This window comes from Schistosoma haematobium, chromosome ZW, assembly GCF_000699445.3.
Source record: "Schistosoma haematobium chromosome ZW, whole genome shotgun sequence".
NCBI classification, from domain to species: domain Eukaryota; kingdom Metazoa; phylum Platyhelminthes; class Trematoda; order Strigeidida; family Schistosomatidae; genus Schistosoma; species Schistosoma haematobium.
The window spans coordinates 17470388-17524578 of NC_067195.1; the positions used below are offsets into that span (position 1 = coordinate 17470388).

The following is a 54191-nucleotide window of genomic DNA, read 5'->3' on the forward strand; positions in this document are numbered from 1 at the left end:
TTCGAGCAAGATCTGATATGTCTCTAAAAGACAGAATAAAGAGAAAAGAGGCACTAGCTAAACTAGAAGTGATTAAGAAAATCTCCGATCAATGGGTTTTCGAGTAGTTAGGTCTTGAAAGAGGATAATATCAAAACATGTATGGATAGGTTGTTCTCTGTAGAGGTTTTATCAATGAATGCTCATAGCCTAAGATATAAATTCCAAGAACTAGGAGTATTAGTGAGTGGATTAAAACCACTAATCATGGCTGTGGCAGAAACTTGGTTAGTCCATGTCTTCGACGTTACTCCAGAATAAGCCGGATACAACTACCTAAGAAGTAATAGAAACATGTGGAAAATAGGTTAGCATCCTTATATACAAAGCTAATAATATAAATGTCCGCTCCTATGCTTGTTAATCCCATAATAGTGGAACTTGTGAAGTCATTAACTGTGAACTCACTGTCGAATGTTGTACATTTATACTCATTGTCATTTGTTGTAGTTCAATCTGCTTAGCTGATGACTTCATTTTAGAGCACATTCAGTTACGGAGTAAGAGGAGCAGATGACTGATACTATACTATGAGACCTCTTCTAAGTGTATGGAGAGCAAACACAGCAGCGTAAAGAGTGTACTGCAACAACGGATTGGTCATCGAATACTGGCTCATCAGTTGAGGAAGCATGGTCTGTACTTAAAAGGACGCGGGTCAGCTACGTCCTCGTTTATACCACACTTGACACCGCATGGATCTAATAACTTTCTACCATGGATGACTAAAGGGGTCAAGAAACTTCTTAGATGTAGGAAAAATTATTAGAATATATGTTCACCTCTACAGGCTTACAGCGATATAGATCCAGTTACTGAAAAACTAGGAATGCTTAAAGAGCGTTGACAAGTAAAACTGGACAGTAATATGAAAATAGTTGGTTGGGGACTGTGAAAATATTCTGAGGAGGTTATTTTCGTTTATAAGGAAGCGAATTCAGAGTAGTGGTGGAATCCCACCACTTTTGGCACAAAAACATTCGTTGATATTGGCAAGGAATGATGCCGAAAAAGCTGACGTTTTATCGGAATATCTTAGTGAGGTGTTTTTTATTGACAATGAGGAACAACCGACAAGTGACTTTATCAATTATAGGAAATAGCTGGTAAGGGTAAACTGAGTTCTCTCAGTGTGGGAAACTGATAAAGCGGAGCTGTTCAAGGTACAATCCCTGGTTCTCTTTTCTATTTTATGTAAGTGAATTAAAAACTGCTTCAAAGTCACATGTTTTACCTTTTACCGATGACATAAAGATTTGGAGACCCATGCGCAGTTTGTCAGTTTGCTGCTCTTCTATTTCTCTTTTTTCTTCTACAGAAATTTGCTCTGAGGGCACAGCTATGAAACTTCTGACGTCTGGAACAAACTTGACGTACGCGTCCCCTCAAGGTCGCAGTTTACAGCAAGCGCTCTACGGGTATACTTTATAACAACTATAAACTTAATAAGTTGCGAAGCATTTTGTGAACCAACAAATGTTGTAATTTATAGATCATGCCTGTAAAAATGGCATGTATCTGCACATGCAGAAAAAAAAATATATATATAAATATTATTATTATTATAGGATGGATGTGTAGTTGGTCATCAGGAGTCAACTCTAGCCAAAATGTAGTGATGCAAACAAATAACTGTGAAAATACATATCACTACACAGTACGTGTTGTGTTGCCTAAAGTAATGGACTACAATTATCCAGGATTCATGATAAATAGTGACCTTGAGACGACGGGTAACTGTAAGGCTGCTGCAGCCAAGGGTTATCGGGTCTTATGGGTCATTCGTAAGTCTTTTCAGTACTTGGACGAGGAAATGGTAAGGGTATTATACTCGGGTTTCGTGGGGTCGCATTTGGAATGCAGTATTTAGCAGCAGTTCCCTGTTTCAGGTATGAGAGGGATATACAGGAATGATTTTAATGGTGAAGGACGGAAATGGTAAAATGTCTATCTGACCAATCTTTTACAAACAAACTGAGACTCCCCAACACATTTCTGTTATCTTACCGCAGGTTACGTGGTGAGTTAACACTGGGTCAATGTATACGGAACGACGATCCTGGTATTAATATTTTACATCTTTTTCTTCCACCTAGGACTGACTACTAATTTCAAGAAAGAGAACTGAGAATAATTCTTTTACGTCTGGAGTTCTGTTTCTCGCACCGAGTAGCGGATTAGTGGAACTCTCTATCAGAACACGTAATATCAGCAGCTTTTGCTGGTACATTGAAAATGAGTTTGAACCTCCAAAGTTTTAAAAACTTCAAGGAATAATATAAGTCGATTAACCTTCTATCCTTACCCTTGAAGAATGAAGACTGAAGATCTGAAGGAAATTCGTTAACTGCAGTAGTGCTGTTCAAAACTATAATTAAATGAACTAGTGTGACGTTCAGCGTTTGGATGTTTTGTATCTAGCCTGAAGGTATCTTGCGTGTTAAGGTAGCGGTCACGGTAAATCGTTAGGTGGACTCAAAATTATCCTCCGTATCGCCTAAATGATCTCTAACGTTCTAGTGTGTTGCTTTTATTCCGTATTTGAATTGTTGTGTAATGGTTACAATTCATTACAACAGTAGGGTTTTCAAAAACGATTCGTCACTACGTAGAATTAAATGATTATATCTTTACATAGTTATGTATATCTTCTAATTAGTCTATCCTTACAAAGTCTCTAACGGCTATATCTGAACCTAATGTATTAGATATCAGTCCATCCAATCAGCTTCAAGTTTCTCCAGCTTTTAACGTAAACCATCTACCACAAAAACCTGAATGCTGAAGTTAAACAAGTAAAAAGTCAGCAGTAATTGGTCCTTAAAATGCTTGCGCTTAATGTAAATATCTATTATCCGACCAGAGGGTGAATTTTGGATACTCTTAAGTTAAATAACGTCGTATACTTTCTCCTAAGGTGGACTGTCTGTTAATGCTAGTGATGTTGTTCACTGCGTAACCAAGAGTCTTTAGTAAACTTGTATCCTTTGTAAAAGTTTTGTGTATGTAAATTTCTTCACTTATGCATTTGTATTTTTTTCTCTTGATTGTCTCACATGTATCTTATGTAGGTCTTTGTAGTTCCATTCGGTGTGATGCTAACTGTTCGCCTTAGGCCTTCACTGAGTTTCCATGTTCTTACTGAACTAGATTTATGTTGTTTTACTTGATGCTTATTCATGACGGAGTCATAATGGTCCGCTTCCTTTTTTTGATTGTGTTACTTGCGCTGGTCAAGATTGTACGTTTCTTTGTTGTTAATCGAAGTACCCTTACGGAACTGGAAACACTTCGTGTTTTGACTAGATTAGATATTATCTTTTGAATGATCTGCACGTGATCTACCCGTAGAGGATAGAGCAACATTTGTTCGTTGCAATTAGTTTTATTACTGATTGAACAATGATTGTCTGAACGATACGGTAGTATTTGTTTAGAACTGTCACGCACTCAGTTAGCCTGTTTTAGTTCCACCTGGGCGATAGCGCGTATTTCAACTAACCTTGACACTTATTCGTCATTCCAAATTTAATTTGGAAGCTACACTTACTCTCACTCCAAACCGACACCCTAAGTCTCTGAGGTTTGTAAACAGGAAGGTGACAAGACTTTAAACTATTACTGATGTCAGTTTTTGTTGCAAACCCTTAACCTAATTTGCAAACCCAACTTAAAGCTGTAGTTTAACGCTCTATACCTAATGTTGGGGAAGTCAGATCCCCAGAACTCACTTGGAGAAGGACCTAATTTTGTAATTCTATTTAGAAAACGTGAATTTCTTTGTTTTTGCGCCAAAAGCGCCCTTTTCACCTTTGTATCGTATTTCCCACATGGGAGAATCTTAAATGCTAGTGGTCCGTTGTGTCGCTTAGTATGCCATTTTGTAACTCTCCCCAAGGGCGGTTTTGTGCTGTATATATACGTTTTGATTTGTGTTTGTTGTTATCACTCGTTTTATGGATTTTGCGGAATATACTTCTCCACTCAAAGTTTGGACTTCTTCCTCTAGTTAGTGGGGCTGGGACGCATCGAATAGCTAGTTTATTGGTCTTTGGTCATCAAGGCTTTGCTCTGTTCGTAGACTAAGTGAAACCGTAACCGCTTTAAATCCAGCATCTAACCTTAACCTCACCGCATCATAACTGATGTCAGTGGGTGACTGAAACTTTAATATATAGCCCTAACTCACAACGCTAGTCCAACACCGAATATGAACGTATATATGTAAAATGGACCTGTATTCTTTGATACGAGCGATAACTTAACTTGTGAAGAATAACTATCACGATCAAAGCTGTTACTCCACTGTTATTTCATTATTTTATTTTGTTAACTGTTTTATAACAAGGCAGCGTTTACTAATTGACTGATAACCATGTGCAGGAATTTCATTTAGTTACAGGATGTAAAACAACAAACTGTAGAATTATGGTCTACTATGATATTAGTACTGCTCTAATAATAGACCTAATCCCAAATTTGTAGATTTGTCATGATATAACTGCCTAACCTATAAGATCTTACGTGGAAGTCACATCATGATCTACACCAACCCACTGTATCGTAACAATTACCATTACATGATGGAGAACAAGCTTAGGCTAGAGAAAGAACAATATATTTAATATGAATAGAAGATATAAGGTAACATTCAGCAGAGACCACCCCTGCATGGCCGAGCCATGCCACTCGATCAACTCCAGTCCGTTCAATTCATTGTTCGCGCGTTCTCCATTCTTAGGTATTTCTCCGTGTTAAATATTGAATATCTATTTTACGAGTGGTCTTGTGTTCAGCTTTGAAGATTGTATGGTTATGGTCCAATGCCACTACAATACTTTTAACTTGTGTTTCATCAAGTAAACGAAAAATACCCAGAGTTACTGTAATTACTACTGAATAAAATATTATTGTGCGAATAAGACCAATGTCAAAATTTGGCAAAAGTATAATAAATTGACGACCTCGAGCAACTTAACAGCCGGACAGGACGCCGTGAGTATTTCTAGAAAAGGTTATAAAGGCTTCATTCTTAGTGTACAACTAAAACACTCACCTAATAGTTAACTTTCTGGGATATCTGGACGAATGCACTGTCTTTCATTCTTATTGATTTCATTTATTTAACAACTCTACTTGAGATGCACCTTATGTGCAAATCACTGTTATGAATCTTACAATACGTCTGTAAAATAGAGTACTTTTCCTGGCAGAAATATATTATTATATTATATTACTAACTAAGATCATTTGTGGTCCCGAAATGCCATTAAACTACATATTTGAATGAAATTTCGCGACAACATTGAGGACTTGCCATCGTTTATTTCATTTATTAGTCTGTACACCATGTTCAAAATATCTGCTTACTATACGCGATCGGTCACACTAGTCATTATCTGTTTATAACGCCGTAGTAAAACTGACATATAAACATCCGAAACATTTAGGTGAGGGCATACCACACGTTCCCTTCATTCATCTTTGCAACTAACCAGACCCTTGTGCTCATGGTGAAATGTGAGTTATTTCCAGCATTGCTGAGAGCCATTACAAAGGCTGTATTCCATTCGGTGTTCCTCTTCGTTTAGTCTCCAGTTTCGTAAGAACTGCTGGTTGGATGTGCCCTAAATCGTTCGCTCTTTCAATATATGTACTGCTTATGTCAGACTAAGTGAAACGAATTAAGTTCTTCACAGTTCGTCATCGTGGAGGAACGCGATGAGAAGATAGCGCTGTCGGGCTTTATGTCCTAAATATTTAAGAGTAAATTAATAATCCTGCAAGCTGACTTTTCAATATATCGAGCTTTGTTTTATCACTAAATTAAGATTCTGCAGGCTGAGATATTTCCCAGACCATTTTTTACTGTTGCTACTATTGTTTGTGTTTGTTTCAGTTCCTCAGAGCTATCAAAGTTGATGACAAAATTTTCAATAACCATCAATTTACGTACCAGTATGTCACGGGTGCAACCTGAATTATATGACGTTGAGCTTCTGGTTCTCTGTAATTTAAAAAAGGTTTTATGTAGGCTAGTGAAGAAACTTTCACTAATCCCTCGAAATGACTAAATAATTTTGTCAAGCAGTTAGCGCGGTGTTATAATGAACACGGTTTGGGTGTGCCTAGGATACTACAAGGTCAAGTCTAAATAAACCGAGCGGAAAACGGAGTCTAGAAGCAGTAAAAAGTATTGTACTGGAATCAGTCTAGCTTGTCAGAAAGGCTTAGTAACTTCTAGTAAGCAGCATCTAGTTAGTAGTTAGTTTAATTGTTTAAATTCGTTATTTGCAACAGACTTTTAGGGTTCCCTGAGAAATCAGGAATTACTATGGTTAATATGGTCTTCAGTGGAGCGCCTACATCTGTTATTCAAGTCACTGCGTACTTTAGGTGGATTCAAAGGTGATCAGTTTAGGATGCATAATGGTGTGTCTGAATGAGCTGTTACCAAACATTTCAGCTTTGTTTTTGCTCCCTGAGTTTAAGTTCGATGTAATTGAATTAAGCTGGACTGCATATTTACAAATCTAACGTATACGGTTGCAGTTTAACGTAATCATGACCAGCTTGACTGATCTTAAATTTGTTGGATTTCACAACACCAAACTCAGAGGCTTAAACATAAGGCGTCAACAACAAAGACAACCTTGTTACCACTCGTTCCATACTTGTATTCATTATGAAACGAAGAAAATAACGATGCCCGAGAAGTGAGAATGCCTACACTCAATGTATTAGAAATGTGCTGTTATATTGTAGCGGCAAATAAATCCCCAATATAAATAGCTCTAAGTTTTCGACATTGTATGCTGACCACATGTTTTGATAGACTCACCTAGCTGAAGGCGCTCGGTCATGCATCCGCACCAGATCACGTGTGGGAACGCCGTGCTCAACATCTACTGCAATCGCTAGTCAGATTAGATCAGACAATTCAGATATATTGGTTATCGCCAAATACACTCTTCCGATCTCTTCGATTCTGTCTTTTGATTTCTCTTGGTGGGTACGAGTTATATTAGGCGTTACTGGTAAAAGCGTTGTCAAGCACTGAATACCTCTGCCATATTCAATATGTACTTTAAATTATTTTGTTGATACACATATTAGAAATAAATTGCAATAAATATCTTTAAATCTTGTTTTTAGTGATTACACGGGTGTAAGTTTGGCTGCAGAAGTGGTAGTTATTTGATTCTTATTGGATAAGGCTGAATTTGGTTTGATATATTGCAGTGTCTGTTGTTAGTAGGATGTCTTCGTATTGTCACAAAATGAAGCTTGGCGTATAGCAAGCGGATATACGAATTGAGTGTTTTCTTGTGATTAGATAATCGCTACGGTGAGATACCGATACCAGTAGCGTAATTAGAACGTGTTTCAAATTAAGGCAGTTTCATTGCGTGATATATTTCTGCGTTACCTTGTCTCACTATACATATTTATTTTATATTTGATTGTTATTTAGCCAGACAATACTGGGTTCTTCTGAAGTTGCTTGGTTTTGAAATGCGAATACAATATGAATGCGAATCGGCTGCGATTTATACAGTTAGTACTAAGTTCATTTCTGGCTGTCTCGGCAACAAACAGTTGTTAACACATAATTAATTAAACAATCTACTGTATCTAACTTTGATGTAAATGCATAGGGATTTCTTGGTGGAACGTTTGCTGACAGGTAGACCACTTTCTATGTCATCTACCGTGTATTCATTACCATCTTCAAGATTCAATCGAGCTGGCCCATCGAGATAAGAACGAAGGAACTCTTTGGAAACTGGTTTGGAGGTTCATTTCCTTTTTATCGGGTACTTCATTTATTTCGGATTAACATCGTTAGCGTCAGCAATACGAACGAACATACCGATTAAAATAAATAAGCTTACAAATGTAGAAGACGTACCTCAGATGCTGCTGTTGTTGAGTTTAAGCACCTCAGACTTGATAGGTTTTAGATCATGTGTGTACGACATATTAAACGTGATTGCATTGCTGTGTCGTTTTATTCTTTTAAGGTCGTCTGAAGCAACACAATCAGAGAAATTGTTTGTTATTTATCTGATCTTGGGTTTCTGCGCAGCTGGGATTGATAAAATACTTAGACGTATTAAGATTGTTGACGCTTATTTTCAACTTTCTTATGTCATCCATCTGGTTGCAGTGACCATTGTCATCGTTGATTAGTAAGAAAGTCTGTAGTGTTACACTATTTGCACATATTCCGTCAATTTTTGTTTACATGCTTCATGATTCTTTCAATCCTATTGTTACTACAATTACTTACTGTTTCGTTGTCTATTCTCTTCAATCCAATCTTCTGCTGTCAGGCATTGTACTTCTCATTGGTGAGACATTAATTATAACTGTCAATAATAATAATAATAATATATATTTCTGCATGCGCAGATACACGCCATTTTTACAGGCATGATCTATAAATTACAATATTTGTTGGTTCACAAAATGCTTCGCAACTTATTAAGTTTATAGTTGTTATAAAGTATACCCGTAGAGCGCTTGCTGTAAACTGCGACCTTGAGGGGACGCGTACGTCAAGTTTGTTCCAGACGTCAGAAGTTTCATAGCTGTGCCCTCAGAGCAAATTTCTGTAGAAGAAAAAGGAGAAACAGAAGAGCAGCAAGGCACTTGGATATGAACGCCAAACGTTGCTTAACATTGTGTAGTAGAACGGAGAGAGGTATAATAAATTAGAATAAATTCATATTATGTCTTGTTAGAGTGAAGAGAAGTCAGAGGTTCCATATTAGAGAATGTAGTAATAAAGAACAATGAGTTGTGTCGTTTAACGAGTTGTAGTAAGCACTCATGAAGGAAAGGGAGTCAAGGCTGGTACAATTGTACCTTTCCTTAAGGAAAGCGGTTTATTAGAAGGGTGTGTATATAGAGGTTGAAGTGTTAAGAATACTAATGACTATATCTTTTGTTATCCATTTTTTTCTTTTTTTTGTCTATCCGATGCCAGCCATACAATCCTAGTGTAAAAGTCCGGGTTAGCATGTTATAGGTTGTCTTAGTAGAATAGCTAATCCAGCATATTATTGGAAACGTGAGTCTGAGTGGTGAGCGTAGGAAGACAATCTATATCACAGATTGATTGACTTATTCTCAATCATGAGAAGCCTGATACATACAAACTGTTCTGCCCCCACAAACACGGGTGGATTGAAGTTATCGCCCTCACCATCAATGCTTGGTGGTCAGTAACTCTACCCTCCCTCCTTTTGTGATGTTAGGCTCATTTAAGCTTATTTTTGTATATATGTCATACCTCACGCAATCCTCTGTGTTTCACATCCTGTTGGAAAGCACTTTTTCTATAAGTACCATTTTACAAGCTTATCAGGCAGTTACAAGCTATGGACTGTGGGTAAGGCATCGATGCAGTGCTTTTGTTGACTATAGTACAAAGTATAGTTTGCCAATCAGAGTATAAGCATTAAGAAGGGTATATTGTAGGATAGTTGTTTATTTAAACAGGCGGAAAAAGTATAGAAGTATATGAGTTGTGGATAAGGGAACGAGTGGAGAAATAATATCAATTGCTAGTCAACATAGTGTGCAGAAGAGTAAAAAGTTAATACAGGATAAACAGGAAGTAACTCACAGTAACTTGGTGCTGATGTTATTTTCTGTTGTCTCAACCAGTTGATTGGTAGCAGGTTCCATAGATGCAAGACCACCGGTAGTAGGCAGCCGATTGTGCGGTCCTCTTGACTTTTTAGGGTGGTAGTGAGTGTCCCTTATCGACCGAGTTTAGTTTAACAGTAATGATAGGTCCAGTGAGTTACCTGTCTACTTCAAGTGAAGAAGTAGGGTGGAAAAAGTAATTAATACAACTGCAAAGTAGGAAAAATAAGGCAAACTGAACTTGAAGTCCATTTTCGTCTAAACATGGAGAGAGCCTATGATGTCTGAGTGGGGCGCAGATGTGTTCTTACGTGCAAGATCAGTGTGAGTGAGGGCTCGATCAAGCAGTTTTACAAACGTATGTAATTCATCTGCCATGCGAGTTTCGGAGGGAAGACTGTTCCATATTATTGCATACTTGGTGAGGAAGAAGTTTTCCCGAGTTTTTGATCTGTATTTCTCAACTTTGACCGTAGATACTTTGTTTCGAAGTTCGTGTTCATGTGAATCTCGGGCAAGAATAATCTTACATGTTGAATAAGTAAGGTTTTTGAGTAGTTTGAAGTAGAGAATCAAACTAGACCTAAGCCTTCTCTCCCAAAGGCGTGCTATTCCTGAGACTTGGCATCGAGTACTGTAGTCAATGACTGAGTCAGTCTTAAGTACTTTGCGGGTGAAGTCTCGTTGTATTCCTTCCACTTTTAGTATATCAGATAGCCGTAGGTTGGAAAATAAGAACGAGCAGTATTCAACGATAGGCCGTACACAAACTTTATAAAGAAGGATTTTAGATTCACTTTGATAGAAATTACGGAGAATGAAGCCGAGCAATTTACACATTTTGGATGCTTTGGCTGAGATGTGTCCAGAGAAATTAAGACTGTGTGAGTAACGTATCCTTAGGTCAGTTACTGATGCCAGTCTGGGCAGTGTGTGATTGCTACGTGTTAGTTTTGTTTTAAGAGACGTGTCTCCTATACATAACCAGCCGCATTTCTCTGTGTTGAGCTCTAACCTCCAGCGTTCGCACCAGTCGTCTACCATGTTGAGCTCATGTTGGATTGTTTGCATAGTACTGCGTAAATCGCAAATGTCAGTTTTATAGATGACTTTTAGGTCATCGGCATAGAGGTAGGTCTTACCTGTGCTAAAACACTTGCATATATTGTTGATGTAGATTATAAAGAGCAATGGACCCAAGACACTACCCTGCACAACACCACTGGTTATTGGTCGAGGTGTAGATGTATTAGAGTTAATCTTGGTTATTTGATATCTGTTCGTAAGAAAAGACTTGATCCATTTCAAAAGGGGATTTATAATTCCAACTGACTTCGGTCTGTTGATTAGAAGATTATGAGGTACTTTATCAAAGGCTTTCTTAATATCGAAGTATAGTATAATAACTAGTTTCTTCTGGTCACGTATACGAGTAACCTCGTTAAAGAAGTCTATCAGACATGCACTGTACGACCTTGTTCTAATGAAGCTGTGTTGTGACGGGTCTATTAGATTTTCCTTAAGTAGATGATCAGATAGTTGATTTTGTATCACTTTTTCCATTATGCGTGATATGACTGGAGTGATATTTATAGGTCTGTAGTTTTCGACCAGGTTTCTCGTTCCGGATTTGTGTTTGGGAAGAACATACGTTACCTTCCAGGTTTCCGGATATGTACCTGTCTCTAAAGATAATGTGTATATTTTGAGTAGTAGCGTCTGTATGTCCGGTCCTGACATTTTATAAAGGATTGAAGGGATGTCATCGACACCAGAACTCGCATTTGGCCTAAGGGTTTTAATGGCGGTAGGTTTACTCCTAATGTTGAAGTTTGTGGTACTAAGATAGTTTCTGCCGGTGCACTTTATGTCGATATCTGGAGCATCAGATGTATTCCCATTGTGAGAAAACCATTCACTTAATAGTTCACATGTGACGGTTTGGTCATTATACGTCACTCCATCGTGCAGTAAGGAGTGAATGTTGTGGTCTGTGTCCTTTCTTATGCGTTTCGTGAGGAGACAACACAGGGCTTGTGCTTTAGATGCAGCAGCGAGCGCAGTACGTTCCTCTACCTGTTTATGCTTGTTGTGTTGACTTTGTACTTCTTCAAGTACAGAGTATATCTGGTGCAGGGCACTGAATTCTTTTGATATATGGTACGTCCTTTTCAGTTTTCGCAGTTTAGACCTTGTCTTTTGGTTTATATAGGGAGTAATTGTTTTAAAACTAATTTTAGAGGGTATAGTAGTGTCTAGTGCAGATTTGGTGGTGATATTCAATATTTCTAATGTTTCTAAGAGGTTATCACTGGTAAAGAAACTGCTCCAGTCAGAGTGCTTTATTAGAAATCAAAAGTTTTTCCAGTCAGCGTTTGCATAGTCTCTACATTGGAAACGCGTATTTAATGTCTTTAATTTGTTGCATATGGCAACAATCGGAAGGGTGCAGAGGACTATTTTATGATCGCTGTTGTGAAACTTTTCGCCAACCACCATTGATGTTGGTGTGACATTATGACAAAATATCAAGTCAAGAATGTTGTGATTTCGTGTAGGCAGGTGTACATGTTGTTGCCAGCCGTGTATGTCTAAGGACCTAAGTATGGTTTCAATGTACAATGAGCCAGAATGTGTCGTCCAGTTGATGGTGCGAAGGTTGAAATCACCACATACAATTTTGTAAGTGAAATCAAGCGAGGCAGCCTGAGCAAATGACTCACGTATAATAGTGTCGGTAAAACTAGGAGTGTTAGGTGCTCGATATATGCATCCGATTAGTACTTTACATTCATGGGTGTGCACAGTGCGCCATATCGATTCAGGAGGTTTGCTGAGGACGTGGTCGCTATAGATTTCCGCTCTCAATTTTTTTGTTACGCAAACAAGACAACTACCACCCTTCTTGGTGACTCGATCACAGCGGAAGAGCTCATTGGTGTCTATTTGTAGATATGTGTCTGTGGTATCGGAGGACAGACAACTTTCCGTTATCAAAACAAGTGAGGGGTTGTTTAAAAGTAAAAGGGTGCGTATGTGAGTCATCTTACTTTGTACAGATTGAGCGTTGATTAACATAAGTGTCAGGTACAGCGACTATTTGTCTAGTAGAAGGGTATGATGTAAACCCAGTGGATTGTCTGTTTTGCTATGAGAAAAGGAAGAATTGGGAGCGTCGACTCCATATTGATGAGCGTTTAGTTTATTACCAGTAGGGTTAGTGCGAGAAGGGTAGTCGGGTGTTGTTTTGGTGAAAGAAGTATGTTTAAGAGTGAAAGGTAGAGTTGAATGGTTAGGTAGTGTGTTCGGAGAGTAATCAGGAGGTTTAGTCAAGGAGTTTTTAAGACTAGAGACAGTTATCGAAGTTGAGAAGGATGTGCCGCTCCCCATTAAATCGGAGTACATAGACGGTCTCAGAATAGTGGGATTGTCGCCCTCAACATTTGGAGACTCCATAGCAGTAATGTTGAAGGGGAGAGAGATAAAAAAAGGATGAGATGGTGTATATGTCTAATTAGGGGGGACTAAACCGCTGTATTGGGTGGCTTGACTTAGATAGTACCTAGAATCAGTAGGTGGGTTCCCAAGTAGGCCAACGTTATGGCTTCCTTGTGTGCAGTGGGCAATTTTAGTCCTATTGTGGTTAGTTGGGGAGGTTGTATGATTCTGGTAAGGAATGAAGGGATGCCTGTTATTGTTGCCAAGAGAGAGGTTTCTGTTGTGTATAGTTGTGTGCTGGTTCATGGAGCTTACAAGGTTCACACTATATGACTTATGGGTATCACGTGTAGGTGTGGTTCTTTTTGAGTGTCGTTTCACATTAGGATTAGTGGGTTTCGCCAGTTCACTATGTTTGTTGTAGGGCATTCTATTGCTATGAGAAGGTGCATGTTTTGGGTTAGGGGTGCTGGAGTATTGGTGGGTTTTTACAGAGAGCCTGGTATTATTTCGTACAGCGGTGTCTGAGCGTCTGTAGCTGTTAGCGCAATTCCTGGGAGGATCATTTTTATGCTTTTTATCGGGGCTGCTAGGGCAATACTTGGACGCTATTGAGGCATAAGTGGATTGGCATTTTGGGGTAGTTGAGTGTTTGAGCTGATGGTGAGTGTTTGTAGCTGCTTTATGTGCGGTCTTGTTCTTAGGAATAATAGCATGGTCGGCCTTTTTTGTGTTAAATGTCGAACGTAAGAACAACGCAGACATTCATTTGGAGGTCATGGCTAAGCCTCACATACATGGTCATTTTGTATAACTTGTCTTTACTCACAATAAATATATTATTCTATCTTTAACCCAAATATGTTCTTCAAAAGCGTTAGATGTCATATTGCTGATTCTTACGATGCGGCAAGTCAGGGTTGACAATGATGGGCTTGGTTCTTGAGATCTCACAGATTATGTAGTCACACCATGACAAATCTACAATTTAAGCACTAGGTCTATCATTATAGCAGTTCTAATAACGAACCTAGACCATGATTCTACAAGTCTTCGGAGTATCCGGAATGGTGAGAACTGGCATAAGTTTGTGTATTTATGGATGGGTCGAGTAACAAAACTCGTTAAAGCTGCCGAAAATCAAGTCGGTGTTAGTGTTTGATCCTGTTCTTTTACTACGCCTGATGAACACGTAGAGGCAGGAGCTCTCAAATTCTCTTGAGATGTGATTAGAAATTAATTAGCAACAGATAGATTGGAGAAATCAAGACCTGTGTTTGAAACAGTTGTGAGGATGTCGCAAGCAAATGTAAGGGAGGGATAAAGCAGGAAGATTGCAGTAGACCTGTGGTGCGTAAATATATGTTTAGACGAAATACGGAATAAAAATGTGCGCGGTGGATGAATTTTTATCTAGAGATTATATAGAAAAAATGCCTTATGTATCAAAGCAATATACAACTTTCGATATTCAGCATCAGACGAACAAATGACTGACGTATGTGATGTATCTCTAAAATGAAAGCCAACATTAGTTAAAATTAGGATGTAGCGGCATGTGGTTTCAACGAGATACTTCATGACCAAAATATATAGGATGTGGTGGTCCCCAACAGAAGGAGCTTATAAACGGTATATCGATATACTAGTTTAATAATAATATACCAAAAAAATTAATAGTAAAAAAACCAAGGTGTCTGCCTGTGGGTAAAAACCAAGGGTAACAAAATATAGTTACGATACAAATGGTATATTATACAAACAGACAATAACAGTTACTATAGAATAAATGTTACTTGTGTGCTGCTTCGCGAGAACAACAACCACAAATAAGTTCACTCGATTAACGAAGGTTCCTCTGCAAGCAACTGCACCAACGGCGTATTGAGAAAGATTGCGTCCAATAGTATTATAATATAATAATCCGTGCCAGAATTCCAACGTGGTGTTGGGAAGGGCTAAAGGAATGTTATAACACCATTATAGTCTTCAATCAAAAACCGTGGTCAATAAAGCAGAAGAAAAACGGAGTAGATAGCAGTTTTTATTTTTAAACCACGCGGTAGTAAAAACGTATATTATTCATCGAAACAATTATCATCGTTATTAACAAGTAATACAGAAAAACAACAGATACTGAATAAAAATGTGGTTACATATAAAGTGTGACAAACTAGAGAGGAAATACAGTTTTTATTTTGTCTTTACAAAAATCATTGAATATACGTCACCATAAGGACGCGTTTTCAGGTAAACGTACTGACCGGAAACTATGGCAGACTCACCAAATCAAACAGGTAATTCCAGAAAGAATATGAATTGTGGCATCTAAATTTTATCTACGGAGTAGTTTCTAAGATAGTGTACTCAGTTTAGAGTATTTACGTCATCATATATGATATTTTCTTGAAAGCGTTACATTGAGGTCCGAATCGAACCAGTAATGCCAGAAAGTATGTGAGTGATAGCATTCAGTCATAATGTACGAAATAGTATGTAAAATGTGAAGTACAATTCTTCATCATATATGATTATACGTGTTTTGATAGTGTTAGACTGTGATTCTGTCGTATGGATATACAATTATATTCGTATGAATTCATTAAACTCTTATCTCGTTATTCGGCAAAAGATATTACCGCATATACGTAGATGTTTCTGTCTTTTAAATTTCACACTCTTTTAAGTCGTCTTTAACTCTTTTCATTAAACCCATCATAATCGTTATTGCTATATATATTTAGGTTTATGAATCGGTCTATCATATTAGTTGCCTAAAAAGACGGACATAGTTTAGATAATAAAGTCACCGAGTTTAGGTACTATCATACCACACTAATATTATAACTAAACTATCAGGTAGTTGTTGGTCAAACAAACATTTAAAATCAAAACTCCTGAGCCTACAATTAAAGTTAACACTATGTAGAGTGATATTTTTGAATTGTAACTTATAATATAATCAGGCAACTAGGATTCGTTAGCGCTACAAACTACTGCTATTTCAGAATCACCTAAAGTAACATAACCTATTTTCAACTGGTTAATGCTCAATCAACACGATAACTAGTTAAACATAATGTTTTCAGGATATCGTCATAAGACATTACCATGACTTGACAATCATCCACTACGATTGATAAAATTGATGAATCCATTGACAAAATCGATCAACAAGTTGATTTGTAATTATCATTCACCAATGTCGTTTTCTCGTTATCTCCATCCACTACAGTTGATTATATTATATTTCTCTATTGGTTTCCCATTCAGTAAATATCTTAGAACATTGTCCGTCTAATTAGAGGTTTGACGACACAATCATGAGTGCAAATAATCAGTATAAGCAGTCGAGCGAATCTCCTGAAGACTGAGAACACTGTCGAATTTACCCCAACACTGACTGAGGTTCAAGCCATTATCATAGACATGAGTTGGGAGTTGTACTCCCCTTGGTAACAACCTCCGTTTTCTCTGATAACCACATGAGCGTCACTCAAATTTTATTCAGCAGAAGTCATATGGCAACACCACATCACCTATGTTTATGGCATATAGATTTTATCGATTTCAACAATTCTTAATCACTATATTTCAAATAAGTCGTTTTCTAACTTATTCCTAACTCCTTACTTGCAACTAATCTGTATGTACAATCAGCCTGTAGGTATGAATATAAATAACACTGAGTCTAGAGAATGCCTCTCATGAATGCACTCATATTTAATGAATTGCTCTTAATTATCCGTCCGAAATGCGCACAGTGATCACTTTTCATGCACTAAAACATTTATCGATTAACATTCATATGTATTAGTAGTATTACTAAATTCTACCACGGTTGAGTAATAATGAGGTCGACAAAATCGTCCCATAACTAAATAAAACGTATCAAACTTAGTGAACTAACTGGAACACTAGTTGGAATACATTTCCAAGATTATACTGTTGTTCTTTCAGTAAGCCTAATAATGCAGATACAGTTAAAAATCAACTCATACGGACAGCTTACCGGCACAAACGTCATTTGACTTTATGATTTAAACCAAAAATAATACCATCATTAACATTTCTACAATGATTACTGTTCTTTAAATGTTAAGCACAAAGTACTTGTACTACCTATAAGTCAACATATTAACCAACGGCTATTACTACGCAGCTTACTGAGACTTATTAAAATATCTCTACACGGAACCATTCTTAATTATTGTGATCTCCCTTAATTCAACACCCAAATATTCATCACTTAGATTTCCATTTTTTGCGTGTTGAGAATAAAACCAAACATTTTGGAATTACTACATGTATTTCTCGATCGACTGCAACCGCTTTCTTTCATCTTTCCAATACCTAGGGGATTCTTATTATTCTTGGTAACCTCCGGAGCGCGACAATCCTACTGGGCTTCGTACCGAACAAAATTCACATTAATTAGGGTGGGGGAGTAGTTTGACAGCACTGGACTTTAACCACACGACTTTTGAGACCGAGCATATAATTACTGAAAGACTTATATTCAACAGTTGACATGAGGATAAGTTTAACTGTGGAGAACGCAGGAATAATAATTCAATCCACCGGATGGCATGGCTCAGCCTTGCAGACGTGGTCATTCTTGTGCAACTTATCTCCTTGATTCATATCAAATATATTATTCTTTCTCCAGCCTAAATATGTTCTCCATAATATGTCGGTGGTGATCGCGATAGGACGAGTCAGTGTAGATAATGGTGTGACTGCCATGTAAGATCTTATAGTTAAGGTAGTCAAATCATGACAAATCTACAACTTTGAGGTAACGTCTATTATTAGATCAGTACTACTAACGAAATAAAAAGTAATTTTACAATCTTGCCGTCATAGTCCACAATTTTATCATAAAATCTGAGCCAATATATTTTACTAACAACAGGTGTTGAAATTTCGAACCTTTGGATACGTTAGCCTTACAAGACACGTGCTAAAAACCCACCCACCCACAGACGGTCCTCAAATATTCGAAGCAACATATGGCCATCAAGATTCTTACTGTTCAAATGCCAATATAGGAAAACTACATCCAGGTGGAGTGCATGCTAACTGGTAACGACAGCATATATGGGCATTTCAAACAAGCAAGCAACCAATGCAAAGAGGCGATAAGAGAAGATAGGCTTTAGTATCAAGTAAAGGTTGACAGCAAATCTGCCTAAAATCCCGAAGGCCGATTCCGCCGTGAAGCCTGTCTTTGTCAGGCACAAATGAGAATTTACAAGCTGTTTGATCTTAACAGCCCAACTGACAATGACAATGTTGCCTCTGAGCTTTTAAAAGAAGAGTATTTTCAAATGTTCCGACCATCGATGACAGCTTCACTTTCAACTCTACAGGATTCTCAGATGCGGACCTGAGCTCTGACTTGACGTATCAGAAACTAAATCATCTAAACAAGGAAACTTCACATGGGTTCAATGCGGTTTCTTCCTCTATTCGGATGACGGCGCAAGGTACACCGAATTCACGAGGAGATCGACACAGTGAACACTTAAGCTAACGGCCGTTAGTAGTTTTCTCAATGACGTAAAAGTTGTACAGTCCATGATAGACGACGGCCTACTTGACCATTTCTTATTCAATAAATTCTCGACCCGGCAGTATAGTTTCAATAAGGGTCATTTCTTCCGTGACAGCGTTAATAATGATAAATCTTCTAATTGAACGCTTGAATTGGTTTCTTAAGCTCTTCTAATAGCCTCAGGCCAACTACACGATAACTTTAATGCGATCAAAAAGGCGTGTAATATGGAAAGAAAGACTAGTTTATGCGTGTGGATATAAACGTAAAGTTTCCAAGTAAACTTGATGTAACGACCAATGTAGTAACGGTCGTGTCTACGTTCATGTATTCATAGAATTTGTCGTATTATAATGTATTTTTTATTAAATAACTAGATTATTCTGTGAATTTTGCTCTGGCTTATGCATAGAAAATCTAACGTATTTATAGCACTTGAGATAACTTTGGGCTTTTTGAAAGTTCTGAAGAGCTGGTTAACAAACGCAGGAGTTAGAGCAGTGCAAATCTGTACCCAAGATAGCCCTTCTTAGCGTAACAAGCATACGTTCAATAGTTAATCAATCTTGATGAAACCGCATGACGCTCAATGGGGTTTCTCACATCTCGAGATATCTAGTTGGAGTCATCTACAAGAACCCTATTGCAGACACCAGGTACGACGATCGTATGCTGGAGAGATTATCCCACCATATTCGTCTCTGACACACATTCTGATCCTTGTCGTATTTATTATTCATAAAGCCAACTTCTATAAATACATGAACATTGGGGGTAATGGTTTTACTGAAGTTCAGTTTTTAAACTTAATTGGATATTTGGTATTACTCGAATATGTGGGGTTAGTATTTCGATGGAGAAAGAAGTAGACGCCATCACGATTAGACCACATATTTACAAACGAAGAATTCTTGATTCCTCTCAGTAAAAGTGATCCTGTCGTCGTGGTCTTAAATTTTATCGGCAAAACGTTTAGGCATCAAGTCACAACACATATCTTAGGGATGAAACCTTAAAATTAGAGTCAACATTGAAGGACGGACTGTAGAGACACCTCACGCGTTTTATGAGCAGTAAAATTCTGGAAGTCTTTATCGGTTAAGATAGTCTAAGCGACGTCTCAGGACTCTTTCGAGAGGAAACGTGACACATTCTTGAGGACACAGGATAATATTTCACTACGATTTACCAATATTTACCTCAGAATCGATTCACTTACCTAGGTTCCTATCTGGGGAGGTGTTGATCTACTGCTGCTAGGTATGGAAGTCCGTTAAACGGAAGTTTCTCCCAACTTGCCCAGAACCATTTGGAACATCTAAACCAGTGTTCCAACATTTATCATAATAATGCTGACTGTATGTTACTTAAGACCGTTCACACTGTGGGTTAATTGACATTGCTTGATGATAATATCCTTCGTTGTTGTAAATTTATTATGGAATGTTAAACACATGTGCTCCTTCAAAATGTGTTCATGTAAGCAAAACCATCTTTATCGTAATGCTTTTATTTGTCATGTGCAGATCATTTTCATGAATTATCACGTTCCACTATTGTAAGTTACTTATATTTGTCTTCCCCAATCTGAATAAAACAACTTCACTATTTGATTTTGCGAAGTTACAAATATCTATATCTATATCTATATCTATATATATATATATATATATATATATATATATATATATATATATAGATAGATAGATAGATAGATAGATAGATAGATAGATAGATAGATAGATAGATAGATAGATAGATAGATAGATAGATAGATAGATAGATAGATAGATAGATAGATAGATAGATAGATAGATAGATAGATAGATAGATAGATAGATAGATAGATAGATAGATAGATAGATAGATAGATAGATAGATAGATAGATAGATAGATAGATAGATAGATAGATAGATAGATAGATAGATAGATAGATAGATAGATAGATAGATAGATAGATAGATAGATAGATAGATAGATAGATAGATAGATAGATAGATAGATAGATAGATAGATAGATAGATAGATAGATAGATAGATAGATAGATAGATAGATAGATAGATAGATAGATAGATAGATAGATAGATAGATAGATAGATAGATAGATAGATAGATAGATAGATAGATAGATAGATAGATAGATAGATAGATAGATAGATAGATAGATAGATAGATAGATAGATAGATAGATAGATAGATAGATAGATAGATAGATAGATAGATAGATAGATAGATAGATAGATAGATAGATAGATAGATAGATAGATAGATAGATAGATAGATAGATAGATAGATAGATAGATAGATAGATAGATAGATAGATAGATAGATAGATAGATAGATAGATAGATAGATAGATAGATAGATAGATAGATAGATAGATAGATAGATAGATAGATAGATAGATAGATAGATAGATAGATAGATAGATAGATAGATAGATAGATAGATAGATAGATAGATAGATAGATAGATAGATAGATAGATAGATAGATAGATAGATAGATAGATAGATAGATAGATAGATAGATAGATAGATAGATAGATAGATAGATAGATAGATAGATAGATAGATAGATAGATAGATAGATAGATAGATAGATAGATAGATAGATAGATAGATAGATAGATAGATAGATAGATAGATAGATAGATAGATAGATAGATAGATAGATAGATAGATAGATAGATAGATAGATAGATAGATAGATAGATAGATAGATAGATAGATAGATAGATAGATAGATAGATAGATAGATAGATAGATAGATAGATAGATAGATAGATAGATAGATAGATAGATAGATAGATAGATAGATAGATAGATAGATAGATAGATAGATAGATAGATAGATAGATAGATAGATAGATAGATAGATAGATAGATAGATAGATAGATAGATAGATAGATAGATAGATAGATAGATAGATAGATAGATAGATAGATAGATAGATAGATAGATAGATAGATAGATAGATAGATAGATAGATAGATAGATAGATAGATAGATAGATAGATAGATAGATAGATAGATAGATAGATAGATAGATAGATAGATAGATAGATAGATAGATAGATAGATAGATAGATAGATAGATAGATAGATAGATAGATAGATAGATAGATAGATAGATAGATAGATAGATAGATAGATAGATAGATAGATAGATAGATAGATAGATAGATAGATAGATAGATAGATAGATAGATAGATAGATAGATAGATAGATAGATAGATAGATAGATAGATAGATAGATAGATAGATAGATAGATAGATAGATAGATAGATAGATAGATAGATAGATAGATAGATAGATAGATAGATAGATAGATAGATAGATAGATAGATAGATAGATAGATAGATAGATAGATAGATAGATAGATAGATAGATAGATAGATAGATAGATAGATAGATAGATAGATAGATAGATAGATAGATAGATAGATAGATAGATAGATAGATAGATAGATAGATAGATAGATAGATAGATAGATAGATAGATAGATAGATAGATAGATAGATAGATAGATAGATAGATAGATAGATAGATAGATAGATAGATAGATAGATAGATAGATAGATAGATAGATAGATAGATAGATAGATAGATAGATAGATAGATAGATAGATAGATAGATAGATAGATAGATAGATAGATAGATAGATAGATAGATAGATAGATAGATAGATAGATAGATAGATAGATAGATAGATAGATAGATAGATAGATAGATAGATAGATAGATAGATAGATAGATAGATAGATAGATAGATAGATAGATAGATAGATAGATAGATAGATAGATAGATAGATAGATAGATAGATAGATAGATAGATAGATAGATAGATAGATAGATAGATAGATAGATAGATAGATAGATAGATAGATAGATAGATAGATAGATAGATAGATAGATAGATAGATAGATAGATAGATAGATAGATAGATAGATAGATAGATAGATAGATAGATAGATAGATAGATAGATAGATAGATAGATAGATAGATAGATAGATAGATAGATAGATAGATAGATAGATAGATAGATAGATAGATAGATAGATAGATAGATAGATAGATAGATAGATAGATAGATAGATAGATAGATAGATAGATAGATAGATAGATAGATAGATAGATAGATAGATAGATAGATAGATAGATAGATAGATAGATAGATAGATAGATAGATAGATAGATAGATAGATAGATAGATAGATAGATAGATAGATAGATAGATAGATAGATAGATAGATAGATAGATAGATAGATAGATAGATAGATAGATAGATAGATAGATAGATAGATAGATAGATAGATAGATAGATAGATAGATAGATAGATAGATAGATAGATAGATAGATAGATAGATAGATAGATAGATAGATAGATAGATAGATAGATAGATAGATAGATAGATAGATAGATAGATAGATAGATAGATAGATAGATAGATAGATAGATAGATAGATAGATAGATAGATAGATAGAGATAGATAGATAGATAGATAGATAGATAGATAGATAGATAGATAGATAGATAGATAGATAGATAGATAGATAGATAGATAGATAGATAGATAGATAGATAGATAGATAGATAGATAGATAGATAGATAGATAGATAGATAGATAGATAGATAGATAGATAGATAGATAGATAGATAGATAGATAGATAGATAGATAGATAGATAGATAGATAGATAGATAGATAGATAGATAGATAGATAGATAGATAGATAGATAGATAGATAGATAGATAGATAGATAGATAGATAGATAGATAGATAGATAGATAGATAGATAGATAGATAGATAGATAGATAGATAGATAGATAGATAGATAGATAGATAGATAGATAGATAGATAGATAGATAGATAGATAGATAGATAGATAGATAGATAGATAGATAGATAGATAGATAGATAGATAGATAGATAGATAGATAGATAGATAGATAGATAGATAAAGGGAGAGTTGGTATATTCATGTATTCCAACTCCTATACATATTTAGGTGTACGTTTTGCGCTAAGCTGAATAAGCGTAATAATTAGAATATAAGTTCGTGGTTATTAATATTATTATTATTCAAGACTGGTTATGATTTTAATTTTAGATATCAGTAATGGGTCGAAATTATAAACATAAGTGTAACAAGCACAGAGGTAGGATTTACAAGGTGATTGCACTACATTAACTGGAAGGGTAGAAATTCAATTCCATCGGAACGTCTTTTTTCTTTCTAAAGCTAGAGGAAGAAACATAAATAATAAGCAAAGTGGGCAAATAGATAGGTAATTATCTCGTGCACATTAAGATAAATCCAGTAGTTAATCGGGTGAATTTCAGTATTCTAAATTACTAATTATCTATTATCCTGAAGTCAATCATAGGTTTCATTACTGTGATTGATTGTCTCGTCATAAAACTATTACAACGTTGGCTTGTGCAAAGAGATAAACAGGTAGCCAAGTGAATTATCAGATATCTTTTGAGCAGTATTATTCAATGTGGTTGAAAGTGTACTGCGAATGATGAAGTGCGTTACGTTTGTATGTGTGTATTTTAAAGAGGTTCAAAGAAAACCTAGTTTAACATCCGAAGATGTGGTGTTCACAGAACATCTACTGTGTCATTTTGTTAGCGGTTTACGGCTTATCGCTTGCACGAATATACATGTAAGTAATTTCATGTAATGTGATTTTTGGTCCGAAATCTAAATCTAATTCGGGAGAACGGTTGTTTATGTCATGAACATAAATCTTCCGTTTAATTCCGTATATCACACGTGGACTGTCCCGTTTAAGCTACGGCGGTAAAAAAAACTAGATACGGATTAAGCTGGACATATTTATTTCATGTACTCAGGCATATACTAAAATAAGAAGCAAATGGTACTAGCGTTCTAACTCCCTTTCACAAGCATGGTTCACTATTTATATTCAGACAGAAAAATGAGCTAAAGACATGATAAATAGAGTAAGTGGTACACACATATATGAGCACATAAGAACGATCAAGGTTATAAGAGAATAGATTAAATGGTTGTCACATGTAGAAATAACTCAAGAAGAACAAACCAATTGGTCTATCCGAAAGCTGGGATAACCCATGCTTGGTTGACGTAGTGCTAGACGCTATAAGGTGTGAAGTCACTTGTGGTTTCCAGAGAAGCCAATATGACAATCAAAAGAGGGAACTTTAGTCCGGTTGGAAATCCATCAGTCTGGCATGTCGATTCGTATTCATTTAATATGTTATTCGTTAAATAATTCCAAATACTATCCAGTTCAAGTCATACAATCCTGAATGTTAGTCTGACTGTAAATAAACCTTATCAAAAGTAACGTGTTCATATATCAGCTTAATTCATTTTTAGGGTTAAATAAATTCATTCACTTAGCCTTTGCGTTTGCACTGCACGTTATTGGATTTAGAGTTTAAGTACCGAGGAGAAGTTGGTTAAACATTCCCCAGGCTTAGCGAAAATTATCTGGTTGTGGTCACGATGAAAGTGAAGGCAAAGAATGAATGTACGATTCGAGAAACAGAATTAAAGAGGTTTAGTACAAGCTTCCTTCAATATGCTGACAAACCCAATGAATTCAAGATTGATCTCAGCAACGGGTTCTAAGCCTTACAAGATCTACTCGAAGAGGAGGGAACTACTAGGGGGAACAACTGTGAAGGGGTCAAGAAAGCACTAACTTAAACATTCTTGGGGGTGCTGAGGCCCCAAAAAGCATCATCATAAAGAAATAGACCGTCGATGTTACTTTGTGCAAGATTCAAGAAACGGAGGACCAAAAGACTGTAATTGACAACAGTTGACTTAGTGTAGAGAAAACCAAGGCGTAAACCAAGTAAACAGAAGCGAACAAGACAGTGAAGTGGTGTATTGGAGCTGATGAGCAGAAATATACGAAAGACGTACCCATGATAGTGGTGAAAATCTGAGGAGAAAGAAATACGATACGACTTAGAAGCTTGGAGGAATGTATGGTAAATCAGAGCGACCAGTCGAGAACAAACACGGCTAAACAATCGTTGAAATATAAGAATGTCGGATTAAATGGATAGAACACTTTGAATCTATATGGACGTCAGATAAATCAAGAGTGGTAAAACAGCATGATTTGACAACGCACCAGCTGAAGCACTGAAGTCGGACATATAGGTGACTGCAAAGATGTTTCACATTCTATTCGGGAAGATTTAGGAGGAAGAAAATGTGCCGAAAGGAAGGAGGATATCTCATCAAGGTACCAAAGAATAGATATCTGAACAAGTGTGAGAACCACAGAGACATCACACTGCTATTAGTACCAGGAAAAGATTTCAATGGAGCCTAAATCAACAGGCTGCACCACAAGGCAAGCTACTATTTGAAATGCAAAAGGGTAAAGGAGAAGTGGATGGCTAAAGAACGCATCGCACTTGAAATTGGAGGCCGACATCAGAAGAATAATTAGTATTCGGAGACAACTGGAAAGGGGAGCCAGGGACAAAGTGTTTTTTGGAATCCTGATTAGTGGCCCACGCTCCTATGAATTCTGATAAATGGATGCTTGATCCAACTTCCCAGCCTTTTCCAATAACCCCAGGTTGGATCTAGGCGAAAAAAACGACACACGAGGGAAAAAGCACTTTGTAACAGTGTTAAAAATGATTACACGTAGCGTTACTAAAGTTAGTCTGTTTTTCTTATTGCAGGGCAGCAAAGAGCAAATGTACTGGAAGAAGAGAAGCAAGCCCTACGTAAGTTGAAACTGCAGACTTATGTTTAGAAACTTTTGTAATAAGTTCCCCTTTTCGTCTACTCGAACCGCGTCTTTCGATTTTCAAAAATATATCTGTTGCGCCAGTACTTCAGAGGCATATATTAGTCCTGACTGTTGTGTTGTTTCAGATCACTCCTGCTTCCAAGTAAACGCTAATATAACGTGGTACAGCTTTGCTTCATAGTTGGTTTGTGCATGGAGATTCGAATGTATCTATATAGTTACACACAACTTTGGGCATGTTAAACACTGCTGGACAATAATAAACATAGCAGCAATAAAGAAAGATATCCAATCATAAATGTGACGTGTGGATTTCCGCTCTCTGGATGTTTCTGAGACGCTTCTCAACCTGTAAATTCCCCAGAATTTCCCCGAATTCGGGGAGTTGGGTTGCATCAATTGCTAACTAGATGGTGTTTCCGAGCGTTCTCTGGGCCCCGACGAACGTTTTCTGGGGAATGATTTGGAGACCCTCAACAGCTTCGAGAGGCGTAACAGGCGTAGAATTACTCAAGGCCTAGTGATTTCTGTTAGAATAAAGGCTATTAGCATATAATATGTATAGCATGTATTACCTTAGGGCTAGTAGTTATCACTAATTACATGTAGTAATTAAATTCTTTGCTAGTTGTTTAATTACAATAATAATAGAACACATTCTAGAATAAAGGATTACTTATGTATGTTTCGGCAACCATTTTGCATCCAGATTCCTGTGTGGATGTCATAGCCATTGCTACATTGCCCGATAGATTCACACCAATAACATCTTGTGCGAGGTGTAGAAGCAGAAGTACAGTTTTTGCGCGTAGGTTTGTTCGAGCAAAATTCTGGATAGGATGAAACATTAGCATTATACAACAGAAATAAAAGTGATTTCGGAAATAACAAAGGAAAATTTGGTGAGACTATAATTTATGAACGATGTTTGGGCAACTCCAAGATGACTATGACAATGTTCATCCACTTACTGGGGTTAAATGAGGGTTATATATTGGTGTGAGAAGTTAGCATTAGGTTTTACAGTCGAACGTTAGGGTTAGGGATTAAGTTCAGTGTTTTAGTCACGAATTTGCATAACACGTAATGTCGAAATGATGTTTAGCCAGATGAGTGAGTGAATTTCGCGCCAAAACTCAAGACCTGTTATCTTAAATCTGATAGGCTCGTCCATTAATTGTAGTCTCGCCGATAATTTCATTGTAATATTAATTTAGTTTTTCAACTCATCAAGAGACTGTGACCAAACCTAATAATGTGAACTTGTAACGACGCTTATGACCATTTATTTACTGCATTAATTCAGCTAAGCATAAAGCGGTTGAGGTTGTGTTTAGATTTACGTAATTCTTTTAACTTGCGTGAACTTATTACCAAAGAAGTGCACTATGTTAACCAATCATTGATGGTATCAGCACTCTTTTCCCATAACTTCTTATTTATCTATCAGCTGTGTTTGACTACAGTGCACAAGTTTTCTTACAACACTAAATTTAGAGGAAATGCAAGAAATTTTTTGCTGTTGTTGACAATGAAGTCGACTGGATGTTGCTTTGCAGTCAGCTTGATGTCTCATGAAGTAACTATGGTCACCGATTACATGTTGTAATACGCATTAAAATAATAGCTCTTGGTGACTTGCTGGTTTGCTGATTGAGAGTTTTCGTTTACTATGACTTGGCAGAGGCTGATGTATTTTCAGCAATTCTTCTGCGTATCCCTCTGGTGAACGCACTATGCCGAAACCCAAAAAGTAACACTATCATAAAGGAAAGAATTTTTTGGAATGAGTAAAATATCACTGGATAATCTTCCTGAAAATACTGAATACATTTGGATTTCTAATGATAAAATGCTGCTTTTCTTCAAAAATCTCTTCCATCTTTCCAGACGTTTTGGAAATCGTGTGTACCAAAGAGAAATGATACGTCTATCCAATAAATGTATTGTGGTATGTTGAGTTTTGTTTTAATGAAGGTTGAGTAGTTGAAATATCATTTTCAATTGCTATGTTCGGAATACTGTAATGAGTATAAAATGTGAATTTGAATATTCACTCAGTTGAATATTGAGAAACCTTTTCAGACTAACAGACTTTTGATTTGCACACCAAACAAAATGGTGAATGCAAACTAATCAAAGTATTCTAGTGTTACATATATGATATCAGTAGTAATGATATGCGAACTAGACTTAGTGTAAGCCTGTGCAAATGGACTGATGCAATGTAAGCTAGATAGAAATTAAGATTTCATGAATTATCACACCTACGCACCTACTTTTTACAAGGGGGAAAACTACTTTTAAAGTTAATTATAATTGCTAAATTAGTAGTCCATGGTAAAATAATTAATATAAAAACTTGAAGTGATATATTTCCATGAATTGTTTACGAAAATCAGGTGTTCACAAGATATTATGTAAAAACCTTCTAGTGAAAAATGTTAAGGTCAAAATAATTGTCCACCTGATAACTATTAAGAGCAGGATAGTTAAATAGGTATCTCCTAACCCTGTTACTCCCAGCTTTAGCGCGCCTTGACTCTAGATCCTAACCATAACTCTTCAACTTAAGACTTCTATATCTAACATACTTGGATGAACAGTTCATTCCACTAGAAAGTCATCATCCAATCCTTTTGAAATACGAAATATAATGGAAATCATGAGTTTCATCAGTAAGCTGTCGACAACAGCATGCACACCCATTAATATTTTTTATTCATAGATTTTCATGTTTTGTACAGTGTCTTTTGTTTAGTTTAATGTTCTTAAACTTAAACCATGATTTCTAGAGCGGATACTGAAATGCAGCTCACATCACTACACCGACCTATTAAAATAAATAAAATTCAATCTGGAATTGTAATTACATCATTTCAGAGTTTGTTTGTATTCTGTTGAGCAACTTTAGTTTGAATAGACGAAATCTACCAATATATATATATATATATATATATATATATATATATATATATATATATATATATATATATATATATATATAAACACAATATTTTCTTTGCTTACCTTTTGTTGGCATAAGTTCAACTAACGTGCCAGATTTTACCATGGATGTAGGTATTTGTATACGACTGTACACAAGACCCTTGGGTACTTGAGTAAAACGAATAGGAAAAACAGTGGTTACGCATTATTTTTGCTTAGGTTAGTGTTCAGGATGTAGAATTTTCAATAGTATTCAAATAGTAGAAATGTTTGCTTACTGTTCGCGTATAACCGTTTAATTTAAAAACTCATAATAACTTTTGTTGAGAAATTTATTCAAAGTTTTCAATAATGCTTCCCACCTTACTATTTCATCAATAACATTTGTTCTTGGTGTTTTATTCGCTTTTCTCGTTTATCTATAACTAGCCTGTGTACAGACACACACGATTGGAATAAATCAGTAAGGTTCGAGTATGTATTATGAGTGAAGTATAAAAGAAGTAACTGGTTGTAATGAATTGCAAATAAAGTAGAGGCTAAATGTATATTTTCACAGTTGAAAATACGATTCAATCTAAGTTAGACCACGATTAAAAAACTTAAAGCTCTGGACGGCAATTCGGTTTTAGTATGTGACCCCTCAGCGGTACGCATCCACGAATCAGCACACGGGACTCGAACTCAATACATTCGATTTTGCGTGCGAATCCTTAACCTCTAGACCACTGAATCTGTATCCAACACTGGTAATGTCTAACTTCAATCAACCGATAATCTTGCACACCCCTTTATCCATTGCTTGACATGGATTGAACTCCACTGGTCACGGACTCTCACTAGAACTCCAGGAGTTACATCTTGAAGCTAGTCACAAATTAGCACGTTGTTGTTATTACTACGGGGATTTACAGATTTACAGAGATTGCATTATTTTCATTGTTAAAATCACAAGTCAATCTGAGTCAGATCACCACTGAAAAGCTGGAAACACTGGGGTTAGAATCCCGTGTGCAGGGTCGCGGATGTGCACTGCCGAGAAGTCCCACACTAGGACGAAAAAACCGTCCAGTGTTTCCAGGTTTTCAATGGTGGTCTAGCTTATATCGACTCATGACTCCAAATGTGAAAAATATTACAATCTCCACAAATCCCCTTACTGATAAATGTGCATTTGACAACAACTAAATGATACACTGCTACTAAATCAATGTGAGTCAGATATTCATCTTGAGAAGCTGGACAAAGCTACACCAATTAGAGATGACAAATTTGTTTGTCAACCACTACGCACCTTTTGCACTCCAAGTACAGTTGTTGCCATTTTCAAGCTTGATAGGAATATGGTAAATGGAATTTAAACTGTTAAATATGTGTGATTGTGAACTGGCAAATAATATTCTACTCATAATGTAAACAAATATATACACACAGAATAATAAAAATTGCAATATTCCACTCACTAGCCAATATTCATGTTATGTTCATTGTTTTAGATTTAGTTTATAAGAGTTTTGTCGATCTGAGTATGTTAGTTAGGCACTCTTGGTCCCGTCAGTTATGAATAAATAAGTGGTTTTGTGTACAGTACAAATCAAAACCCTCGTAAAAGTGGGTTTCATAAAGCAGAAGTCTATGCCATAAGTGTGTAATATATCAGACATAAAAAGAATATCAGGAACAGTCAAATTCTATGATTGAAATTACGTTGCTCGGGCACTTTGGTGTTGAAATATGATCAAAATCAATAAGATATTTATAGCTGAATTTCTATAAATGATTGCTGTAAAGTCTTAGTAACACGACTGAATCATAAAACAAACACAAACAACTAACAATAAATTTGGCGAAATTGAGATTTCAGTACTATCTCAGTTACTTGTTCAAGGTCGACAGAATTGTAAATGATGTCACAAACTGAATATTTTGTACAGTCCTTCTAAAAATGGCATCATAAAATAATATCAGTTTTATATCACTAAGAGTGATGCTTTCAGAAAACACTTGTCTTGTGATAACATGATGTTTTAAAAATATTCCTTACCTTCATTCATCTGATTGTATTTGAAGCCGTCAGATATTGACAAGTCACCTAGTTTGTCTTCCATTTCAATCGGAATCTGAATTTCAGTAAACAATATTAAAGTCAAAATCTGCTTACGACTGTTAAAACGTCTGTGTGCTCATTTAATTACACGTACCATAAGATATTGCTAATAATAGATATGACTAATAATTTTGGTGTATTAGACTTCGTATATATATATATATATATATATATATATATATATATATATATATATATATATATATATCATTGTTCAGTTCATTTCTTTATTTTAATTACTAAGATCCATTTACAGTGCAGTTGCTATTAATAGGGAAATAACAATCAAATGTTATTTGATTGTGTTAGCAGATTAGTTAACATCAATATGATATTATGTCAACTGTTGACTGCAGTAACACTGAACGATTGTAAAGTTTTACGCGGCTGACTTAATGTAGCGTATAACATAATCCCTTATTTGTGCTTTACATTCACTTTATTTTATCGTAATCATACAAGGAAATTCACGTTAACAAGCAAACGTCATAAAAATCAGAAGTGAACTTTAAAACTAACATGAAATTCCTTTTAGTTAAATCACATTGTAACGACTGAGCTAACCAACAGGTTATGCTGTAGAACCTGTTGCTTATTCTCAGTCATATAGATTCGTATTTTATTATAAAAATCTAATCTAATACAACTTTCTTACTTACTGCTCGTAAATATATATTTACATATATACATATATATGATGTGTTACGAGAGTAAGAGAACCTGTTGATATTTTACTTAATATATACCATTGAATAAAGACGTTATTATCAAGAGTATTACTTATTCATGATTATTTTATTATTAAATGTTTCGAACATTAACACAGAAGATGTCATTATGGACCAAGATGATCCGATTTACAAACATTAAGTGATTAAGCACGAAGTTGTCTAACGACCTATTCACATCTGTCTCGATTGTATAACTAAATATCAAATTGATAATATTTAATATAACTGACTAGTTTGTATAAAGCACAAGTGGTTTATATATTTCAAGCATTCCTTATTGAATATTATATATTCTTCTCTTTATTATTCTCTAAGAATATTACGCTAAAATAATGTATCATTATAAGCTAGATGCCTCTTAAATGTTATACACTAATATTATTATTATTGTTTACACTATCATTGTAATTAGCTTCCTCAGTATTGATTGTTAACGTTTAGTCTTAATAAAAGAAAAAGAAGACATATAACAATAGCCTACTAAGTTGTGTTATAATAATACCATTAATTTCATAGAACATGTATGCTCATAATGACAGGACCCAGAAATTGATATGTAGCATTTTGGGCGAATAGAATGAACTTAAGCTCTCAAAACCAGTATATAAATGGCTAAATAGTATAGCTTACATTTTCATAAAAAATAGTTATTTTCCCATTAGAAAAGATGTAACAATATACTTTGGCTGTGAAGTATAGAAAGAGATAATTAGAGACATTTTAAAACAGAAAGAAAAATATGAACTATACTTCAATCAAAAAAATATGTACTCTGGACCGTTCCTTAAAATGATCAGATTTCAAAAAATCATCGGCTGTGGTATTTCAATGTTTTTCTTAGGGAAAATAGAAGCCGGTACATTCTGAAAATTTACGCTTAATGAACATATATACTACGAATTACATATCAGACTTGAGGTAGCTATTTCTGTTATGCTCGATTATAATTTATTAAGACTGTGAATTTTGATCATTTTTACTACAGAAATGAGCGTATGTTGTACTTCAATTTGTTTTTGAGTTTATCATATTTACAGAGTATTTTAAGTAGTACAAACCAACACATTTAAGTTTATGGCATTCTTTCACCTTCTGAGGATCAGCTCTACAGCATTGTTTTCTAAAGCAAAACTATGGAATCGACTCAATGAATATTCTAGGAAGATTTTCTATCTATTTGTTATATAATTTATAAGCGTGGTGTTTTTAGTTGCGAAAGAGAATCTGAAGCAAAAACAGCTATAAAATAAACATCACCACCAATTGGTTACAATAATCATGTAAGTGAGTATTTACTATACGCTTCTAAAATTAAATATTAATTACCAAGCCAAAGCTCGACATATCTCATTTGATTACAAGCTCAATACAATGGAGATGCAAACATGATTAGGCTATTGTGATTATATGAAGTGTTTATCTAGCTAATGTCAGTACGCTTATTTCCCTATCGAGGTCAGTACCTGAGCAGTATATGCCAATTGTTTGCATGCACGATTCTTTAGCTTTTAGCAATAAGGTTTTCAATGAAATCTTGGTCTCCTTTTACATTATCAGGTTGGTGAAATGTGTGAGATTGTATAAAACCGTCCAACGTAAATCTTGTGACATAATAACTGTGATGGAATCATTTCTCTATTTGCTGAAATTAAGATATATTCAATCAGACAAAGTTTCATTCCATTAAAACGTCAATATCTTAGTTCATAATTAACAATTTAGTAGTTCAACATAAGTAAAGAAGCCTAGTCTATTTGGGTGATGTGTTCAATTTACACATTTCATTTGTGGTTATATGTAAGTCAATTAAAGTGAAGTATTAGGTCATTTATAGCATTATATGTACATATATATATATATTATTTGTGCATACCTCCATTATTTTCAAAGCAACTTTCATATTATTGTTAGTTGCCATCAAACATATACTTTTATCAGTAAACATTCATGTTTTTAATAAGGTAAAATTATTTCGAGACGATAACGATGTTTCCACAACCTATCGATAATATAAGTAAGGTAATTGAAGGTAGTCGAATGGGAACTTTGGACATAGATTTCGCGTTATTTGACTTTAGCCACAAAGGTACACCAGAAATTCTAAGTGATCTAATGCTCTCCAGTGGAGATGAACTCACTTCACACAAATTTGCCAAATCCACAGACTGGCACGGTAGCGACCGTCAGTAAATAATCAATGATAGGAAGCACATAGAAGAAGTGGTTCACGTATAAAAGTCACAAAACATATCAATTCAAAAATATTACATCTGAAATACTCGAAAACTTGATTTCACTACAGATTATTGATAAGTGCTAAGGAAAAAAGCATAAAACTGGTCATAGATTTAAATACAAACAATTAATCAAATTATTTGTGCATACCTCGATTATTACTGAATTCTTGAGTATTTGACATAGAAGTACGAAGATTGACCCATCCAATACTAATCAACCTTTCTAAAACATATTGACAAAATATTCCTTTAAAATATACATTATATCTAGAGCTATCTGAACAGTTTGTAAATCTGTTAATTTCGAATAATAACAGTATAACCGTATCTCAAAATACTGATCTTTATTGGTTAACGCATTATTTTTAGTTTAATCATATTTTCATCAAATATATGATAGTACCGTCATCATTTGAACAAATAACGTTCATACATTTTTGGTACCATCTTATTATTTCTCTTTAATTTCTCGACAATTACGAAACTTTCTCTCGAACACTTCATCACATAATCATTTTTGTACTTTTCAGAGGACTACTCTTATTTGTTAAATTACTGTAAATACAATCCTACAGTCTGAGTAAAAAACATTGACGAAATGAAGAGTTTCATTATCAAATGGTCATCAATTCATATTCAACGACACTATGAGCTTGTTTAGTCATAACTGGTGTGAAGACGCCAGATATATTCAGGGTTTGACAAAGCTTTTATCTGTAACACCCTGATTATGGGAGGATACCGAACCAGTAATATCAGAACTGTGGGACGAATGAGTTCGGAGATACATTTGAAAGGTTGTCGGTATGTCGAGAAGCGTTGGATCTAAGTTGGGTAGTAGTTGAAAGGGATGTGTAGTATGGCGTACCCACTTGTGATATGGTGAGGATGTGTGACCGAACGCCGTCAGCTAGGGTGCATCCAGTAAATCTAGTGTAGTGAGAATCAATGTCCAATACATACAGAACTAACTATTTTGAGGATTCATTTACCGTGAACAGATATTACAAAGTACGTTTAGAGAACTTACCACTATTTAATATTTCCATATCTATCGGCTCGGAAATGCCATTGAAAGCAGTAATTTTTCTCCCCACTATCAATGGATTTTGTCCTTTTCCAATCAATATCTCTCCTAGATGAATGTACAGAAATGACAGATATAATTCTTGATGAGTTATTGTGATTATTCATTTCGATAGTGTTGTGTTGTATGAGCTAGATAGTTTAGCTGCACGGCTTTCATTATCGTTCTGCACGACATCGTCAACGCCTGCTTCAAGTAGAGGATATATGATGGAGCTGTTAGCTAAATACTTCAAGGAGCCGTATGACTAATGAACAAACAGTAAGAGACTGACATTGTTTCTATCTGCACGACTTAATTGAATTATAATAGCTTGGAAATGTGTGTGGGAGCAGTTACTGTTAAAAGGTAAGTAGTATACTTCAAATTGTAATTAGCACAATGCCCTTGTCATGTATGTAAAGTGTTAAAACCTTCAATGACATCTTATAAATGCTTGTCTGCATCATGTTCTAATACTGTGAGAGAATGTAATTCATTGGACCTATTTCTCCCTCACTGATATGACAAATTATATGAGGAAAATACATTTATTACACTCTATTTCTTCCGGATAATTTACAGTTGAAGGTGTTAGGATTTTTGTGCGTTTATCTTATTACTTGATTCCCGATTTTCAGTATTCATGTGATGGAATTTGAGCAATTGTATTTACCTTTGTTTACATTTGAGATGGAACTAACTATACAAGCTTGTCGTTTCTCTTTGTGATTTCACCCAAGTGTTATGATAGTAATCTATTTGAATTGTTTAGTTATTTGAAATATTTAGCATTTAATTTACATTACTTATATTCCGGTGTAATAATCTAGTATTTATTTACAGAACGTTTATATGTAATTAAGTTAAAAGTGTCTTACCGACAACTTTATATAGTGTGATAAGAAGAAGAGTGAGATTATCAGAAATGTGTGATATTTTAGAGCAATACATTTCTAACAAACTGATCACAAATCACATGACTGTTAAGAACATTTGTATATATAAAACAGGTCAACTGGACAAATGGAGGGCAAGAGGAAAAAGTGACGATAAAATACAATGATAAACTCATCACGTTGGATTACCAACTAATATTACCACACTGTTCTTTATTATCTTTCTTCCCTCTTATCCCCTATTCGTCTAGTCGACGTTTCGGTTTTATATATAAACGTTCTTAACAAGTGTATTATGTGTGATCAGATTATTCGAAATGTATTGCCTTAAGATATCTCATAGCTTTGATAATCTTCGTCTTCTTATTCCATCCGAGTTGAGGCATGTATCCTATGATCGTTAGACTGAAATGAGTTTAAATAAAACATAACTTCAAGCTTTTCTTTTGACTTTCAACTATTACATAAAGCAATTTATGGCAATTTAACTATCAATGAAATGTGTTTATAAGAATAAATTCCTTACCATTTGATTTTACAGTAACTGTATCATACTGTGCACCGTAATACAATATCGGGAATTTCGGCTGAAAACTCTGATATAGGTGGAATTTAGGTTTGTTATTACATCAAAAAATGATTTACATGACTAGTTTCTGTATACTTATGGTGATCAAGAAGTACAAGTGGGAGAAATTTGTATCGACTAACTTCTAGTGTGTAATAATAATGGTTTGACTATAATTGTTTATTGACTTATTAGTAATTTCTTACTTTTCTAAAAATGACATCTTCATACTCAGGAAATATGATTCTTTCAAATCGCTCGACAAGTTGTTTTTTATTAAATCGTTTGGACATTGCAAATATAGTGAAATGAAAGTATATTAATAAACCATATAGCAGATTGTTGTTTGAAGGCCTGCAGTGAAGAAACAGTGACAATTCACCAAATTGATGTTCATATGAAAGAAATTATACATCAAAAGTTTAGTTGACACCTACCTCATATTATGATTAAGTGAACGCATGTGGAATTTCATTTGTATTTATTTTGTTATTGCAAACGGTATAAATATTCAGATTTATCCAATTCGCTAGTTCAAAACAACCAATACAAAAGTGAATATTTTGATAGTTATTTGTTACTTAATTATCACTCAAAAAGCGTCTGAAAGTATCATTAAACGTGAACTTCCAGAGTTTACTCCTTATGATTGAACAAATGTATCTTTAGGCGTAATGTCTCCTTAAGTTGAAAGTCCAACTTAACTAAACTGTATCAAGTTATCTCTTGAACTGAACATTGATCCAGATGTTAATCGACATTAAATTTAGCCCTAATAGCTAACAGAAGTGTAAAATGTGGACAGCTTTAGAACCTCTGTTGATTATCACTTGAGAAAGCTAGTTGTTGTGTGATTCCTTCAAATTTACAGAAATACCTTAATAAATTTAATGTTTAAATAACTTTTAAATTGGTCAATATATAATGTTTAAGACACCATGAGGAAATGCATTTTATCACATTTAATAGATTTCAACTTGATCCGACATCTACATTCTGAGTATCACTTGTAATTATTTAAGGAAACACAATTAAACAGAAGAGATTTTAAGTAGAATAAACATTTCATAATGACGATTTGATGGATTGTTTCAATTTCTGAATACTCAGTTTCACTATGTTAAATGATGGAATATGTTTTGAAATTATGTTTCATTGATTTTATTTCTGTAGACATAGGTTAGACACAAGTTGTTTTCTAAGAAAGAACTTAACCTAGACTTAAATTGGCTAAATTACAAAATAAATGGAAATGTATGTTTGTGTTTTATGTATCGGAATGCAGCAATTAATTAAAAATGCAATCAATTTGGAGTTGAGATGAATTCTCAGAGTTCATGAGATGGAATTTGAGCAATTCTATTTATTTTCAATCAGACAAAGTTTCATTCCATTAAAACGTCAATATCTTAGTTCATAATTAACAATTTAGTAGTTCAACATAAGTAAAGAAGCCTAATCTATTTGGGTGATGTGTTCAATTTACACATTTCATTTGTGGTTATGTGTAAGTGAATTAATGTGAAGTATCAGGTCATTTATAGCATTATATGTACATATATATATATATTATTTGTGCATACCTCCATTATTTTCAAAGCAACTTTCATATTATTGTTAGTTGCCATCAAACATATACTTTTATCAGTAAACATTCATGTTTTTAATAAGGTAGAAGTATTTCGAGACGATAACGATGTTTCCACAACCTATCGATAATATAAGTAAGGTAATTGAAGGTAGTCGAATGGGAACTTTGGACATAGATTTCGCGTTATTTGACTTTAGCCACAAAGGTACACCAGAAATTCTAAGTGATCTAATGCTCTCCAGTGGAGATGAACTCACTTCACACAAATTTGCCAAATCCACAGACTGGCACGGTAGCGACCGTCAGTAAATAATCAATGATAGGAAGCACATAGAAGAAGTGGTTCACGTATAAAAGTCACAAAACATATCAATTCAAAAATATTACATCTGAAATACTCGAAAACTTGATTTCACTACAGATTATTGATAAGTGCTAAGGAAAAAAGCATAAAACTGGTCATAGATTTAAATACAAACAATTAATCAAATTATTTGTGCATACCTCGATTATTACTGAATTCTTGAGTATTTGACATAGAAGTACGAAGATTGACCCATCCAATACTAATCAACCTTTCTAAAACATATTGACAAAATATTCCTTTAAAATATACATTATATCTAGAGCTATCTGAACAGTTTGTAAATCTGTTAATTTCGAATAATAACAGTATAACCGTATCTCAAAATACTGATCTTTATTGGTTAACGCATTATTTTTAGTTTAATCATATTTTCATCAAATATATGATAGTACCGTCATCATTTGAACAAATAACGTTCATACATTTTTGGTACCATCTTATTATTTCTCTTTAATTTCTCGACAATTACGAAACTTTCTCTCGAACACTTCATCACATAATCATTTTTGTACTTTTCAGAGGACTACTCTTATTTGTTAAATTACTGTAAATACAATCCTACAGTCTGAGTAAAAAACATTGACGAAATGAAGAGTTTCATTATCAAATGGTCATCAATTCATATTCAACGACACTATGAGCTTGTTTAGTCATAACTGGTGTGAAGACGCCAGATATATTCAGGGTTTGACAAAGCTTTTATCTGTAACACCCTGATGATGGGAGGATACCGAACCAGTAATATCAGAACTGTGGGACGAATGAGTTCGGAGATACATTTGAAAGGTTGTCGGTATGTCGAGAAGCGTTGGATCTAAGTTGGGTAGTAGTTGAAAGGGATGTGTAGTATGGCGTACCCACTTGTGATATGGTGAGGATGTGTGACCGAACGCCGTCAGCTAGGGTGCATCCAGTAAATCTAGTGTAGTGAGAATCAATGTCCAATACATACAGAACTAACTATTTTGAGGATTCATTTACCGTGAACAGATATTACAAAGTACGTTTAGAGAACTTACCACTATTTAATATTTCCATATCTATCGGCTCGGAAATGCCATTGAAAGCAGTAATTTTTCTCCCCACTATCAATGGATTTTGTCCTTTTCCAATCAATATCTCTCCTAGATGAATGTACAGAAATGACAGATATAATTCTTGATGAGTTATTGTGATTATTCATTTCGATAGTGTTGTGTTGTATGAGCTAGATAGTTTAGCTGCACGGCTTTCATTATCGTTCTGCACGACATCGTCAACGCCTGCTTCAAGTAGAGGATATATGATGGAGCTGTTAGCTAAATACTTCAAGGAGCCGTATGACTAATGAACAAACAGTAAGAGACTGACATTGTTTCTATCTGCACGACTTAATTGAATTATAATAGCTTGGAAATGTGTGTGGGAGCAGTTACTGTTAAAAGGTAAGTAGTATACTTCAAATTGTAATTAGCACAATGCCCTTGTCATGTATGTAAAGTGTTAAAACCTTCAATGACATCTTATAAATGCTTGTCTGCATCATGTTCTAATACTGTGAGAGAATGTAATTCATTGGACCTATTTCTCCCTCACTGATATGACAAATTATATGAGGAAAATACATTTATTACACTCTATTTCTTCCGGATAATTTACAGTTGAAGGTGTTAGGATTTTTGTGCGTTTATCTTATTACTTGATTCCCGATTTTCAGTATTCATGTGATGGAATTTGAGCAATTGTATTTACCTTTGTTTACATTTGAGATGGAACTAACTATACAAGCTTGTCGTTTCTCTTTGTGATTTCACCCAAGTGTTATGATAGTAATCTATTTGAATTGTTTAGTTATTTGAAATATTTAGCATTTAATTTACATTACTTATATTCCGGTGTAATAATCTAGTATTTATTTACAGAACGTTTATATGTAATTAAGTTAAAATTGTCTTGCCGAGAAATATTATTATTGTTGTTTGAACGCCAACTATTTGACAATCTCTGCTTGAATAACAATCATTTGCCGCAGCAGAAAAATAGTAATATTTATTTTAATATAACACCAAATTAGGAGTATCCTAAGTATTTTGACTTGTGTTTCTCTACAAGGTTGAAAATATATACAGTTTTCATCTGTTTCATCTATGCTACTTCTAATACTTTAGTGATTCTGTCAAAATGAACAAACAAATCAAGCAGATAATTATCATTATTATTGTTATTATACTTAAGTGAAATCACAAAGTGTAACGGCAAGATTGTATTGTTACTTTCATCTCAAATATATACAAACATAAACAGAATTGCTCAAATTCCATCTCATGAACTCTGAGAATTCATCTCAACTCCAAATTGATTGCATTTTTAATTAATTGCTGCATTCCGATACATAAAACACAAACATACATTTCCATTTATTTTGTAATTTAGCCAATTTAAGTCTAGGTTAAGTTCTTTCTTAGAAAACAACTTGTGTCTAACCTATGTCTACAGAAATAAAATCAATGAAACATAATTTCAAAACATATTCCATCATTTAACATAGTGAAACTGAGTATTCAGAAATTGAAACAATCCATCAAATCGTCATTATGAAATGTTTATTCTACTTAAAATCTCTTCTGTTTAATTGTGTTTCCTTAAATAATTACAAGTGATACTCAGAATGTAGATGTCGGATCAAGTTGAAATCTATTAAATGTGATAAAATGCATTTCCTCATGGTGTCTTAAACATTATATATTGACCAATTTAAAAGTTATTTAAACATTAAATTTATTAAGGTATTTCTGTAAATTTGAAGGAATCACACAACAACTAGCTTTCTCAAGTGATAATCAACAGAGGTTCTAAAGCTGTCCACATTTTACACTTCTGTTAGCTATTAGGGCTAAATTTAATGTCGATTAACATCTGGATCAATGTTCAGTTCAAGAGATAACTTGATACAGTTTAGTTAAGTTGGACTTTCAACTTAAGGAGACATTACGCCTAAAGATACATTTGTTCAATCATAAGGAGTAAACTCTGGAAGTTCACGTTTAATGATACTTTCAGACGCTTTTTTGAGTGATAATTAAGTAACAAATAACTATCAAAATATTCACTTTTGTATTGGTTGTTTTGAACTAGCGAATTGGATAAATCTGAATATTTATACCGTTTGCAATAACAAAATAAATACAAATGAAATTCCACATGCGTTCACTTAATCATAATATGAGGTAGGTGTCAACTAAACTTTTGATGTATAATTTCTTTCATATGAACATCAATTTGGTGAATTGTCACTGTTTCTTCACTGCAGGCCTTCAAACAACAATCTGCTATATGGTTTATTAATATACTTTCATTTCACTATATTTGCAATGTCCAAACGATTTAATAAAAAACAACTTGTCGAGCGATTTGAAAGAATCATATTTCCTGAGTATGAAGATGTCATTTTTAGAAAAGTAAGAAATTACTAATAAGTCAATAAACAATTATAGTCAAACCATTATTATTACACACTAGAAGTTAGTCGATACAAATTTCTCCCACTTGTACTTCTTGATCACCATAAGTATACAGAAACTAGTCATGTAAATCATTTTTTGATGTAATAACAAACCTAAATTCCACCTATATCAGAGTTTTCAGCCGAAATTCCCGATATTGTATTACGGTGCACAGTATGATACAGTTACTGTAAAATCAAATGGTAAGGAATTTATTCTTATAAACACATTTCATTGATAGTTAAATTGCCATAAATTGCTTTATGTAATAGTTGAAAGTCAAAAGAAAAGCTTGAAGTTATGTTTTATTTAAACTCATTTCAGTCTAACGATCATAGGATACATGCCTCAACTCGGATGGAATAAGAAGACGAAGATTATCAAAGCTATGAGATATCTTAAGGCAATACATTTCGAATAATCTGATCACACATAATACACTTGTTAAGAACGTTTATATATAAAACCGAAACGTCGACTAGACGAATAGGGGATAAGAGGGAAGAAAGATAATAAAGAACAGTGTGGTAATATTAGTTGGTAATCCAACGTGATGAGTTTATCATTGTATTTTATCGTCACTTTTTCCTCTTGCCCTCCATTTGTCCAGTTGACCTGTTTTATATATACAAATGTTCTTAACAGTCATGTGATTTGTGATCAGTTTGTTAGAAATGTATTGCTCTAAAATATCACACATTTCTGATAATCTCACTCTTCTTCTTATCACACTATATAAAGTTGTCGGTAAGACACTTTTAACTTAATTACATATAAACGTTCTGTAAATAAATACTAGATTATTACACCGGAATATAAGTAATGTAAATTAAATGCTAAATATTTCAAATAACTAAACAATTCAAATAGATTACTATCATAACACTTGGGTGAAATCACAAAGAGAAACGACAAGCTTGTATAGTTAGTTCCATCTCAAATGTAAACAAAGGTAAATACAATTGCTCAAATTCCATCACATGAATACTGAAAATCGGGAATCAAGTAATAAGATAAACGCACAAAAATCCTAACACCTTCAACTGTAAATTATCCGGAAGAAATAGAGTGTAATAAATGTATTTTCCTCATATAATTTGTCATATCAGTGAGGGAGAAATAGGTCCAATGAATTACATTCTCTCACAGTATTAGAACATGATGCAGACAAGCATTTATAAGATGTCATTGAAGGTTTTAACACTTTACATACATGACAAGGGCATTGTGCTAATTACAATTTGAAGTATACTACTTACCTTTTAACAGTAACTGCTCCCACACACATTTCCAAGCTATTATAATTCAATTAAGTCGTGCAGATAGAAACAATGTCAGTCTCTTACTGTTTGTTCATTAGTCATACGGCTCCTTGAAGTATTTAGCTAACAGCTCCATCATATATCCTCTACTTGAAGCAGGCGTTGACGATGTCGTGCAGAACGATAATGAAAGCCGTGCAGCTAAACTATCTAGCTCATACAACACAACACTATCGAAATGAATAATCACAATAACTCATCAAGAATTATATCTGTCATTTCTGTACATTCATCTAGGAGAGATATTGATTGGAAAAGGACAAAATCCATTGATAGTGGGGAGAAAAATTACTGCTTTCAATGGCATTTCCGAGCCGATAGATATGGAAATATTAAATAGTGGTAAGTTCTCTAAACGTACTTTGTAATATCTGTTCACGGTAAATAAATCCTCAAAATAGTTAGTTCTGTATGTATTGGACATTGATTCTCACTACACTAGATTTACTGGATGTACCCTAGCTGACGAACTCCGCCTGGAGTCCCTCCGGCGGCTACTGCCGGTCCCATGCCCGGATAATGGACGAGGGTTGGGCATGGGGTTGGCGTCCCCATCCCGTAGAAAACTAACTCGCTAAAAAACGCTAACCAGAAAAAATTATTCAAACCTTTTAAACTCTGCCCTGGAAGTCAGAAGATCTTCATTTAGAAGAATTATGACGCCTCATGATGAAAGCCGAATCCCTTCGGAAGTTACGAGGCCGATGCCCCTTCTGACAACCAGAGCGACCATTTATTTAGGTACATGGAATGTTCGTACAATGTGGGACACCGGAAGAGCCTTCCAGATTGCTGCAGAAATGAGAAGATACAACCTAGAGGTACTTGGGATCAGTGAAACACATTGGACACAAGTTGGACAACAACGACTAACTACAGGAGAGCTCCTGTTATACTCCGGCCATGAAGAAGAAAATGCACCACATACACAAGGAGTTGCATTGATGCTGTCCAAACAAGCACAAAATGCACTTATAGGATGGGAATCTCATGGACCAAGGATCATCAAAGCCTCGTTCAAAACAAAGAAAGAGGGCATTTCAATGAACATCATCCAATGCTATGCGCCTACCAACGACTACAATGAAGACGCTAAAGATCAATTCTACAATAGGCTGCAGTCAATAGTCGAGAAGTGCCCAACAAAGGACCTGACCATTCTGATGGGAGATTTCAATGCCAAGGTTGGAACGGACAACACTGGATATGAAGACATCATGGGACGACACGGACTGGGAGAAAGAAACGAAAATGGTGAGAGATTTGCAAATCTATGTGCCTTCAATAAGCTGGTCATAGGCGGCACTATATTCCCACATAAACGCATACACAAAACCACATGGACTTCACCGGATCACTCTACACAAAACCAAATCGACCATATTTGCATCAACAAAACGTTCAGGAGGACTATAGAGGACGTGAGAACCAAGAGAGGAGCTGATATAGCATCAGATCGTCACTTGCTGGTCGCCAAGATGAAATTGAAACTCAAGAAGCACTGGACGATTGGGCGGACAATATCACAAAAGTTCAATACGGCCTTTCTTCAGGATACTAACAAACTCAACAAATTCAAGATAGTCCTCAGCAACAAGTTCCAGGCCTTTCATGATCTACTCAATGGAGAAGGAACTACTGTGGAGAGCAACTGGAAGGGGATCAAAGAGGCAATCACTTCAACATGTCATGAGGTCCTGGGTCACAAGAAGCACCACCACAAGGAATGGATCACTGTTGATACACTGGATAAGATTCAAGAAAGGAGGAACAAGAAGGCAGCGATCAATACCAGCCGAACAAGAGCAGAAAAAGCCAAGGCACAAGCTGAATACACGGAAATAAACAAATAAGTGAAGAGGAGCATCAGAACTGACAAACGTAAATATGTGGAAGATTTAGCAACGACGGCGGAAAAGGCTGCAAGAGAAGGAAACATGAGACAATTGTATGACACGACAAAGAAACTCTCTGGAAATCGCCGCAAACCAGAACGACCAGTGAAAAGCAAGGAAGGCGAGGTAATCATCAACATTGAAGAGCAACAAAACAGGTGGGTAGAACACTTCAAAGAACTGTTGAATCGACCAGCTCCACTGAACCCACCCAACATCGAAGCAGCACCCACGGACCTCCCAATCAATGTTGGCCCACCAACAATTGAAGAAATCAGCATGGCCATCAGACAAATCAAGAGTGGCAAAGCAGCAGGACCGGACAACATCCCAGCAGAGGCACTAAAAGCAGACGTAGCGGCAACTGCAAGGATACTCCACATTCTCTTCAATAAGATTTGGGATGAGGAACAAGTACCAACAGACTGGAAAGAAGGACTACTGATCAAAATACCGAAGAAAGGCGATCTCAGCAAGTGTGATAACTACAGGGGCATCACTCTTCTCTCAATACCGGGAAAAGTCTTCAACAGGGTATTGTTAAACAGGATGAAGGACTGCGTAGACGCCCAACTTCGTGACCAACAGGCAGGATTCCGTAAGGATAGATCGTGCACAGACCAAATCACAACTCTACGGATCATTGTGGAACAATCAATTGAATGGAATTCATCACTCTACATCAACTTCATTGACTACGAAAAGGCATTTGATAGCGTGGACAGAACAACACTATGGAAACTTCTTCGACACTACGGCGTGCCTCAGAAGATAGTCAATATCATACAGAACTCATATGATGGATTACACTGCAAAATCGTGCATGGAGGACAGTTGACAAAGTCGTTCAAAGTGAAGACCGGTGTTAGGCAAGGTTGCTTACTCTCACCCTTTCTCTTTCTCCTGGTGATCGACTGGATCATGAAGACGTCAACGTCTGAAGGGAAGCGCGGGATACAATGGACATCTAAGATGCAGTTGGATGATCTAGACTTCGCAGACGATCTGGCCCTTCTATCCCAAACGCAACAACGAATGCAGGAGAAGACGAACAGTGTGGCAGCAGCCTCAACAGCAATAGGTCTCAATATACACAAAGGGAAAAGCAGGATTCTCCGATACAACACAGAATGCACCAATCCAATCACAATTGACGGAGAAGATTTGGAAGATGTAAAAACCTTTACGTATTTGGGCAGCATCATTGATGAACAGGGTGGATCTGATGCAGATGTGAAGGCGCGGATCGGCAAAGCAAGAGCAGCATATTTACAACTGAGGAACATCTGGAACTCAAAGCAACTGTCAACCAACACCAAGGTCAGGATTTTCAATACAAATGTCAAGACAGTTCTACTGTATGGGGCAGAAACCTGGAGAACTACAAAAGCCATCATCCAGAAAATACAGGTGTTTCTTAACAATTGTCTACGCAAAATACTTCAGATCCATTGGCCGGACACTATTAGCAACAACGTACTGTGGGAGAGAACAAACCAGATCCCAGTGGAGGAAGAAATCAGGAAGAAGCGCTGGAAGTGGATAGGACACACATTGAGGAAAGCACCCAACTGCGTCACAAGACAAGCCCTCACATGGAATCCTGAAGGTCAAAGGAAAAGAGGAAGACCAAAGAACACAGTACACCGAGAAATGGAGATAGACATGAGAAAAATGAACAAGAATTGGAAGGAACTAGAAAAGAAGTCCCAGGATAGAGTGGGTTGGAGAATGCTGGTCAGCGGCCTATGCTCCATTGGGAGTAGCAGGCGTAAGTAAGTAAGTAAGTACCCTAGCTAACGGCGTTCGGTCACACATCCTCACCATATCACAAGTGGGTACGCCATACTACACATCCCTTTCAACTACTACCCAACTTAGATCCAACGCTTCTCGACATACCGACAACCTTTCAAATGTATCTCCGAACTCATTCGTCCCACAGTTCTGATATTACTGGTTCGGTATCCTCCCATAATCAGGGTGTTACAGATAAAAGCTTTGTCAAACCCTGAATATATCTGGCGTCTTCACACCAGTTATGACTAAACAAGCTCATAGTGTCGTTGAATATGAATTGATGACCATTTGATAATGAAACTCTTCATTTCGTCAATGTTTTTTACTCAGACTGTAGGATTGTATTTACAGTAATTTAACAAATAAGAGTAGTCCTCTGAAAAGTACAAAAATGATTATGTGATGAAGTGTTCGAGAGAAAGTTTCGTAATTGTCGAGAAATTAAAGAGAAATAATAAGATGGTACCAAAAATGTATGAACGTTATTTGTTCAAATGATGACGGTACTATCATATATTTGATGAAAATATGATTAAACTAAAAATAATGCGTTAACCAATAAAGATCAGTATTTTGAGATACGGTTATACTGTTATTATTCGAAATTAACAGATTTACAAACTGTTCAGATAGCTCTAGATATAATGTATATTTTAAAGGAATATTTTGTCAATATGTTTTAGAAAGGTTGATTAGTATTGGATGGGTCAATCTTCGTACTTCTATGTCAAATACTCAAGAATTCAGTAATAATCGAGGTATGCACAAATAATTTGATTAATTGTTTGTATTTAAATCTATGACCAGTTTTATGCTTTTTTCCTTAGCACTTATCAATAATCTGTAGTGAAATCAAGTTTTCGAGTATTTCAGATGTAATATTTTTGAATTGATATGTTTTGTGACTTTTATACGTGAACCACTTCTTCTATGTGCTTCCTATCATTGATTATTTACTGACGGTCGCTACCGTGCCAGTCTGTGGATTTGGCAAATTTGTGTGAAGTGAGTTCATCTCCACTGGAGAGCATTAGATCACTTAGAATTTCTGGTGTACCTTTGTGGCTAAAGTCAAATAACGCGAAATCTATGTCCAAAGTTTCCATTCGACTACCTTCAATTGCCTTACTTATATTATCGATAGGTTGTGGAAACATCGTTATCGTCTCGAAATAATTTTACCTTATTAAAAACATGAAAGTTTATTGATAAAAGTATATGTTTCATGTCAACTAACAGTAAGTTGCCTTGAAGCTTTCAGAAATTATGGAAAAAATGAATGAGATAGTTTTCGGGGAAATTTTTTCACTAATTTTGAACGAGATTGTTTTGTACGCGGATGTATTTGACGAATAATTTGTTCTAGTTTAAGAATTTTGAACAGTGCACACCGTCATCTTCATACCACATTGAAGGTATTACATCCTATTCACATATGAGGCATGTCATTTAGTCAAGAAACAAAAGTTTTTGTAAGTGATAATGTGTAACACTAGTCAATTTTCATCGTGAAATGGACCATTTAGCATCCTCATTATGGCCATAGCTCCTGAGTACATTATCACTGTTTCTGCTTAAAATTTAATTTACTATATCGCTACTGTGAACTACCTGGTTATATTGTAAGCGCCTTGATATCGACATTGTACATAATTAAGTGACCAGTTCATCTAAGTCAGTCAGTCGTACATCAGGCTGCTTACATACCTTTGTTACTGTTTTACTGACGTGGGTTTAAATCCTCTACATAGAAACGTCATTATGTTCTCATGATTTTGTCTCTAGTCAGTATATCTTGTGACCAACTTGAAGTTTGAAAGTAAAATACTGCTACAATGACATCAATGTTGTTTTAAAAGCTTTATTCACAAAATATAAGAATACTTTGGGATGCTGTTTTGTTCCTAGTAAATGTGGGTTAATGTTCCATGTGGATTTGATTCATGTTACGGTAAAGTTTCTCAATAAGAATACTAGTTCAGAAGGCAAATTTACAAATGTGTTTTGATCGAGGTTAGACATTATTATCGTTGGATGCCGTCTCAGTGTTCTAGAGGTTAAACATTCACGTGTGAGACCGAAGCTCCTAGATTCGGTCCCTGCATGCTGGATCGTGGGTGTTCATCACTGAGGAGTCCCGTACTAGAGCGAAGTGGTCGTCCACTACTTCCAGTTTTTCAGTGGTCGTATAACTTATATCGGTTCATGATTTAAGTGAAATTATAAATATATACTGAATGAGTCCCTTCTTACTCTATTCTAAAATTCGATAGCTTGGACTAATACAATTCTGTTTGAAGTTATATAACAATATCTTTCTAGAGTCCTACTGCATCATTAATCAATCTTTGACAAAGCAGAAACACATCATCGTGCATCATTTATCTACAAGGATTATTACTCGTTGGTCTACCAAGGAAGTAAATGAAATGTTTCATTTTGATTACTTTCCGACACTATGCAACAAATCAGCCTGGATATATATATATATATATATATATATATATATATATATATATATATATATATATATATTCAGACCGTTGTTATCACTGTTTACTAAGAAATTCTGAAGTGGTATTTGTCCTAACCACATAATCCTCAAACCTGAACGTTGTATAACTGGGAAAACAGATTGTAAATCACCAGCGTAGATGATCTATGTCGAAATGATTGGAGGCCTACTCGAGTTAGACGTGAATGGTGTGATAAAGTAGCTAACGTCGAAGTCACACCTCGTGGTCAGCACCTTACGTGGACTACCCCATTGACGTATCAAGGTACCATAGATACTTTGAAGACTGTACAACACAGAGGACGTTATTACAGGAATATATTAGTTAAGGTAGATACAGGCGAAAGTAAGACCACTGCCGCATGGGCCAGTCCATGGCATATGATTAACTAATGCGCGTTGCTTGTACATGACCTTGGCAGGGAGCGATGATCTGTTCGACATTCAGTGATCCAACTGCCGGATGATTTGGCTAGGGCTCAGTGACATTTCACTGGCCCTACAATACTCCCCCACCAGATTCAATGGCCGTTTGAATCGGTACCAAACATGTTGGGAGCAGTCGCGCGCCAGAGAGTGCCAAACGAATATTATAAATCCTCTAGGTATTGCTTATCTGTAAAAGAAATGGAAAGGAGGCGGCAGAAACTGGTCGGGAAACAGCGAGTCATAATATGTTAGTAGGACGTTGGTTAAACGTAAAGCGATTAACCATAGAAATAATGAAAAGAACAAAGCGTTTAATTGTTCTATCAAGTCGCGCTGAAATATATAGCTTTGACAAGCAATTCAGTTCCTCCGATGACAAACGTTAAGTCCGTCGCAAGAGTAATGATGCTATAGCGATAGTAGGATAAGTGTATTATCAATCGATGTCTTTGTTTGTACTGTCATTAGTTTAAAGTTGTAAGTCGGACAGTGTCGTTGACAGCTATTAATTAGTGTCAAATTCTAGTTATATCTATATCTAACAGACTAACCGTAAGTACAGAAGTATAACCGTGAAGAGTGGTCGTGATTTCATTGTGCGAATCTATTGGCCAACTTGTAGTCACAGTTTGAAAAGTCGATGACTGCTGCTACAGTTAGTAAGGGTTGAAGGCTACAAATCGACAGCAAAGGTGGCACGATGAAGTCTCTAAAAGATGATAAACGGTGAGTGCTGCGTGTTTGTTCGGTTAGTAAACAGAAAAATATCGAAAAGAACATAAGAAAACAAAAGTGTCACTCTGGACTCATGTCAATGATACCCTTAAAAACGCTGTCAGTGTTGGGATAGAGGCGACAATATCGTTTTCAGTTTGTAGGAGATTCGCTCGACTGCATAAACTGATGATTCGCGCGAATGATAATGTCGTCAGACCACCAATTGAACTGGACAGGTTGTAAATCGTCGAGTAGTTGAACAACCGATTGATGTACCGAAATCATCGGTGAGATAACAGCCACGAGGAAACAATACTTCATAAAATAAAGTACGACGTCGAAGTAGAATAACTACAATAGTTCTGATGTATTATAAAGTCAAGTTTAAATAACATCGTTCTTACGTATACTAACAATTGCACTGAACGGTCGTTTAGGTATTATTAGCGTAACAGTTGGATGTGTGAATAAAAACATATACGAAAACTATGGTTGGGTTCGTGGAGAATTTTCGAGGACGTTTAGATATTTTCCAAACCCGTATTGTATACAAATATACCGAAAATGGAATTGGAATGACTGTCGTGTAATATGAAAATCGAGCCATGATTTACCGTGTGAAATAATGGCAAATACAAGGGGTATAGTAAACATTAATTAAAATGGTAACCACCAATGTAACTAAGGTTTAGAGGATCCAGGTAACGTGGCCATTTCGTAAAAGGCTGATACAAAGAGCTTATTACCTAGCGTTAAGCGACATATTAAGTACGACAACGTGTGCACTTGGGACACGGACTAAGCGTGCTCGTGTACATGCAATATGTTTTACCACAGTATGTCGACTAACGAGTCATAAATGTACATGATTTCGACTAAAACTTGACGGCAGTGACAGAATGTATGATTTGTTTACGTGAAAGAAACTACGAAATGTTATCACGCATCATAAATATAGTACGAAATAATCTAATGAAATTATGGAACTCGCCTGGGTTACTCTTGCCTTTAAGTAATGAAGTAGGCAATAGTTTGAATCTGGATTATGTACGAGGTACTGTTGATTAAATTTTTCGATTAACACAGCGTTGTAGACTGACGAACAGTCTAAACGAGATCTAAGATCGCAGGAAATTTATAGTTCAAACTCACCGTGAATTTCTAGCATTCGTATCCTCTGTTTGGCCATGGAACTCAGCAATTGGAAATTAGGCAGGCAGTGGTAAAAAAGCAGAACATTCTAGTGGATAGTGATTAAGCAGAAAGATGAATTTATAGTCGATAGTTAATCTTGTCTTATTTATACCGGTGGATAAGGTACAAAGAGATATGCGTTTGTGTTGTCTTGTGGCTATACTCACGAGTGGTTGATATTTTAAAAGACATATTACACAGGAGCATTTACATGCTGCTAATGCTTGTTAAAGAACCATGATAGCCGATTGTAATCGTAGTTGATTGGTTAGTTCTGTCGATCGAACTAAGTATCTAAGTTTAAATACTAATCAACATTGACATGAAGCAACGAAAGTTCACAGTAACAGATTAACATAGGCGATGATAAAAATGAAAAAGAATAAGTATAGAATGCAAAAATAAAGATCATAGTGATAGACTGCGTTATTCGAAGTCTTGCTCACCAGTGTAAATCACCAGCGTAGATGATCTATGTCGAAATGATTGGAGGCCTACTCGAGTTAGACGTGAATGGTGTGATAAAGTAGCTAACGTCGAAGTCACACCTCGTGGTCAGCACCTTACGTGGACTACCCCATTGACGTATCAAGGTACCATAGATACTTTGAAGACTGTACAACACAGAGGACGTTATTACAGGAATATATTAGTTAAGGTAGATACAGGCGAAAGTAAGACCACTGCCGCATGGGCCAGTCCATGGCATATGATTAACTAATGCGCGTTGCTTGTACATGACCTTGGCAGGGAGCGATGATCTGTTCGACATTCAGTGATCCAACTGCCGGATGATTTGGCTAGGGCTCAGTGACATTTCACTGGCCCTACAAGATGTTCAACACAGAGAGTAGAACATCAATGGAGAACGCGAAAATAATCCAAACATCCAGTCGGATGGCGTGTATCAACCTCTCAGACCTGGCCATTTTATATAACCTGTCTTTACTAACATTAAATAAATTATTCTATCTTTAACTCAAACTTGTTCTTTAAAAGCGCCAGACGCCATATACCTTATTCGTACGATATGGCAGGTCAGGGTAGACAATAATGGGACTGCTACGTAAGATGGCATAGATTATTTGATCACATCATGACACATTTACAATTTTAGCACTAGTTCTATCATTATAGCAGTGCTAATAACAAAGTACACCATAATTTTACAATCTTCAGAATGTCCGGAATGGTGAGAACTGGCATAAACTTGCATGGTTATGGATGAGTGTAGTAACAAAATTTGTTAAAGCTGCTTGAAATCGAGTCAGTGTTAGTGTTTGATCGTGTCTTTTTCTATGTCTGGTGAACACGTAGAGACAGGAGCTTTCAAAATCATTTGTGATATGATTGGAAAGTGTTTAGTAGCAGATCGATTAAAGAAAAATATAGAAATAGAAACAGAGACACGAAATACGAGGTAGAAGGCTGAATGCAATTTGGAGATCAAGACCTGTGTTTGCAGATGGTAGTAGAAATGTGACACGTAAATATAAGTTTATATGAAAAACGGAACAAAAAGCGGTGCGGTAGTTAAATTTTTATATAGTTTGTATTGAAGGATATGCCTTCTGTACCAAAGCAATCTACAACTTCGGTATTCAGTATCAAACTATCAAAATGAGTGACGTATATGGTATATCTATAAAATGGAAGCCGATATTAGTTAAAGCTAGGACGTAGCGGCATATGGTTTCAACTAGAGTTAACCCGATCAAGAATTAGTGAGATACTTCATGACCAAAATATATAGGACGCGTTTTCAGGTAAACGTACTGACCGAAAACTATGGCAGACTCACCGAATCAAACAGGTAATTCCAGAAAGAATATG

General features: G+C 35.3%; 1 protein-coding gene across 1 annotated transcript; it reads right to left on the minus strand.

Moving 5' to 3' along the window:
• Positions 1–23799: 23799 nt before the first annotated feature.
• Positions 23800–53303, minus strand: MS3_00002905 (uncharacterized protein). Its single transcript, XM_051210560.1, has 11 exons — positions 52156–53303; positions 37253–37400; positions 37124–37216; positions 37005–37074; positions 35544–35648; positions 34662–34736; positions 32907–32962; positions 31483–31558; positions 29520–29606; positions 27166–27319; positions 23800–23953 (listed from the first exon to the last, which is right to left on the minus strand). The coding sequence occupies exons 2-11, from the start codon at positions 37337–37339 to the stop codon at positions 23899–23901; spliced, it is 858 nt and encodes a 285-aa protein (XP_051070567.1). The 5' UTR covers positions 37340–37400; positions 52156–53303; the 3' UTR covers positions 23800–23898.
• Positions 53304–54191: the final 888 nt, after the last annotated feature.

Excerpts from the sequence above, each read along its gene's own strand:
- MS3_00002905 (XM_051210560.1), bottom strand. The coding sequence starts at position 37,339 with ATGTCCAAACGATTTAATAAAAAACAACTTGTCGAGCGATTTGAAAGA. Across the intron at positions 35,649-37,004 it reads AGTTACTGTAAAATCAAATG|GAGAGATATTGATTGGAAAA; the intron begins GTAAGGAATTTA and ends ACATTCATCTAG. Across the intron at positions 27,320-29,519 it reads TGAACTTATGCCAACAAAAG|AATTTTGCTCGAACAAACCT; the intron begins GTAAGCAAAGAA and ends CATCCTATCCAG.